Here is a 72089-nt window from a genome sequence, read left to right as displayed (position 1 = left end):
GGTTGCTCGAGAGGGACATCGAGATAACCGGACAGACTAGTGTACTATATACCCATACATAAGATGGAGACGGTTGGTCTTATAGCTGCTCGTGTGTGGACACTAGGGCTATAGTGTAGGTGCTCATTGGAGAATGAGTTCACTGATTGATCCGCTCATGGAATGTTGGATGGTTAATAATACCTTATTATCATATATTGATTCTGCTATCCCAATGGTGTATCTAGTCATTAGACTTGAGACACCAAGGATGTCCTGTATGAGTACTCTACTCTTTGATATCGGACATATAGGTCTAGAAGTTCCAGATCTAGCATAGCTGGTCATCAGAAGTAATAGCCAACCTTATGAGGGCTATTGAGTATCGATAGAGGATCATCCGCTCTTGGAGTCATAAGAGGATTGAGAGAGAAAAAGTTCTCCAAGAGAATCACATTAAAGCGAGACTTGAGGTAAAAACATACGGGCCTGATGGTACCATACCTGATATATGCTCTCAGGTATTAGATGGATGAGGGACTCTAGGTATACAATAACTAAGAACAGACATGTCCAAATAGATTGGATTCCCCTATATCGTTTGAGGACTACGGCGTAGTGGCCTAGTACGTCTGTAGTCGATGAGTCGAGTGAATTATTATGTAGATAATAATTCATTGAGCTAGAATGAGTTCTATCAGGTATGACTCACGACCAGCTCGATATTGGGCCTAGAAGGTCATACATATATGGTAGGCATTGCGACAAGTAGAGGTTAGGATATTAGATATCCGTCGGAGCCCCTATCTTATTAGATATACAATAAGCTCCTAAATTATTGGATCCAATAAGAGCCAATAAGAGATTATTGGATAGAGATCTACTAATCTAAGAGGCTTGGGTGGTTGGATGGAGATCCAATACGCAATAGGGCAGGATCCATTAAGGTTAAGTTAACAAGGAACCTCTATAAATATGAGAGAATCAATGGTTCATAGGCTAGAGTGTAAGTGTGTAAGTGTATCCAAGAAGAAATAAGATGAGGTAAACAGTACATACCTGTGGTATTATAGGCTAGGTCACATCCATGAGGGAAAGATTTAAAAGTTACTAAATGATGTATATCTAGATCCATTCGACTATGCAACTCGTGAGCCTTGCCTTCGTGGAAAACTTACCAACTCTCATTTTAGTGGAATTGGAGAGAAAGCCACTAAGCTACTAAAACTCATACATTCTGATATATGTGGACCCATGTCAACTCAAGTTATAGGTGTCTACTCCTACTTTATTACTTTTACTGATGATTTCTTTAAGTATGGATATGTGTACTTGATGAAGTACAAGTCCAAGGCCTTTGAGAAATTCAGATAGTCTAAGAATGAAGTGGAGAACTAGACTAGAAAGAGTATCAAGGTTCTTCGATCAAATCGAGGAGGTGAGTGCTTGAGTACATAGTTCACCCAATGGATACCTTCTTATACACCTCAGCTCAATAGTGCATCTGAAAAGAGTAATCATATATTGTTAGACATAGCATGGTCCATGATGAGCTTCACCGACCTACCCATCTTATTCTAGGGATACGCTCTAGAGACCGCATCTTACCTTCTGAACAAAGTTTCAACTAAGTCGATAGTATCTACACCATATGAGATATAGAAAGGGAAGAAACCAAATCTTAAGGTTGTTAAGATTTGGGATTCCTCTGCCCATGTTAAAATACACAACACCGATAAGTTGGAATCCAAGACAAAGCGATTAAGTTCGTGGGATACCCTAAGGAAACTTATGGATATTATTTCTATTATCCCGAGGACTAAAAGATCTTTGTAGCCAAGAGAGCGGTGTTCATTAAGAAGGAAAACATTCTTGGCGGAGATAATGGGAGCATGATAGAGTTAAGTGAGATTGGAGAACCTAGCTCAAGCACCACTCCACAGCCTAAGTCTATTAAGGGACCTAGCACACAAGTTTCAACTTTACGTAGGTCCGATAGAGTATCTCATCTTTCTAAAAGATATGTGGGATATATTAGTGGAGAGGATATTGAGGATATTGATTCTTAGACCTTTGAGAAGGCTATTACGAGTATAGACTCCGAGAAGTAGCAAAAAACCATGAATTCTGAGATGAATTTCATGTACTCCAACAAGGTTTGAAACCTAGTTGATGCACCCAAGGGTATTGTACCTATCGGTTGCAAGTGGATCTTCAAGAAGAAGATCGAAGTATATGGAAAGGTAGAGACCTATAAAGCAAAGCTGGTGGCTAAGGGGTTTTATCAAAGATAAAGTGTTGACTATGATGAAACCTTCTCACCCGTAGACATACTAAAATCTATTCGAATTCTATTGGTTATTGCAGCATAATATGATTATAAGATCTAACAGATGGATATGAAAATCGTGTTCCTCAATGGCAACCTTGAGGAGGAGGTATATATGATACAACCTGAGGGATTCGTGTCCGAGGACCACCTAGATAGGGTATGTAGGTTGCTTAGGTCCATTTATGGATTGAAGCAAGCTTCTCGTAGTTGCAACATAAGATTTGATGAGGCAATCAAATCTTATGACTTCGTTAAGAATGAAGATGAGTCTTATATATACAGAAAGGTAAGTGGGAGCACTTTCACCTTCTTAGTGTTATATGTGGATGACATCCTAATCATTGGGAATGCTATGTACCGTAAAAGTTTGGTTATCTAGACACTTCTCCATGAAGAACTTAGGAGAAGTATCTTATATCTTAGGGATTCAGATCTATAGAGATAGATCCAAGAGGATGCTTGGCTTGTCCCAATCTAGGTATATAGACACCATTATCAAAAGGTGTGGCATGAAAAATTCTAGGAGATGTCTTATACCGATGAGACATAGGATATCACTTTCTAGGAGTATGTCCCCAAAGACTCTCGAAGAAAAGGTGAACATGGATAGGATACTCTATGCCTCGGTGATAGGATATATCATGTATGACATGCTATTTACCAGGCCTAATATAGCACATGTTTTGAGTGTCACGAGCAGGTATCATGCGGATTCGGGCTTGGAGCACTAGAAAGCAGTAAAGTGTATCATTAAGTACTTGAGAATGACTAAAGATCTTTTACTGGTATATGGAGGTAGTAGCCTCAGGGTTGAAGGCTATAGGGACTCGAGTTTCCAGTCCGATGTCGATGATAGCAAGTCTAATTCGGGATATGTGTTCACCCTGAATGGAGGAGCAATATGTTGGAAGAATTCCAAGCAAGATACTACTACTGACTCAACCACAGAGGTAGAGTATGTTACTGCAATAAAGACAATAAAAGAGGGAGTCTGGATAAAGAAGTTCATCACAGATCTGTGAGTCGTGCCAAGCAACGAGGAGCTGATTCCCTTATATTGCAATAACAATAGGGCGATTGCTTAAATAAGGGAACCTAGGTCTCATCAAAAGTATTCTGAAGATGTTCCAACTTATTAGAGAGATCATGGCTCGAGGAGATGTAGTAGTGAAAAGAGTTTTATCCAAAAATAACATCGTAGATCCACTAACAAAGTTATTGTCTCATGTTGTCTTTAAGTGTCATATGGGTCTGATGGGGATCAGACACATAGGTGATTGACTTTAGGTCAATTGGGATATTTTTATTCATGCAAGCCAATCATATGAGTGATAGCACGTGTGACATGATACACATTCTTTTTGTTTATTATATTATTTGATATTTTATCATTTTATATTGCTTGTTGCATGAATATATCATAATGTCTATGGATCTTTGTAATGGGAATCAAATCATGATGAGATCGTGATAATAAGATCGATTTACTTTAAACAAATATCCTAAATAATCCAGATCATAGAGTTACTCGAGAAGGACATCGAGATAACTGGGCAGACTACTATATTGTATACCTGTACATATAATGGAGGCAGCTTGTCTCATAGCTGTTCGAGAGGGGACACTAGGGATACAATGTCGGTGCTCATTAGAGAATGAGGTCACTGATTAATCTGCAAATGGAATGCTGGATAGTTGATGATGCCTTATTGTCAAACAATAATTTCGTAGTCCTAGTGGTGTATATAGTCTTTAGACTTGAGATACTAAGGATGTCCTGTATGAGTACTCCACTCTTTGATACCGAACTTATAAGTCTGGAAGTTTCAAATATAACACAATCGGTCATCGGAAGTGGTAGTCAACCTTACGAGAGCGATTTGTTAGGATCGGAGCGGCACTAAGAGGGGAGGGTGAATTAGTGCAGCGGATTAAAACGTTGGTTTCAACAAATCTTTCATATGATAAAAATCGGAATCGGAAGTGCTTAACTTGAAAGCGTGTTCGCAAAGTTGTGCAGCAAAGGTAATGATGAAATAAAGCAAGTAAGAAGGTTTGCAAGCGTGTTCGCGCTTGACTCCGACACTTTGTTTCGCTTTATGTCTTCATCATTATCGTAGTTAATCCTGCACACATAAGCCAAAACTCTACTCCGATCTAGACAATTATTACAACGCGAATTGACATTCTGTTGCCCGGCACGTTATTGGTTAGCGCTTCGTCCAATTCTTCAGCGCATCGTCCTCTCTTGCGGCTTGTTGCCCAATCGACGGTTGACCTCCGCAACCCCGATATCCTTGGTGCAATTTTGCTCTCCTTGGCCCGATGCCCGACGTCCGAAGCCTTCTATCGTCCAATATCTTGACGTGATCTCCTCCGGCGCAACGTCAATTCCTCCTGCGTTAACTGTCTAATCCTGATCGAGTAGACCTGCATCACTCAAAATGCAGTTTAAATTATAAACACATATCAAGTGGTTTCATCATCAAAATATGAGATTCAACAATATCCCCCTTTTTGATGATGACAACCACTTGATGACGGAGTTAACCTTAACTCCCGGAGTTTAAACAAACTCCCCCTATCAATATGCCATATTGATAGAACCTTGAATTCAAACAGAATTCAAGTCATTGCAATATTCATCATGAATACTTGCAACACATCATCATGAACATATGCATAAAACTTATGCATCACATGTCATGTCATCAACATACTTCTCCCCTTTGTCATCAACAAAAACGAGAAGTACCATAATCAAGTGTTTGTTATATGGGTTCAACTCATTGCATGAAAAACATAATGTTAAATTTTTATCATCATGCAATCTAGTAATTTTACAACATTTTAGAACTTGCAAGCTAGCAATTTAGAGATGTTCAAGAAAGCAACTCTTGTTTTTTGAAATATGCAAGTTTTATAAGCTAGCAAATTCAAATATATGCAAGTTAGCATATTTGCTTTTCTTGAGATAAGCACGATAGCACATTTTTATATTTTCTTGATGTTTCAAGCTAGCAATTCTCGGTGATGTTCAAGATAGCAATTTCTTCTCTTTTGAGAAGTGCAATTTTTGCTTTCTTCTTGAATTGTGCAAACTGGCTATCTCCCCCTTAGTCATTGTCAAAAAGAAGGGAAGACTCTTTACATCAATTATGACAAAGGTAAGTATCAATATTATTTGTGCATCATTATATTTTCAATTTAAAACATGCACTATTTGAAAAACCTTATATTTCAATCAGACACGATATTGAATAAATCAATCAACATTATGAGGATATCATACATGATACTAAAATTTTTAACTATTTGTCAACATTTTGATCATGATACCAAACATTCATCATTTAGAGTATTCATGATACAAAACATTAAATCAATATATATAATACATCATTTTAGCAACAACTCATAGTATTTTAAATCATGATTTACAACATATGTAATACATCACATCATAATTAGAAAGCACAAGTATTGCATACATCATTGCGAATCATAAATGTTTCATATCATGATGGTATCAATTTGTCAAATTATATCCTACCATGCATGATCAAAACTTCTCCCCATTTGTATTTCATGCATAATTTTACTTCATCACATTAGGAGTATCAAGAGGAATTAATTGGGTGATGAGATAAATATTTCACGAATACATGGAATTGTATATAAAAAAAAATCATATCATAAGTGTTTCATACATTCATATCATCACATGAAGAAATATAAACAAAAATTAGTGATGAGATATTACTTCATGAATACAATAAAATTCATATAGCATATCATGGTTTATTAGAATTAGTCTTCCTTTTGGTGAATAGCAAAAAGAATAGTAGGAGAGCAAGATCTCAATTCATGCACATCAAATATTCAATCATCAAAATCATGATTCATCTAGAAAATTCTCCTCTTTAAATATTCAAATCATGATGAACATTCTTGGTTTATATAAAGTTTCAAAACATAATTATCAAGATCATGAATACTAAAAGACTATGAAACATTTTGACAAATCTCCTTTTAAATAGAAAACAATGTTGATTCATAAAGAATTTCATATTATAAATTTCAAGAGATCAAGATCATGATTTCGATAAAAATTTATTCAAATTTAAATTATCAAAATCATTAACAAAATCCAAGAGATTCACAAAGATGATACAAATGGATTCATCAAAATCAATAAGATTGAGCAAAATAATTTCCAAGAATGTTTTCCTCTTTTCGATTGTTTCAAAACATATGATTTTGTTTCATTTATGCCTAATAAAAACATGTATCATGTCTAAAACCAAAAGAGTAAGATTTATTACCACAAAGATCAATAAGGTACTTTCATTATGATAAAAATCAATAATCCATAAATCGTAAGATTCATCATGCATAATTTCAAAATTTATTATGCATGATCAATATACATGACACTAAAACATGATTTCAAAATGTTTAATATTTTTATTACACAATTTCATCATTATGCATCATTATATATAACTTTACAATGTCATGCATAAAATCATCAAATCATAGTATTAAAATATTAATATTTTTATTACAACTTTATGCATCGTTAAGTATACAATTGTCAAGCATGATACTTCACTATTTCCTATAAGCATGCCTATTTTATTTATGTCAAATCAAAACATACATCATTTTTTAAAAACACTTTTATGTCAAATCAAAAAATACATCATTAAGCATCATCATTAAGCATTACTTCAAATCAAACATGATTTTATTTATTTTTAAAATATTTATCATGATAGAGCATATAAGCCAAAGAAATTATTAAACATAAAGCATATTCATCAATAATGGTTTTATTGAGTATAAAGTATTTTCAATCAAAATCATTTGTTATTTGTTGTAGTCATACATTTTTCTTTTTAGGTGAATCTATTTTTTTCATGCTTAGTTTGCATACAAAAGTTGTGCCTCATTTTCGAAAGCAACTTTCATCATGGTATAAATTGATAATTCATAAATCGTAAAAGATCATTATGGAAATCATCAATAATTAATAAACTATAAATTACCCAAAACTCATCATCATCATGCATAGCCTCAAAAAATAAATTTATTAGGCATGATATCATATTTCATAAGGTATTTCTAATCAAAATCATTTTGTTTATCATAAACATACAATTTTCATGAATTTCAAAATTACTAGAATGATAAGCATGATTTCTAATTTTTTATTTTCATGTAATTTTTAAGAAAATTAATCCTAAACTAAATTAAAAATAACTCATGAAAAGTATTATGTAATTTCAAAATAATTCAAGAGAGTTTAGTTACTTACCTTGTAGTCAAAGCTCATCAAAGCCCAATTCGCCGTTTCACCTTTGGAAGTTTTTTATTCATCCTTGGTTGCCTTCCTCTTCTTTGGTCTCGTTCTCCGTTCAAGTTCATTGTTTATTTTAGATTTTTGTTTAATAAACTTATTAAGATTTAGTGTTCGAAGTTCAAGTTCATCATTATCCTCATCACTTGAGTCATCGCTCAAGTGGTATTCATTTGTCCGGAGTTCTAAATCCTTCCTATTCTTTGGAAGGTGGTTCAAGTGTTCATCGTGTTCATCATGTGCATTGCGCACCATTTCATATATCATCAATGAGCCAATTAGTTCTTCAAGTGGAAAAATATTTAAATCTTTTGTTTCTTGTATTGCGGTTATTTTAGGATCCCACCTTTTTGGAAGGGATCTTAAGATCATGCTTACGAGATCAAAATTTGAAAAATATTTACCAAGAACTCTTAGATTATTGACGACATCCGTGAAATGGGTGTACATGTCGCCTATAGTCTCGCTTGGTTGTATTTGAAAAAGCTCAAAATCGTGCAACAAAATGTTAACTTTCGAGTCTTTGACTCTACTAGTTCCCTCGTGTGTGATTTCAAGTGTTCGCCAAATATCAAAAGCCGTTTCGCACATAGAAATCCGATGGAACTCATTTTTGTCCAAAGCACAAAATAAGGCATTAATAGCCTTTGCGTTTAAAAAAAAATACTTCTTCTCTAAATCCAACCATTCGTTCATCAGTTTAGAGGAAAGTTGAAAACCATTTTCAACGATATTCCATAAATCCAAATTCATAGAAATCAAGAAAACTCTCATTCGAGTTTTCCAATAAGTGTAGTCCAATCCGTTAAACAACGGTGGACAAACAACCGATAAGCCTTCTTGAAAGCCATGAAGAGCCATTTCTCTCGAGTGTAAATTCGAAATGAGAAATACCGGGCTCCGATACCAATTGTTAGGATCGGAGCGGCACTAAGAGGGGGGGGTGAATTAGTGCAGCGGATTAAAACATTGGTTTCAACAAATCTTTCGTACGATAAAAATCGGAATCGGAAGTGCTTAACTTGAAAGCGTGTTCGCAAAGTTGTGCAGCAAAGGTAATGATGAAATAAAGCAAGTAAGAAGGTTTGCAATAATGTAAATAGCAGTAATGAAATGCAAACCAGAGATTACGCCGTTTTTGAAGTGGTTCGGTCAAGTGACCTACATCCACTTGCGAGGCCCCTCTTCGATGAGGCTCCCACCTTCCACTAGCAAATCTCTTGAAAGGGAAGGGTGAATACCCCTCTTACAACTCTTTTACAAGTGGTTCACTCTCTTACAGATTTTCAGCAAGAAAGAAGGAGGTGAACACTAGCAAATTGAAAACAAGACTAGCTAAGACTTTTCTAAGGCCTTTCTCTCAAACAATTGCTGCTCAAAAAGTTGTAATCTCAACTGAGATTTGAGGGGTATTTATAGGCCTCAAGAGGATTCAAATTTGGGTTCCAAATTTGAATTCTCGTTGGGTTCCCGATGCTAGCGGTGCCACCGCCTGTCAGTTTCTGACACTGATAGTGGCTGGCGGTGCCACCGCCTAGGCCAATTCAGCTCACTGGTTGGGCTCCAAACTTGGCCCAAACCAGTCCGAACTCGGGCCCAATTGGCCCCTACTTGGGTTATAGGATTAACACCTAATCCTAACCCTAATTAACATGCTAACTACGAATTTAAAGACATTTTCTAAGCTATTACAAAGTTCGTAAGTCAAGACTTCTTCCGGCGAGCTTCCAACGAACTTCCGACGGTCTTCCGATAAACTCTCGAAAACCATTCTGCGGACTCTCGGCAAGCTCCTAGACTTCACGATTTGATCTTGGCGAGTTCCAACGAGCTTCTTCGGCAAGCTCCGATCTTTCTCGGCGAGCTCCGCGAACTTCCAACGAACCTTCTGGCGAGCTTCCGAAAAACCCTTCGGCAAGCTCCCTACTCATTCTCGGCTAGTTCCGGCAACATTCCCGACGAACCTTCGGACTTCCGTCGAACTCTCGAACTCGCAACAAATCCTTTGCGCTTGACTCCGACACTTTGTTTCGCTTTATGTCTTCATCATTATCGTAGTTAATCCTGCACACATAAGCCAAAACTCTACTCCAATCTAAACAATTATTACAACGCGAATTGACATTCTGTTGCCCGGCACGTTATTGGTTAGCGCTTCGTTCGATTCTTCAGTGCATCGTCCTCTCTTGCGGCTTGTTGCCCAATCGACGGTTGACCTCCGCAACCCCGATATCCTTAGTGCAATTTCGCTCTCCTTGGCCCGATGCCCGATGTCCGAAGCCTTCTGTCGTCCAATATCCTGACGTGATCTCCTCCGGCGCAACGTCAATTCCTCCTATGTTAACTGTCTAATCCTGATCGAGTAGACCTGCATCACTCAAAATACAGTTTAAATTATAAACACATATCAAGTGGTTTCATCATCAAAATACGAGATTCAACACGATTAAGTGTTGATAGAGGATTATTCGCTCTCGATGTCATGAGAGAAATATCTTATATATTCTTACTCTGACAAATCTCTAGCTAGGGTCATTTGGATTGAGATAGAAAGAGTTCTCTAGGAGAATCCAATTAGAGCGAGACTCACATAGAAACCATATGGGTTTGACAGCACCATGCCCAGTATACGGTCTCTGGGATATTAGATGGATGAGGGACTATAGTTACACTATAATTGATGATAGATAGGTCCAAAGAATTGGATTCTCTTATATCGTTTGGGGACTATGATATAGTGGCCTAGTACGTCCATAGTTGATGAGTCAAGTGAATTATTTTGGAGATAATAATTTACTAAGCCAAAAGGAGTTCTGACAGGTATGATTCATGGCTAGCTCGATATTTGGCCTAGAGGGTCATATATATATGATAGGCATTACAATGAGTAGAGGTTCGGATATAAGATATCTGTTAGCGTCCCTATCTTATTGGATATCCAATAAGCCCCTGAATTATTTAATCCTATGGATGAGATCCAATAAGAGCTAATGAGAGATTATTGGTTAGAAATCTACTAATTTAAGTAGCTTATGTAGCTGGATGGAGATCCAGTACCCAATAAGGCAAGATCCATTAGAGTTAAGTTGATAGGGGACCTCTATAAATGGGAAGGAACCAAAAGCTCATAAGCTATAGGTTTCTTGGTTGCCACCTCCTATTCTTCTCTTCCCTTCTCCTCCTTAGATAGTAGGTGTGAAGATTTGAGCAGCAATTTAAGGAGCATTGTTGCAACCCTATTATATGGATCAACACTATAGAGGAGGACGCTTAACCTCCTTCATCCTTTCCTACAAATCAATAGGTATTCAGGGATATATGATCTCCCTGTAGGGAAATCTAGGGGGCGACATCATATGCGTAGCGGAGGAACATTAAAAATAAAATCCTCAATTTTTCAAAAGATATGTTCGTCGTCGTGCGAAGATTGGTATGCAAAAATTACGAAACTTAAAAGTGCGTATATGAAAGATTGTGTTACCTAGGGAGATTGTATATCCCTAAATCCCTATAGATCTCTAGGAGAGGGTGAAGGAGGTCAAGCGTCCTCTTCTTTAGCGGTGATCCACACAATAGAGCTATGACGATGCTCCTTAAAACTCTAACCCTACTATCTGAAGAGGAGAAGCGGAGGAGAATCAGAGAGGCAACCCAAAAAGGCTCTAGCCTATGAACCATTAATTTCCTCCTATTTATAGAGGTCTCTATCAATATAAACCTAATAGATCCAACTCTATTGGGTATTGTATCTCCATCCAACTACCCAAGCCTCTTAGATTAGTGGATCTCTATCCAATAATCTCTCATTGGCTCTTATTAGATCTCATCCATATGATCCAATAATCTGGGGCTTATTGGATATCTAATAAGATATGGGCTCTAGCGGATATCTCATATCCGAACCTTTATTCATCGTAACGCTTACCAAATGTGTGTGACCCTCTAGGCCCAATATCAAGCTAGTCATGAGTCATACTTGTCAGAACTCCTTTTGACTTAGTGAATTATTATCTCCATAATAATTCACTCGACTCATCGATTGCGGACGTACTATGCCACTACACCGTAGTCCCAAGATGATACAAGGGAATCTAATACATTGGACATGTCTGTCCTCAGTTACCATATATCTATAGTCTCTTATTCATCTAATATCCCAGAGATCATATGCCGAGCATGATGTTGTCAGACCCATATGGTTTCTGCTCGAGTCTCGCTCTAATCGGATTCTCTCGGTGAATTCTTTCTCTCTTAATCTGAATGACCTTTGCTAGGGATTTATCTGAGCAAGAACATATAGGATATTCTTCTCATAACACCGAGAGTGAATGATCCTCTATCGACACTCAATAATCCTCGTAAGGTTGGCTACCACTCTCATTGATCGACTATGCTAGATCTGGAACCTCCGGACCTATAAGTCTGATATCAAAGAATGAAGTACTCGTATAGGACATCCTTGATATCTCAAGTCTAAGGACCAAATATGCCACTGAGACTATAGAATCATTGTCTGACAATAAGACACCAACAACCATTCAGCATTCTATAAGCAAATCAATCAGTGAACTCATTCCCCAATGAGCACAAGTATTGTATCCCTAGTGTCCCCACATAAGCAGCTATGAGACTAGCTACATCTATCATATGGACAGGTATACAATATACCAATCTGTCCGGTTATCCTGATGTCCCTATTGTGTAACCTATGATCGGGATTATTTAGGATCTATGTTTAAAAACGAATTGCTATCATTATCATGATCTAATTACAATATGATTCTTATTGCACAGATCCATAGACATCATAATATAATCAAGCAATAGGCAATATAAAGTGATAAAAATATCAAATAATAATAACAAGCAAAAAGACTACGTGTCAAGTCACACGTGCTATCACTCAAGTGATTGACTTACAGGGCACCTATGACTAGCACTCCCTAGGTAACATAATTATCTCATATGTGATTTTTAGTTTCACGAATTTTGCCATCAATCTTAGCACGATGCCGAACATATTTTTTAAGAAATTTGGGGATTTTTATTTTCTATTTTTTTGTTGTGCATGTGATGTCGCTCTTAGATTTCCCTACAAGACCATTACTTTTCAAAACTCCCTATAAATTATGGAACAACAAGAGGCCCAATATTTTATATTTTAAAGTTTTTGATTGTAAATATTTTGTTTTAAATGAAAAAGATGCCTTCAAAAATTTTGATGCAAAATCCAATTAAGGTATATTTCTTGGTTATTCCTCTATTTCTAAAGTTTTTTTGTATCTTTAATAAAAGAACCTTGGTTATAGAGGAATCCATTCATGTTGTTTTTAATATGCTTCTTGAGTCTAAGAATGATTTTGATTTTGATGCTTTAAATTTGAATAAAAACTCTCCTCCCCCAAGCAACCCAAGCAACTTGGATGCATCTTCTTCCAAAGAATCCTTACCTAAGGAATGAAAGTATATAGATGCTCATCTTTAGGAGCTAATCATTGGGAATATATCAAAAGATATTCAAACTCATTCTTCTTTTAAAAATTTTTGTGTGAATTTAGCTTTTTTGTCTCAATTTATACCGAAATGCATTAACGATACTCTAAAAGATGGTTCATGAGTTTTTGCAATGCATTAGAAATTAAATCAATTTGAGATAAATGAGATGTGGTAGCCTATTCTTAGACCTAATGACCATCCTTGGTATCGTGGTTCGAAACAAGGCTAGATTAGTGGCAAAATGTTTCAACCAAGAAGAATGTATCGATTATGAAGAAACTTTCACTCTTGTGGTAAGATTAGAAGCCATAAGGATCCTCCTTACCTATGCTAGTTGTAATAATTTTAAGTTATTTCAAATAGATGTTAAATGTGCTTTACTTAATGGCTTTATTTCCAAATAAGTTTTTATTGAATAACCATCCGGATTTGAGAATGCTCTTTTTCCTAACTATTTTTAAAATTATATAAGGCTCTCTATGGTTTAAAGTAAGTCCCTAGGGTTTGGTATGAGAGACTTAGTTCCTTTTTAATTAAGAATAATTTTTTAAAAGATAAGGTTGATACCATATTGTTTATTAAATATTTTAAAAATAATTTTCTTATAGTTCAAATTTATGTTGATGATATTATTTTTGGTTCTACAAATGAGTCTTTATATGAGTCTTTTGCCAAAAGTATGAGCCAAGAATTTGAAATGAGTTTAATGGGGGAATTAACTTTTTTTTTAGGTTTATAAATCAAATAACTTAGTGATGAAACTTTTGTTAGTCAACCTAAGTATGCTTTAGATCTATTAAAATGATTTAAGATGGATAGTACTAAGGTTATTAATACACTAATGAACACTTCTACAAAATTAGATATTGACATTAATGGAGAAAGTTTTGATCAAAAGACTTATAGGGGTATGATAGATAGTTTATTATACCTCACAACAACTAGACCTGATACTATGCTTAGTATTGGATTATGTACTAGATTTTAATCTAATCACAAGCAATCTCACTTAAAAGCTACTAAAAGGATTTTTAGATACCTAAAAGGAACTCCTAATCTAGGATTATGGTATCCAAAAACTAAAAATCTTGAACTGATTGCTTATGTTGATGTTGATTTTGCTGATTGCAAAATAGATAGAAAAAGCACATTTGGAATATGTCAACTCTTAGGTCATGCACTTATCTCTTAGTCTTCCAAGAAACAAAACTCAATTGTATTATCTACAACCAAAGTTGAGTATATACTAATAGGTGCATGTTGTGTACAAGTTATATGGATGAAAAACACTTTAGAATATTATGAAATTCACTTAAAGAACATCCCTATAAAACATGATAATACTAGTGCAATATGTTTAACCAAAAATCTCATTCAATACTCTAGAACTAAACATATTGATATTAGACATTATTTTATTAGAGATCATATTAATAACCATGATATATCTTTAGAATTTATTGATACAAAACATCAATTACCTGATATTTTTATAAAACCTTTGAATGAGGAATAATTTAATTTTATTAGAAGAGAATTAAGCATGTTAAATCTTCTGAATGCATGAGTTCCTCTTATACCTTTTCTAGATTTCTCCTTTATTTTTAGAACTTAGTTTCCTTTTAAATCAAGATCGTTTCCTTCGTTCCTTCTTCTTGCAATTCACAAAAGAAGAGATTTGATTTGTGAATTTTTGGCATAATTGATTTTTTATGTGATGATCATTTCCATATGAATCCTTCCTCTTTCTATTTATGAAAGTAGAACCCTGATTCATGGATTTTTAGCATAATTGATCTTTTCTATGATGATCATTTCCATATGAATTCTTCCTCTTTCTATTTACGAAAGTAGAACTTTGATTCATGGACTTTCAGTACTTATGACTTGATGTGATGAATGAATTCCTCCCTTCTTCTTCTTCTTCTTTTTTTTATGATAAAGGGGAGAAAGAAACTTGCTAGCATCTCAAAGAATTCAAAAATGCTAAATTGCACTTCTCAAGAAGTAATAATTTTGCTCAACTTCACTTACTAGCTCGCATGTTTTAAAGTGATGTAAAACTTGCATATATGGTCCAAATATTTGTTGAACATTTCTCCTTTTTATTAATAACAAAGGGGGAGAAATGATTAATATTTGGTATCATGAAAATGATAAATGGTATCATACCCAAAATTATGTTAATTTTGGTATCATGTATTAGTAATAAATGGTTAAAATCTTAATGTTTTAGTATCATGTATATTATGCCCAAAATGATGTTAATTTTGGTATCATACATGAAGTGATAAATAGTTAAAATTTTAATATTTTAGTATCATATATGTTATGCCCAAAATGATGTTAATTTTGGAATCATGCATTAAATAATGAATGCTTTAATATCATGTATATTATGCCTAAAGTGATGTTGATTTATTTTTGGTATCAAATAATGAATTGTAATGTTTTGAAATTATGTATATTACATTTTAAAAATTTGAAACTATGATAATGCACAATGTTTGAAATTTGATATGACATATTGCATTGATCAAAATTATTTCACTTGAATTTAAAGGTTATTATTCTTTTTGAATTCAAGTTTACCTTATCTCAATATGACATATAGATAGAGGGAGTTAAGGTTAACTCCGTCATCAATTGGTTGTTATCACCAAAAAGAGGGAGATTGTTGAATCTCAGATTTTGATGATGAAATCAATTGATGAATTAATGATCTAATCCATGTGTTGAGAAAAGTGATGCAGGACTAACTACGATTGTGAAAAAGAAAAAAAATAATTAAAGAAGAATCGAATATTGGGCTGGAGTCAAGTTTGAGTATCGGGCTAAAAGAATTGAGGGATATGCTGAAGGTTCAGATGATGCATTGTAAGCTCATTGTGAGTTCGCTGAAAGCTCATCGAAAGATCACCGGGAGTGTGCCGAAAGATCACCGAGAGTTCGAATGAACAATTGACGTGCTGGACAACTAGGATTGCTTGTATTGTAATTTTTTAACCTTAATTATCATAGTTAGGATTTTAATTTGAGTTAATTTTGGAAGAAATCCTACTAACTCAATTAGGGGCCAATTGAGCCCAAATCAGAGCTGATTTGGGCCAAATGGATGGTCCATTCAATGACTTGGTGCCACATCAGGCAGTGGCACCACTAAAGCTAGCAATGGAACCACTTGAGGCTCGACCTCCTAGGGAGTCTGGGTAGTGGTACCGCTCAGACTGGACGATGGTACCGTCAGCAATTAATGTTGCCAAGCGGTAGTACTGCCCTAATAGGCAGTAGCACCACCAGAGTCCAACCTTCGAGGCTCTGTCAAGCGATCATATCGCTTAGACTGGTGATAGTACCGCCAATTATCAGGGGAGCAAGCAGTAGTACCACCCAGTAATGGCGGTGGTACTGCTAGTACCTTGAAAATCTAGGATGAGATACTTTTTAGCTCCATTTTTGAAGCTATTGAGGCCTATAAATACCCCACTCTTTCTTGCATGAAAGAGTGCAAAAAAGTGAAGAAAAATTCTTAAGATTTTGAATTATAAAAGTCTTGAAAAAGTAATAAGTGTCCTCCTCCTTAAGATTTGTGATTATTTCTAAGAGAGATGTGGGGCTTGTTAAGGTTGTCTCCTAAACTTATGAAAAGGAAGAGTTATAAGAGAGTAGTTGGTCTTTTCCCATTGAAGGAAGACCGTTAGTGTACACCGGTGGCCTCGACGGAAGAGAAATCGAGAGTGGACGTAGGTCACAACGATCAAACCGCTATAAATTTGGTGTGCACTCTCTTTCTGCTCTTCATTACTATTATTTTCTGTTTTAATTGCTTATTACACTTATTTCAAGTAAAGCACACTTTCGATATCATTTCTGATACGGGCTTTATCGAAACGATTCTTCTAAATCGTCGATGTTTTTATGATAGCACTAATTCACCCCCCCCCCCCTCTTAGTGTCAATTTTGGTCCTAACAGAATATGCTATTTACTATGTCAGTCAGAGTGTCATTCACCTCTCTAAGAATTCAACATATCATTCTAGATCCAAGCACATTGATGTAAGATATCACTGAATTTGTGATGTATTTGAGATAAAAGAATTACACTTAAAAAATATACATACTAATAAGAATTAATCAGACATGTTGATAAAGTCTTTACCTAAGGAGAAACTTGAAGCATGTATATGAAGAGTGGGCTTAGTACAGCCCACCATATAAGCTTAAGGGGGAGAATTATTGGGTCCAACCCATAAGTGGGCTTGGACTAGTTGATTTAGGCATTGAGCCCAAATCTAATTTATTAAAAAAAATAAAAAAAAAAAGGGGGGGGGGGAGTGGAGATATGCGCGAGGGGGGTGCGTGCGAATGGTGGAAACTATGGCAACGTAGAAAAAGAATAGAGGAGAAGAGGAGAGAAAAAGTTAGGTTTTTAAGTTTTTGCTAGACTTCAAATGGCTAAACTTCATCAATTTTGACCTAAATTTTATATGAAAAATCCTTACAACAAGCTCTATAATTCTAATAGTATCAATCTATAGTTTATCCTCTCTGAGATATTTTTCTACTATACCCACTTGGTGAGATCTAAAATTTTCTTTTCATGAAATATATCTATGGTGATGATGATATGTTATTGTTGAGCCAAGATCTGTGTTCTTGATATTATTATAATTATTTAGTTATTCTAGAGAAGATTTATTATAAACCTATTATCATTATTGGTGATAGTGAAAGTTTGAAGTGAACTACGGTCCCGTGGTTTTTTTCACATTCGGTTTTCTACGTAAAAATTTGGTATCTCACTTTATGATATACTTACTTTTAGTAACAATTAGCATTTTAATAAGAAACTCATTTTAATATACAAAGAAGGAAAAGAATTATTTCACTATAATATTTTTTTCCCAAAACATCATAACACAAAACTCATGGCTCATGCTTTCACCGTTCTCATTAAGTTCATTATTCATTATCATCGATTTCTTCATTTATTATAGTTTAAATATTTTGATTTTCATTCTAAATGTAACCATTATTATTAAATATTTTATTTAATATCATTAAAATTCTTCATTATGGTCCAAACGTTATAAATTTGAATTAATTCTTGAACGTTACGAAGTTGGTAATAATAAATGTTCTTGATAGGAGAACGTCTATATAAACAAGAGTTTTGGTCCCTAGCTTAATATCTCTCTCAAGTTTTAAGAATTTCCTACGTTGTCTAAAGTAAGAGTTCTGAGCCAAGAAGTGCCAAAATAAAAAGAAAAATCGTTGCTGAAATTCTTAACAACAATGGTTGGAGGTACGTAATATTCGTTTCCACATTAGTTTTCTTATGTTTCTATTATAATGGTTTAGAAATATATTTTGGTATTAAAATTTCTAAAAGTTTATCTTAGAGCCATTTACCTCTACTTTGAAATGAAAGAGCTTTGATTTTTAATACCATGAATATGGCTTGATTTTAGTTTCTTTTTGAAACTTCTTGATATATTTCATGTTGAAAATCATGAGGATATAATATTTTTAGTTAGTAAAATACTCATATTATGTATAAATATTTGGTTATATTAATTCATGCTTATGAGTCAATTTTATATGTTCAAAATGTCTAGTGACTCATATAATCTTAATTAATTAGGAATTAGTCACGGCATCCTTAATTAATTAAAATTATATATAAAATTAAAATAAGGATCACATAAGTAATTAGACATAATATTATGACTGATTATATTTAATATAATAATTATTATCTCATAGGATCTTTTATTATATTCATATAATCAATCATGATAAAATATTATATTATTTTCATAATTTACCCATACGGATTATGAATTGAAATATAATTTAATAGTTTTATCATAAAGACTATTTGAATCTATTTAAATTAAAATTTTAGCCCACGGTCAATTTTTATATCAAGAGATTCATCGGCATGCTTCACATTCCTAAAATATGTAATTTAAACTATTAAACCTCAAATTTTGATATAAATATGTTTGATTTTATGTAGTTTCTCAAATTATTAATCTCTTATATTTGATATGACATTCTCAAACTCAAAGGTGATAACTATAAGATATGAAAAGAGAGGATTCTCCTCCATTTATGGTGGATGGATATTAATTATACTATTAGGAAAGATGAACCACCTACAGTCACTAATACAAGCACTCCAACTGAGATCGCGTTATATGAGCAATAGGAGCAATCCAATCAACTCAGCGTGATGTTTATCAAGATTAAAATAACTGCAAGCATATGTGGTTCTATTGACCAGCATAAGAAGGTCCGAGACTTGCTACAAGTTATCGATGAGCAATTCGTCACTTCGGAAAAGGCACTAGAAAGTATCCTAATAATAAAATTCTCATCCCTCGGACTCATCAACATAAAGGGTGTGTGTGATCATATAATGCAAATACTAGATATTATAACTCAACTTAAGAAACTCAAGGTTAATATGTCAGAATCCTTCTTAGTGCACTATATTCTGAACACCCTTCCACATCAATACGGGTCATTTAAGATTTCATACAACACAATAAGGACAAATGGTCAATCAATGAATTAATGATCATGTGTGTTCAAGAAGAAGAGAGGCTAGTGATAGAATTGAGTGAGAGTGCATTGGTGGTAACTGACAAAAATAAAGCCAATCAGAAAGCTCATCAATAGGGAAAAGATAAAATATCACCCCAACCTGATATTAAGAAAGAAGCAAAGTGTTTCCTTTGTAAAATGAAGGGACACTTGAAAAAGGAATGCACAAAATTCCAATAATGGCTTGAAAAGAAATGTAAACCAACCTTGTTTGAATGTTATGAATCTAATATGGTTAATGTTAATATTAACACCCGGTAGATTGACTCTATATTAACAATCTATATTGCAAACTCTTTGCAGGGTATGCAAAACCTAAAGAAGCTAGTGGGAAGTGAGCAAAGTATCTTATCAGATAATAAGATGGGCTCACATGTGGAGGTAATTGGAACATGCATTTTAACATTTTAACTTTAAGTAATAGTTTTGTTTTAAATTTTAAATTTTAAATTTTAATATTTTTAATTTTTATTTCATAAGATTCATCTTTTGACATGTTTCACATTAGTAAAACATGCAATTTAAACTATTAAACCTCAAATTTTGATATAAACATGTTTGATTTTATGTAGTTTCTCAAATTATTAATTTCTCTTATATTTGATATGACATTCTCAAACTCAAAGGTGATAACTATAAGATATGAAAAGAGAGGATTCTCCTCCATTTATGGTGGATAGATATTAATTATACTATTAGGAAAGATGAACCACCTACAGTCACTAATACAAGCATTCCAATTGAGATCGCGTTATATGAGCGATAGGAGTAATCCAATCAACTCAGCGTGATGTTTATCAAGATTAAAATAACTGCTAGCATACGTGGTTCTGTTGACCAGCATGAGAAGGTCCGAGACTTGCTACAAGTTATCGATGAGCAATTCGTCACTTCGGAAAAGACACTAGAAAGTACCCTAATAATAAAATTCTCATCCCTCAGACTTATCAACATAAAGGGTGTGTGTGAGCATATAATACAAATACTAGATATTGTAGCTCAACTTAAGAAACTCAAGGTTAATATGTCAGAATCCTTCTCGGTGCACTATATTCTGAACACCCTTCCACATTAATACGGGTCATTTAAGATTTCATACAACACACATAAGGACAAATGGTCAATCAATGAATTAATGATCATGTGTGTTCAAGAAGAAGAGAGGCTAGTGATAGAACTAGGTGAGAGTGCATTGGTAGTAACCACTCTCGGGAAGAATAAAACTGACAAAAATCAAGCCAATCAGAAAGCTCATCAACAGAGAAAAGGTAAAATATCACCTCAACCTGATATTAAGAAAGAAGCAAAGTGTTTCTTTTGTAAAATGAAGGGACACTTGAAGAAGGAATGCACGAAATTCCAACAATGGCTTGAAAAGAAAGGTAAACCAACCTTGTTTGTATGTTATGAATCTAATATGGTTAATATTAATATTAACACTAGGTAGATTGACTCTAGATCAATAATCTATATTATAAACTCTTTACAAGGTATACAAAACGTAAGAAAGTTAGTGGGAAGTGAGCAAAGCATCTTATCAGATAATAAGATGAGCTCACATATAGAGGCAATTGGAATATGCAATTTAATATTTTAAATTTAATTAATAGTTTTATTTTAAATTTTAAATTTTAATATTTTAATATTTTTAATTTTATATCATGAGATTCATCTTTTGACATGTTTCACATTGGTAAAACATGTAATTTAAACTATTAAGCCTCAAATTTTGACATAAACATGTTTAATTTTATGTAATTTCTCAAACTATTAATTTCTCTTATATTTGATATGGCATTCGAAACTTAGGGGTGATAACTATAAGATGTGAAAAGAGAGGATCCTCCTCCATTTATAGTGAATGGATATTGATTATACTATTAGGAAAGACAAACCACCTATAGTCACTAATACTAGCACTTCAACTAATATCACGTTATATGAACGATGGGAGCAATCCAATCGGCTCAATGTGATGTTTATCAAGATTAAGATAACTGCTAACATATGTGGTTCTGTTGACCAGCATGAGAAGGTCTGAGACTTGCTACAAGCTATCGATGAGCAATTCGTCACTTCGGAAAAGGCACTAGAAAGTACCCTAATAATCAAATTTTCATCCCTCAAACTCGTCAACATAAAGGGTGTGCGTGAGCATATAATACAAATGTGAGATATTATGGCTCAACTTAAGAAACTCAAGGTTAATATGTCAGAATCCTTCTTGGTGCACTATATTCTGAACACCCTTCCACATAAATACGGGCTATTTAAGATTTCATACAACACACATAAGGACAAATGGTCAATCAATGAATTAATAACCATGTGTGTTCAAGAAGAAGAGAGGCTAGTGATAGAACTTGGTGAGAGTGCATTGGTGGTAACCACTCATAGGAAGAATAAAACTGACAAAAATCAAGCCAATTAAAAAGCTCATCAGCAGGGAAAAGGTAAAATACCACCCCAAGCTGATATCAAGAAAGAAGTAAAGTATTTCTTTGTAAAAAGAAGGGACACTTGAAGAAGGAATGCATGAAATTCCAATAATGGCTTGAAAAGAAAGGTAAACCAACCTTGTTTGTATGTTATGAATCTAATATGGTTAATGTTAATATTAACACCCGATAGATTGACTCTATATCAACAATCTATATTGCAAACTCTTTGCAGGGTATGCAAAACCTAAGGAAGCTAGTGGGAAGTGAGCAAAGTATCTTATCAGATAATAAGATGGGCTCACATGTGGAGGTAATTGGAACATGCATTTTAATATTTTAACTTTAAGTAATAGTTTTGTTTTAACATTGGAAATGACCTTTTATGTACCAAATTTCTCATAAAACTTAATTTTTGTTTCCAGACTCATATTAGTTAGATATTTCTTTAATTTTCAGGATGCAACATTTTGTTTATTATATAAATCTGATTGTTTTGGGAAATGTATTTTATTTGATGGTCTTTATCATATTTTCTTACAAAATGATGACACTCAAAGTTCAATGTATGTTCACGCTAGTACTAAAAAGTATAATATTAATAAAGACTCATCTATGTTATGACATCGGAGATTAGGACATATCTTCATAATGATGGAGTACTTAGTACTCTTGATTTTACTAATTTTAAGACTTGTGTGGATTGTATTAAGGGAAACCAAACCAACAAGTCCAAAAAGAGTGCTAATAGGAGTTCAGACATATTAAAGATTATTCATATTGATATATGTTGTCCAGACATAGACACATATGGTCAGAAATTCTTCATCTCCTTTATAGATGATTACTCACGATATATTTATATCTATTTGCTTCATAACAAAAGTAAAGCATTTGATACCTTCAAAATCTTTAAGGCTAAAATTAAGAACTAATGTGGTAAGCAAATTAAAATTATGAGATCAGATAGAGATAGAGAATATTACAGTAGATATACTGAAAATGAACAAGCACTAGTCCTTTTGCTAAGTTTTTTCAAAAACATGGGATTGTTGCGCAATACATTATGCCTAGTTCTCTAGACCAGAATGGTGTTACAGAAAGAAGAAACCAAACATTATTACATATGGTGCAGAGTATACTTAACAATTCCAATTTTCCTAAGTCCTTGTGGACGGAAGCACTAAAGACGGTCGTGTATATGTTAAACCGAGTTCTAACCAAGGCTGTCCTAAAGACACCATTTGAATTATGAAAAAGTTAAAAATCGAGTTTACAACATATGCACATTTTGGGATGTCCGTATGAGGTCAGGATATATAATCCACAAGAGAAAAAACTAGACTCGAGGACTATTAGTGGGTAGTTCATTACATATGTCGAAATGTCCAAAGGTTATAGGTTCTATTATCCATCTCACACGACTAGGATTATGGAATCAATAAACAATAAATTTCTTGAGAATGACATGATCAATGGGAGCAATCAGTTCAGGAACATAGTTTCTGCATATGATCATATAGAATCTCAACCTTCCACATCAAATGATAGATTAGTTATAGTTCATAGGACTCCTTAAGTACAAACTAGTGCATAGATCAAGCAGTTCAGGAATTACAACAAGCTCCCGAACAACTAGATGAATCACAAATTTCTCAGAGAAACATTGGTATAACATTAAGAAGATTTACTAAAAATAAAAGATGAGCAATTCCTAGTGATTATGTTGTATATCTACAAGAATTTGATTATAATATTGAAATAAAAAATGATCCTGAAACCTTTTCACAGGACCATGAGTTACAAAGAATCAAATTTGTGACACGATGTCATCTCCGAGGAACTTCATGGTCATCAACAGCTTCGTCGTAGCAATGGCCTTCGCCACGGGTTCCGCTCACGGTCCAACTCAAACATGGTCGGTGATAGGTTTGATGGGTTTCATGTGTTTGGCTCTCCTTATTTCCAACATAGATTGTTTATGGCCAAGAGAGAAGACGCAACGCCAAGATCATCCGACTTAGAATCCAGATATTAATGTGGCATAAAAGCTTCATAGAAGGCATTTTGGTAGATGGTAGCATTTATTTGTGAAGTCATCAGAAAGGTAGAAAACCAGATCTCCTCATTGATTAATAATAAGGTATAGTTTTGACAAAAAATAAATAAATAAATCATTTAAGAAGATATAAATATGCACTATAGCTAATTGACAACAGATTAAAAAAGAAAATTTTTTTAATGCTCTCCCGAGTTAAATGACGGTAGGGATCCATGTAACTGTCTACAAATAATCAAAATTTTATAACTTGTTGTTGTTACTGTATCTATATATGTGAAATAAATCATCATCTTCTCCAAAAATGTATCTAAAAGCAGTGCTTCAGTAGGAAGCGGAAGTCCTTCCCAGTTCTTATCTATTGGTGCTCCTCAATTCACCAACATATCACTATCAAAACACAAGAATCTATTAAAGCTATATTTTCTGGTATGTAAGTCTTCTTAACAACTGACTATGTTTATTTGTTCTGCCTTCAATGTTGTTATTTCAAATTTATTTTTCATACGATTTCATTAAATGGTAAACGAACCAGTTATGATAAAGATGGATTTTGGTTGCTTGGTTTCGAGATTATTAAAATCTTAAGGAAGGTGTGAGTTGATGTTAATGTGTTTAAATTAAGATTAGTGATATGGTATATTTTGGCGGCCTGGACATGTCACCGTTGACACCGCATGTCAAATCGGAGCCCTACACCGCATGCCTAATCGGAGCCCTACACCACCCGTCCCGTCTCGGGAGCTCGTACCAAGAAGATATGTCACACGTCTCATCCCGAGAGCTCGAGGCGATGCCTTCTGACGCCGCTCTATGCATCCCAGAATGGCGGCCAGTCAGAAGGGTCGTCTCATCTCTCGGGGGTCAGTAGTAGCGACGTCGAATCGACGCACCATCAACCCTCGTGCCACAGTATAAAATGCCTGGCTGGCCTCCGGCCAGGAAGAGACAAGAAAAAAAAGGAAAAAAGCAATCCCTCTCATTAGTAACTTGCTCATCGGAGGGGCCACTGTCACTACCCGAGTCTAATGAGCCAACTAGCCAATAACTTTATTTTGGTCCTTTAACCACGGACCAAAATACTTAAGCGAGAGTTAATATAGTGCACTCATCAGGCCCATATAATCCAATCATACACATTGCCCACTTCCGATATGGGACTAATGGGATGTTACAATATCCCCAACTCAATTAGCTTGACGTCCTCGTCAAGACCCAACATAACTCAGATCGAAACCTAGCATAGTGCATGTGAGGTTTTAACATAGTGGTGGCTCCATGCCATGATGAGTTCTCGACTCCATCCATGGATAGCCCTTTCCTAATACCAAATATCATGACTCGAGTCTGATGAGACAACTGGTCAATAACTCCATTTTGGTCCTTCAACCATGGACCCAAATGCTTAAGCAGGAGTTAACGTAGTACACTTATCAGGCTCATATAAGTCAATCATACTCATTGCCCACTTTCAATGTGAGACTAATGGGATGTTATAGCCACGGTCGGGTATCACCCGGCGGAGGCCATTTTTGCAAGAGGGCGGCCACTCATCGACGGTGAGGGACTCGGCACGGGAGCGCGATCCACCCGGCACCAAGGAGTCGCCAATTAGCCCCGATCCCGACAAACGCCCACCAGCTCCTTCCCGAGAGCTCGGGTACCTCATCATCCGAATCACCCTGTAGAATGCTCCCGACATCGGCCCGTGGACCTAGCTATGCTGACTCAACAGCCACGGCATATATGTTGTCTAACAATTAGAATAGGACTGTGATGTTGTGTGTCATAGATCGATTAACGATCCTAAAATTCGAATCTAAATAGTGCTAGTTTCAGTTTGGCTGAAACAATATTAAATATCATATCATCGCTGACTCAATATTAATTAGATGTCTTATTAGTCCAACGTGTTAATGAAACAGCGCACGAAATTATAATATAGAGCGTAACAATATTAATCATAACCTTATGATTAAACCAATTGTCGTATGAGTTAAATACCTGCTCACTATTATGAGTTGGAAGAAGTCATTATAAAAAATTTTAATATTGATAGACTAATTAGTTCATCACACTAAAGTTGTGACATCCGGTATTAGAATGGATCGAGTTTTTTTGACATAATGAAAGGGCCCAGATAATAAAAGGCAAAAACTCGTCGTAACATGGAGTCATGAGTTTGATTTGGGCTATGTCCTTGATAGAATGTCAAACTAAGTGAGAGAAATTATAATACTTCCATTAGTCTCGTAGTAATAGTAGATAAGAGATTTTAATCAGAAATATACCATTATCGAATTTAACTTAAACATTTTAATCAGAAATTAAATCAAACCAAATTCGAAGTTCGGCATAGCTATATAAGTGCATAAGCACGACGTGGTGAATCTGACGCATGGAGATGGACAGGTTCTTCATTCGTTTTGTTAACTATTGTTAGGAGAGGAATCTGCATCACAAGATCCATGGAAGCATAGTAAAAGTACTCTGTTTCAAAAAGGCCAATATATATTGATAGCTACTATTAGGATCTATTGCACGCACGAAGGTAAGAAAAAGGAAAAAGAAAAATGGAGTTTCTTATGAGAAATTTGTTCATTTTTAAATACAGTGGCATTCATAAAAAAATCTAACATGATATTTGTTGGTGAACAAATGTGTCATGGCTGATGAGTCAGCACGGCCCGGTCCACGGGTCGATGTCGGGAGTCTTTCGTCGACTGAGTTGGATGCCGAGGTCGATCAGACCCTCGCGATAGGGTATTGATCAATATTTCTTGGTCCGAGCGCCTTGGTACGGATTCTGTCTTGGTACGTGGGGGTGCTCTCCTTGTTAACTCGACTATAACGTGGCGTGACATCAGTTGTGATATGTCTTGGATCCAAAATATACCTTATCAATATTAGTGTGTAAGCACCTATCAAGGAGGCAAAAAAAAAAAAAAAAAAAAGAGTATGGCATTCAAATCAGTCTGTCATCCACACGTGACATGGAGTGTTAAAAATTTTAAAATCATAGATCATGGCTAAAGGTTTCAATTGCAACGATAATGATAGAAAAATTGAAGGTAAGTTAATTGTTTTGTCTGATAATAGGAGGTAACTAAAAACGTTTAGCTTCTCGTCGAGATAGATTAGATGCATGTTTGTACGTAGAAATATACACGTGAAATCTGATTCAGATTTCTCTACCAAACTTGATGACGAAAAAAGCTGTTGAAAACATGTTTCCACATACAAATCACAGTTGGAGAAGCAAACAAATGTCTCATTTAGTCAAAGTCAAATCTCAGTTCCCAAGTACTTTTTACAATACGTAGCAATAACATGTCCTCTCTAAGATAAAAGCATCAGTTTAACATTGCACTGACACTCTGTGGCTTTCTTCTCACTCTGCCCTACTAACAATGCCATTACCATCTGAATCAGCTGCTTCTGTTGGAAACGCTACTTATGTCATGCAAAACTAGTATATGTAAACTAGAAATAGGCAAAGAAAGAAAGGTTTTGATGATTGCCAATCCAATATAAAAGTTCAGATTGCTCTGGAAGTTGCCAACGGACGATCTGACAATGAATTAATGTTGATCAGTCACTGCCAATCATAAAGATTAAGTATATATAATGCTTGTGAGTTTAACAAAAGCAGCTAATTTGATACCTCTGTGTCAGCTTTCTGATGGCTTAGGGCTCGGCTGGTCTTGCCTTCTTCAGCGATTCGATCTTAGATTTCAGTTTTGCAATCTAATCGACCAAAGATATCTCAGTTGGTGAACAGATTTTGAGAAACCAAAAGAAAACACATGAAGCAAAACAGAAGAACAAAAGCACTACTGTTGCGGACATTCAAGATTTACTACTAGTATCTATATTTAGCTCTTCTAACATCAACAAGGAAAGCATAAACACACTTATATTGTCCATGATCATATTGAGTTCATATTCAACCAGACAGTAGTCTAATATTACTCATATCAGAAATTATACTGCACTGAAATGAAAATATGTTTGCAGATTCTTCCAAGGAAAACCAAAAGAAGTGCATTCTGCAGATATTTGCCCTCAAAAATTGATGTATCCCTTACTATAAAGAACATTTGTCTTGTGTGGTACTTTGTCAGAATACCCTCCTCTATTAGATTGTTACCCATCTATTCTCTCTCTCTCTCTCTCTCTCCACAAGAGAGCATCATTGTGCAACGCTAAGATGACTGCCCTCATCACCAAACGATCTCTTAGAAGTCGAAGCTTGGCACTCAGCTTATCTTGCCAAATACTACAAGGATGCCCGCAAAGCAAAGAGAAAGATGAGAATGCAGAAGAAAGACAGACAGAATAGTTCCTCGCCCTCAAGATCCACAACATGTGGGAAGATGCATCTCATACCTGTGATTGTGAAGCTTTGGTTTCGGCAAGCAGCCTCTTGTGCTGCTTTGCCAGTTCCGCCGTCCTCTTCTTGCACAACCACAACTGGTCTTCGTTGCTGCGCCTTTCCGTCTACAGCAAGACATCATCAACGGAGAAAAGGAGCTGGAAAGGGGGAGAAGGAACAGGGACATGGCAGGAGCAAGACGAACGAACCGGGTACCATTCCTCGGCGACCTTCCTCATCGAGATGCGGTAGCGCATCCTGTGAATCTGCACGTTCATGCTGCGGACTTCCTCCTGGCAGGCGTGTAGCTCCCTTTCCAAGGCTGATGGCCCGGCCGCATATGGATCACCAGGCGACGAGCTCTCGCCGATATCTTCGTTGTGCCTTGGGTGACGTTGCAGATGCCCGGGCTGGTCGGCGGCGTTGAGAGCGTTGTGTTTTTCTGAAGGGGCAGCCAGTGCTGTTGTGGGGGTAGGAGTACCTTCGGAGACCGATAAGGCCTGCAGCTGAGGAAGATCTTGAGGTCTAAGAAGAAAGGAAGAGATGGGGAAGGAGAGGGTGACAGAGGAGAGGGAGGGAGTCATTCTTAATGCAAGAATGGGAGGCACGTCGTTATAACGAACGAGACTTTCTTGACAAGCTTACTTAGTAACGGCTCGACCTAATGACCGACAACAAACAGACCTTTTGATTTGGTCTTATGATAACATTCTTATTAATTTAATGAAATGACAGACACTATAATAAAATATTTTAACTAAAATTAATAATAAAACTACCCTAACTTTTAAAACTATTATCCTTGATAATAAAATTACATACTTCTGCAATCTTATTTCGAGTTATTCGTAATAGTAGGTCCGCTCTAATGCCCTTAATACAAGGTGTATGTGAACCTTTACGTCGTGATCGAAGTGTTAGCACGGCTTGGTCCAGTCTCGGATGCATAATGTTGCCCACATGGATGCTCGGGTAGTGAGGGCGAGCGTCGGGTCGGGTCGGGTTCGAGCTTTGTCTCTTGAGCATGATCTTCTCTCTTGGCGAGTGGCTTACTTTTCCACCACTAGACTCCTGCACATAGGTCGAGGTCGAGAGGGGATTTCTCGACTCGATCCCTCCGAAACTTAAGTTAGCTTTTGGTGAAATGAGATAGAGTTCAGTGTTTGAAGTCCCCTCCCTCATGATTAAGGAGGGTTAGCTTTTATACCTGCGAGGATGAGTTGGTCATATAGGATCAATTAATTGTAGTCGGCTCCTCGAGCAACTGACTTTAGCTTCTGTACAAGCGCCGACCGACTTGCACAGATCGACACCGTTCGACACCATCTCGAACTTTTCGAGACGATTGTACCATGATGACATTATTCGTACGGAGGGGGTGACAAGCGGCTGCCCACCACGTGTGTGCTACGCATCACATCTTACTTGAGGTTCCACGTTTGCATCATCGTGTCTGTTTACTTGGGTCCACGTGGGCAATGTCAAAATACACCCTATCACAAGGAGTGTTACTTATAAATCCTATTGTATATCTTTTTACATATTTTCTCTTTTATCTTTCTTAGATTTACGAGATAGAAACCTAAGATAAGAAGGATGTAGCTTCCTTAGTCGCATCATCAACTCGCATCTTTGTCAACGAAGAAGAACTGATTGTTCCATAAGAAATTCTATCCTGAATCATCAACAGAGAGTCCATATCAGGGAACTAATCCAAAAAAGTATTGTTGATCTTCTCAATCGTGTAGCTGCAACAAGGACATTAGAACATGTTAACAGCAGTGAAAGAATAATATCAAAACTTAGCTCTCTGCATCGGAGCAAGTAAAGAGGAAACGAAGAAGAAGTTCCTTGCAGAGTTGCTTTGTTTTCGTCACAGCAACCATGGTGTTCATCCACCACCGATGGCACCCACGGCTTAACGAGCTTTTGGTGTGGGTGTTGGGAAGGGCTTTAAGAACTTTATAGATGCTATGGAAGGAACACTCACTATAAAGATGATACGATGAATGCATAGGATTTTTTTTATTTAAAAGAATAAATATAAATTTGATAAAGAATAAATTAAGAAAGAATAATTTAAAATGACAATAACATATGAGCCGATTAGTATTAGTATCCGAGGTAAAATAATTCTAAAAAAAATACTAAAAATTATTGTTTTATACAAATCTCAGTAATAAGAAAAAAAAATAAAAAGGATTCATAAAACTTATCCATAATAGTTGTTATCGAAGGACGAGTACTAATTTACATTAGTCAAAAGATAAAGTACAAACTTTTTAAATAATAAAAAAATATTATATCTTAATAAAATTTTTCACCCTCATCTATTTATTTTAATCTAAATTATTATTTTTTATTTTATTTAATCTTAACTATTTGAATTAATTTTATCACACTTCCCTAATTCAAAAAATAGTTGTAACTTAAAGTTGTCTTTTAAAATTTTAAAAATAAAATTTTTCTTTCATCAAAACTTTTGTCAAAATATTGATAAGTTAATCTTCAATGTTATAATAGTCCATTTGAATTTCTTCTTTATCAATCGGTTTACGAATAAAATTTTGGAATGCTCATAGAAGATAGATTCTTCGTCATTGTAATAGTAGACTTATTGTTAGAGTAGATTTTAGTTAGTGCATCTATTTTTTTTTTAGATATGCTAATATTCGAAGTCAAATTATTTAACATGTTGTACTTGTGGTCGTAACATACTCTACTTCAGAGAGCAATACATTTTTACTTTTTTATCTATAAAACTATACTTGAACCAAGGTACTTTGTCTAATGACTATCAATATAAGAATATAACTTAAAATATTTTACCTCCTCAAATGCAATAATTAAGAGTTCTATTAATATATCTAAGAACTTTTTAAGCTAGCTTTAGGAATTCATTGAAGCTTAATGATTTTTTTTCTTCGTTTATCATGATCAATATTTTTCTTGTTGAATCCTTGTCAGAACAAGCTTAACAAATATAAGGTCATTTTCCTTTTTAGTAGACAATTGCTACATAGACTATAACTCCTTATCAATTTTGACATTTCTCTTCTCTAAGGCCTTTCATTTTTCTTCCTTAATCTTTACATATTCTTCCAAAGTTATCTCCTTATCCTTTTCCTTAGTTGCACCTTCCTTGTCATCGTTAGTCTCTTCGAATAATGTTGACTTTTCTTGTTCCGATAGCTTTTCAATTGTAGACTTATTATCATTGGAGTTTAGGACCTATTCTTTTCTTATGCAGGTGACTCATCAGCTACAGTTCCTCGATTACCACAACCTATGGTATTTCATCTCATAGCCACCATATAAGATAGTTTGCACATACCAATAAAAATTCATATGAATATAGCTTTTATGCTATAATATCGATTCATTAGTAACAATAGGCATATACTGAGAAATACGAAAATAATAAGGAAACACTTTATTTTTTGTTATCTTCACAATTGCTATCAATTTATCTATTTTCTTATCATAAATCAAATATTTTTATCATAAAAAATAACTTAATATCCTTTTCTGATCAGTTGATCTACACTTATGAGATTTTATTTTAAACTATAAATAAATATCACATTATCAATAATTTTTTTACTAAATTTGGTATTCATATCAATTGTTTCCTTTCCTTCCGCTTCAACTTTACTATCATTTTCCATATATACTATAGATTTGATTGAATCATCAAGTCTTTCAAATAAATTTTTATCTCATATTATATGATTACTACATTCACTATTCAAAAACCAAACATGTTTAAAATATTCTTTATCGGATGCTATAAAGAAAATATTTTTTATTCTTTTACTATTATTTTCTTTATGATAATTTGCTTGATTTTTGTTCTAACAATCCTTATTAAGATGGTCATTTTTTTTACAATGAGAGTCGAAAGGAATATTTAGATTTTTGTTTTTGTACCAATAATTTTTTTCAATATATTCAATTTTCTTACAGCAAAAACATTGACGGATTTCTTTGTTACCTTTATTTGAGCTCCTCTAAGCCTCATTTGATCAGCCTCGTCCCTTGCCTTAGCACCATATCATCCATGGTCTCTACTATTTTGATCTCTCCCTTGAGATCTAGTTTTTGAATTTTTTCCTATTGGTCCTTCTTTTCATCTATCTTCATTTGAAGAGCATATTTTCATCTATCTTTATTTGAAGAGCATATTCTAAAATTTCATTTATAGATTTGTTAACTTTTTATTCATGAACTAAAAACAAATTTATTAATTTATCAACATATAATATACTTGTATCTTTAGTTCTCCCTCTTCTTTTTTTTCTTCTTCATCTTCTCTTATTCTCCTATTCTTCCCTTCTCCTCCTCAATGCACCACACCTCCTCTCCTTTTATTTCCTCGTGTGGGAAACAGAGATGCGTGGGAGGCGATGGGATAAAATTACTATTTTTCATTTTTTAACTTTAACAATTTAATCCCTAAAATTTTTATATTTATAAATAGATCCTCTAATTTACAAATAGATCCTTATATAAATTTCAAAAGTGAGAGATATTATAGTCCGTCGGTATGGCCTCTGCCATTTCCCCTTCCTTAACAAGATAGATCTTAACCCTTTTTTAAATTTAAATTATACTTATCATTATATTAATGGTTTATTATGAGTCAACATACCACGTAAGAAAACTTTAACTTGTATTAATTCAAACTTGACGAGGGGGCTTATATGTTACATTTTTTAAAATATAAGAGTTATTTTATATACAAATAAATCATAATGGCTTAAATGATCCATGACAAAAATCACAAGGACTAAAATAGATCTTAATCATTTCTTAAATTTAAATTATATATGTCATTATATTAATGATTTATTGTGAATCAACATGTCACAAAAGTAATCGAGGCTTATATGTTATGTTTTTTTTTATAATATAAAAATTATTTTAGACAGGAGAGTAAACCATAAGGATTTAAGTGGTCCATACAAAAATCACATTAGTTAAAATGGATTTTAACCTAAATCTAAATGATGAAGGTATATGAAGACTTTTCATTATACAATTTTTCACATTTAAAACACATTAAATGCACATTTATGTATAATGGAATTTTCACTATACAAAATATCCCAAGAGAGTAGTTGATGGTAAGATTTTTGAATGAATATGAAGACTCTTTAACTAACTCCCACTATATATGATGAACAGCTGATCTAACTAACTCCCACTGTATATGATGAATAGCTGATTAAAAGATTAAGATTGATAGTATCCTCTTAATTTAATTAATCTTATCCTTGTTACGATAAAAATTCTCCTCGACAATAACTCTCATTATGACCAATTTGACATTTGTACTCAGCTTACAATCTTTGCATTGCTGTCCATAGAACATGGAAGATGTAATAAATGGTCAAAAAGACAACAACTCCAGTCTGAGAAAAAGAAAAATATAGATTATCACTAGCTAAATCATCATAACAAGTCTTATTATTATTTATTGTGTAATCCCTTTTATTATCGTTCACAAATAAAAAGATTAATTGTTGATGATTTTGTATTTCGATCATTATTAATTAAGAATCTATACATCAACCATAAATGATTGGTATATATTAGCAATGACTTCATTCCCCCTTGCCATATATGATTCCCCTGAATTTGGCATGAGTTTATTATAAAGACACGATTGGCACAATTGCAAGTTGATCATCCAAATGAGCTGCCATAATTGCTCTATTTCAAGTAATTAATTATCTACATCAATATTATTATCATCATCCTTGCTTAATTTTGTCAGACATTATTTTATTGCACAGAGTTGTATATCATGTAAAGAAGTTTTATAATATCCTTCAAATCCATATATATCATCACCTCAGAATTCCTTGCTATCACCTCACCTCAAGCATAACTTTTTTATTTTAAGTTCAACCTAACATAGATATATTCTAAACATTATTTCAAATGGTTGTGTGGCACAACAGCTCTTTTTGGTGATATAATTTAATGAAACTATTGCAACCCCCATTTTATTGATTGGTTTCAATCTAAAGTTCTTACAAATCATGTTGGCATAAGGTACACAAGTAACAGATGCTAAAAGATGTCATCTCATAGAATGTCATAAAAGAGATCAATTCCAAAGTCAGGAACCCAGCAGATCCCATCCAGTCTGTAATAAAAAAGAAATCTATTGGAAAATTGATGGATCAAGCTCAAGTTTCTCTTGTACCTCAGTGGAGGGCAGCAACTTCAACATGCATTTTCATAGCTGAACTAAGGAAAAGGTTATAACTTCATATGCTGACATTTTGTATGACACATTCTTCTTTTGTTGGGTTTCCAAGCTGCTCTACACTTGCTCATATTACCTGTTGTTTGTCACTGTAAAAGAGGGGGCTAAAGAAATTGACTCACCACAAGGCCTCATCCCAAGTACAAGAAACTTGGAATTAGTGTGTTCCTATTTTGGCTCATGTTGAGTGGATTTAGTGTGCAGATTACACCAAGCTTTTGTTGGTACTCGATTATCGAAAATAAACTCAAAATTTTATGTTATTATTCTAAAAATATATTTTTATCTATCTATCTTTTTAACAATCCTGATTTGAGTTCTTAGGCTGCTATGTCATTCACACCTTTGGCTCTTAATTTTTCTCATATATTATTTGTCTGGATATCTGAATTGAAATGTATTTTAATCTTTCTCCAATGTACTACTCTATAACAATGAAAGAGAGACACATTTAGAACAAAAGCAATGCAGGCAATTTATCTTCTAGCAAGAAAAGGGCATGACAACCAAAATTCCAAGTGAAGAGACAGAGGGCGTCTACAGGTTACCGCCGCTTTGCTGCCAGAGGTTGATGATGTCGGTGGCCTGGTTGAGGAGAACGATCATGCGCTTCTGCGAGATCCATGGCTTGGCCTCGATCTTGGACTTGAGCTCCTCCCACGCGTCCTTGCGCGGCCAGAAGTAGTAGGGGCTCAGCGGGATGGCGCCGTGGCCCGGGATCACCTGGTCCAGCGCCAGCCCGATGTTCTTCTCCATCCACATGAACCGCAGCACCAGCCTCGGGTTCTCCGGCGGCTTCACCACCATCCCCAACTTCTGCGCACACCAAATCCCATCACAGGACAGGATCAGACAGAAAAAAAAAAAAATAGGGCACCCACAGAAACAAGGTGGTTCGCTTACCTGCTTCTCTTCCGCTTGTTCGGCCTCTTCGACTCGGCTGGCGTCCGACGAGTCATCGAGGGCCGCGCCCGCCCCGGCGGAGGCCAATGGCGTGAGCCTCTTCAATTGCGAGCGGGCGCTGGCGTTTTGGCACTTTGGGTTGCCCTGAGACAGAGAAATGATGCAGGTGGTTGAGGAGGAAGAGAAGGAGGAGAAGAAGACCAAAGGTTTGGGGGAAGCGAGGCGACGGCGCTGTGGGATGGGGAGGATGGGTTGGGCGGTGAGAAAATTCAGAGACTGCATCTTCCTCCTCTTCCCCGCTTTGCTTGGTTCTGCTCTCGTCGGGAGACGAGGCGCCGTCGCAGTTGTTCGCTGGTGCGGGTGGATAAGGAGAGCCATCAAATTTGGCAAACCAAAGCCGGTTGATGGACCGGCCTAATTATTACGCGGCCCAATTTGATGAGGCCCATAAGATAAGGCTATTTGAAAGAACACAAAGTGCTACAATTTCTTTGAGAGAAGATTACGATCACAATTCCAAGGGAAGGAAAGAAAGATGAGGAAAAATAAATTACAATTACAGTTTTGGGAGAAAAATAGTATTTTTGAAGCAAAAAAAAAAGAAAAAAAAAAGTCTAACTCTAAACAGTATTATTTTTTTTTACTAAATTGATTAATTTATTCATTTGGGGATTGATTATTAGAATTATTAATAATAAAAAAATATTTTCTATTGTTTCTTTTTTTATCAAATAAAATAAATTAGATAACAAAATCGACGGCCATTTTGTTATTATCCACAGCTCTTTGCCCCGCGGTGGGAGGATCCAGCCGCCGGCATGGACCTCCTCTCTCTCCCGGCCGGCGGGTCCGTCGCCGCCGCCACCACCACCAGCTCCGCTCTCGCTCTCTTCCCGCCGAACCCCGTCCTCGTCGCCACCAAGCTCGCTGTCAGCTTCTCCAACAAGCTCGCCGCTTGCCGCGCCGTTGTCGTTCGCACCGCCATCTCCGTGCGCGCCTCGTTCCCCTCCCAGGCGGAGGCGACGGCGTCGGGCTCCCTTTGGTCTTCCACTCCTCGTACGCGGTGGATGGTGGTGATGGAGAGGCCCCCGGGCGGCGGCTCCTCCAAACCAGAGGTCATCGATTACTATGTCGAAACCCTCGCGAGCGTTTTGGGAAGGTAGCCGTGGCCTTTGTTTCTGTCTTGCATTTCTTTTTCTTGAGGGGGATTCTTCCTCTTGTTTGGGTGTGCTTAAATTTCGGGGTTCTAAGCAGCGAGAAAGAGGCTCAGATGTGCATTTATGACGCTTCTTGGCGAAGCCAATATGGTTTCTGCTGCGAAATCGACGAGGAGTCATCTCGTGAACTTGCCCGTGAGTTTTCTAAGTCTTTTCCCATCATGCGTGTCTTTATATTCTATTTTTGTCTATTAATTTGTGAGGTTGTGATCATTCTTATACCTCAATTTATCAGCCTTCTGCAAGCTGCTGTCAAACGTTAACTTTTTTAAAGGTGGCTCATCTCCGTTCAAAGCTTGAATTGTTGTAGTAAAGAGCATATTCTTCAAATCCCGGGGTGGTTGCAAACATACCCCGGTGGACATTGATATCATACAATGAAGCAACGTCTCGAGGGAGGAATATTAGCTGCTTGCAGGAAGAGAGTGGGGAGAATTATTTTGGAGCTCGATCCAGTGACTTTGGTTTAGTTCATTAACAATAGGGCTACACCACCATGGTTCTTCAAGAATGTAATCGGGAACATGTTGGACTGCTTAGCTTTATTTGACAAAGTTCAAGTTGTTCATGTGTTTCGGGAAGGAAACCACTTGGCTAATTGGTTAGCAAACTTTGCTAGAGTGAATAGGGTAGATATGTTTTGGAAGGAGGAATGGCCTTCCAAGTTATCTGTTTTGATTACCTCGGATGCTAGAAACAATGGTTGTACTCGTCTTTTGAAGTAATAAACATTTCTAGTGTTTCTTGGGAAAAAAAAGCATATTTTTTAAGTGAAAATGCATCTGAGATCTTTTCCTTAGGTGTCTTGCTGACTGATTTACAATTTACGGATATGTTTAATTCTTCACCGGTTAAACTTTAAATGGAGAACTTTTCCTTGGTCATGTACTAGAATTTTATCCCTTTCTGATCTTAATACTACATAATTGAGAAGAGGAGGATCTCTGATTTAGTAAGTTAGACATCATAATGCTCTATGTCAAAGAAGATGAAACTAAATTTCAGGCTTTTCACAAGATAGGTGTTTGATATTGTTGTCGCCATTTGGATCTTGTATGGTTGAAATGAAGACCTACTGTCATTTAATCTCTATTATAATGTTTATTTTAATTTGTTTCCATAATATTTCAGCTATTAATATTATCTCTGATATTTTGGCATTGACATGATGTGATATACAGGTATGCCAGGGGTTTTGTCCGTTAGACCTGACACAAATGAAGGATATGGTAAGAAAAATTATAGCTACTTGGACCAGTTACCAGCTGATCAAATGAAAACTGATGGCCATACTCGGATATTTTCTTCATCCATTGGAAAAAATGAGCATTGGCTAGTCCGGATCGAGAAACCTGGTGTAGAAGTTGTCACCAAGGCACAAATGGTGGACTACTATGCCCAAACCCTAACAAAGGTTTTGGGAAAGTAAGTTGTTCTCTTTTCATATTTTCCTATCTCTTCCTTGTATTTTTCTCTTTGATACTCATTAAAAGATATTGCAGTGAGAAGGATGCACAAGTCTGCATATATCATATCTCATGGGAAAAGGACTTTGGGTTTTGTTGCCATATTGACGAGGAATACGCACGAGAACTAGCTGGTAAATATTTGTATTTCATAGATGTGAAATATGTCATTGCATCAATGCATCTATATTCAATTGGTCTAAGATGTTCTAAATTGCATGGCAGATGTTCCTGGGGTGTTGTCTGTTTGGCCTGATATGAATTTTGAGTCAGAGAACAAAAACTATAATGGTTTGTCATACTTTCAAGTCATGTAATTCTCATGATGCTTTGTAAATATGTTTTTTTTGGTTGAATATCTTTGCTTCTTTCTTGCAATTTGCAATTCACTTTTACTTCCCTCCTATTATTTTGAATGGCTATGTGAATGCCTACTGCTGACATTTTGCACTACAAGTGTTGATTTGATGTTGATGTATAATTCTTGTGCCATATGTTATGCATTGTGTAATTGAAGTGAAATAGAGGTATAGATATGTAGTTTTGCATGTGCCAACCTTTCATGATTGCTTTCTCAACAGAAGTTGATTTCTTTATTTGGTCAATAGAAGTTTAAGCACCACAATCCTGTAAAGTGCAAGTGGGATTTGACATTTTCTTGATGCCTAGTGATCTGAGAAACAGATAATGTGTCTCTTCCATTTGTCTTGAATACTGAAGCTCGTTCTAGAGCCTGCTACTTTTCACTTCAAGCTGTCCCAGCCCATATCCTAGCTTTCTCTAGGAAATTATGCAATATCTTTAATGCACATGGCAGTCTTTTCCCAAATATCCCTGCATGCAGAATCTCAACCATTCCTACTTGTCACACTTATTTTTAGTGGATGTGAAGTTTATAAACTTATTTTTGCAGAGTTTGGAGGATGTTGGATGAACATGAAGAAAGTTATGGCACATTCCAATGTAGAGGGTGTCAAAAATTAGTAGGTACATACTGATTTTGGTCTCCTTCCTAATTCTCTTCCTCATAGCCAAGTCTAAGTGTCCTTTTAAAAGTATTAGGTATTCCACATTCAAAAATATACTCTCCACCATGTTGTTTAGATAAACACTAATTGATCATTATTTATGGAGATAAACAAGACTAGCCGAAATAAGAATAATCAAGATATTTTTAAATGGAAAAACAACAACATCAAAGAAGGTATGCTTAAATGACAAAAGATTATCAATGTTTGCAATTGAATTGACACAAAAGCATACTTAAATGATAAATTATGTCTTAACCTATATATGTAATCATCTTTAACCAACATAAAATAAGTCTCTAATCTTCAATCTAGTGGAGTTGTGTGACACTTGATACGCCGATATGTACCTAGGAGGAAGAAGAAGAAGAGGAGAAAGGAGGAAGAAGAGGAGGTAGCCGTCCATGATAGCATGGCGAGCGACGGGTGGTGGCATAAGTGGCAGGTGACTCACGAGCTTCATGTATACGACAAAGAGGGCTTGCAAACATGAGCCCTAAATCAGCAATGGATGAGTTATATAGGTTTTCTTTTCTTTTTTTAATAGGCTACCGCCCAAAATGGGCGCAATCCACATCTCAGTTCAGGCTGGGACCGATAATGACTGGTGGCTACGAGCCAAATCGGGTGAAACAACAACTGTTGCTTCACACTTATTGCAACAAGCAGGAAAACTTGCGGCGGAGTGTCACAGACATGGTTGAAATTGATGAAGTCATAAGGCGCCCTTGCAATATTTGTTTGCAAAGGGTTAACTAAGAGGCAATCACATAGAGGCCTCAAAGGACTTGCAAAAGAGAATATTGATTAGATTTAAGAAAATGAGCGATGGACAAGTCCTAACGTCTCACCGAAAGCCGTAGCAAGCAAGCAATACACAAATACTTAGAGAGCAAAGGAAAACAAGGACTTTGAAAGGGAAAAGATAGTTTTAAGTTGACAAACAACTCCTCAATCAAGTGTCGAGGTGTTAGGCAAGTCTATGCACACTTTGCATACAAACTTATGAATCCAAATAGGGACCAACACTACTCAAAGCCCCATCCAACCCTATGTCACCCGAGGGTTCCAAGAGGTTGAGATGGCTGACGTTTTACACAACATTGTAAGCTTGAGAAATCATATCGTGGCACGTGACAACAGGGCAGTTTTGGCCCAGTTTTGCTAAGTTCGGTGAAGCGCCGACAATAGTTAACAAAACCAAGGAAGGATCTTAGCTTACGCACCCTCTTGTCTCCTAATCCATCCATTTTTTTCCTGTTGTTATGCTTCACATCATTCCATTACTATTGCCTAGCACTATTAGCAACTACAAAAATCATGGCCACTTATTGATATTAGATTTGGAAGATCTTGCAAAGAAACTTAGCTGATTAGATTTGGATACATCCACTGTTGTTAAAGTGCAGTGCGTGCAGTCAAGAAGTCAGGAGTTCAAGTCCTAAGTAAACATGTTACGTAATACTTGAATGAAAGGAGTAAATTTTAGAAGAAAAGAGTAGGTAGATTAGTTTTCAAAAATCCGTTACCAAATTTTTAGATACAGCTGTTTAAAATGTTTTCCAAAGAACTCTTTGTTAAAGGTCTCAAGTCAGGTTTCCATCACATACTGTGGTATATGCTAATGCTTTAAAAGAATTTGCTTATAGCGAATAGATGTCAGCATATTTCTTTGTCCTGATATTGAGATATCCTAGTCTGTTTGGTGGTGTCAAGTAAATACAGTCATGTTTTTTATGGTTGAGTTAGGATGACTTTTCACTTAGATGTCATCATAAGTGATGCTTCAAAATGGAAGTTGACTGCTCTACAGAAAGTTGTGAGAAAAGAATAGTTGAACTTCTAAATACCAACTTATAGATGTTGGTAATGTTTGGAAGATGATCAACTGTATCTTTTGCTTAATGTGTTTAATTGTTTGTTCTGATTGTTGGTTATCTTCCTTGGTTAAACTTTAACGTGTTTCTCTTTTTGTCCACTAACATTCACACTGCCAAATTTTTGTTATTTTTTATTTTGAATTTCACAAATGTTCCTTAAGAAAATAGTTTGTTGATTATTTTGGATTCATTGTGGTTGATATGTCATAAATGTTCTTTTTTTTTTTTGCCAAAATATAAGTAGTGAAGATGATGTTTGATCTCAAGACCTTGCTATCAACCGTCACGTGTCATAAATATGTGACAATGATCAAAGTGGTAGATTATCTTATGATGCCCAACTTCTGGTGGACATGAAATAACAAGAAGCCCTAATGTCAAGGCTTGGTTATATGGATATTTTTTTGTCGTTAAGCTTTATTGTGGACAATATCACTTGTCAAGCTTGGAGGATTCAGAACTTTTAGTAGCTTAAGTTTGGATATATATGTTTGCACATGTGCATAGATGATCATATATCTTTTGACTCATTAAATAATTGCAGGTAATGATCCTGATTTATCAGAAACAAATGAAGTGCAGAAAATCAGAACCAAAAGACTTTTTGTGACTGGTAAGATGATATAATTCTTTTAAGCTAAAGCATGCAAAGGTTAAGTTAAACTTCTCTCGCATTGCAAGAACAAAAGGAAGCTGGGACATGAACATTTTATATGAAAAGTTTGATCAGATGTTGCTCCTTGGATGCATGAACTTAATTGGAAGCAATTGAGTCTTTGTCCCTGCCAAATAGTTTTTCAAGTTTTATGATGTTCCCTCTCTTAAATTTGACTTGTCTAGACTTGGGTATTATCAGGTTTTTGATGGTTGATCCTGATGATTCTATCAGATCTTTAGTTGAGATATGTTCTCAAATCAAAGGAAAAAAGACTTGGATAGCAATTTACTTCCAGTATACATATTTTTGGATTATACAGAGAATAGAAATTTTATCATCTATTCACACCATGATAGCATGTTATAAGTGAGATATGATAATTAGTTGCTCCAACAAGGAGAAATCATTCCTTGTGATATAAATCATACTTTTAAGTGACACAGATTTCTTAGACAATGATTGAACCATAGAAAAGTAATACCATCTTTCATGGCTGGTTGTTTCACTCAAATGAGTTGTCGAATATTAGATTGGAATAGTTAGATATTTTTGTTGCATGCAGACCAGGTAAAACACTTGGTGTCATTTTGTCCACCTATGTATGAACTGAATCTGATAAGAATGGAATGATAGAATTTATAGATTGAGCTTCTTTATCTCCACATTTCTGACTTTTCTGCATGCTATATGGGGTGTGCCTACTCCTAGGTGGTCTTAGATGGTCCATTAGAGATCCTTAGTTTGGCTCCAAATAATCGGCCTTTTGTGATAAAGATATTTGGGTGGGACTTATAGCGGCTATACAAATTATCCTGAATTTTCTGATGTTTCATCTCATGATTAAGAAGGTACTTCATTGGTTGCCAATTTTTACTTCTCTCTCGGTGCACTCCATATACATCATGCAGGTGTTCTTTGTATGCTGATCATTTTGAAACTCTTGTTTGCAGGACTATCTTTCTATACGTCTGAGAAAACATTGCGTGCAGCATTTGAAGGTTTTGGTGAGTTGGTTGAAGGTACGTGCAGTTTTTTGTTTTCTATTTATTGTCTTTTATCCGCTTACTGGCACTCTGTTCTGTATCACAACAGTTAAAATTATAATGGACAAAATATCTAAAAGGTCAAAAGGTTATGCCTTTATTGAGTATACAACTGAAGAAGCTGCAAGTGCAGCCCTGAAAGAGATGAATGGCAAGGTAACCAGAGTTCGTCTCTTAAGCAAAACCAAGCATCGATTCAGAAGATTACTTACACTGTCTTTGATGTCTGCAGATAATCAATGGCTGGATGATAGTCGTTGACGTTGCTAGAACTAACCCACCAAAGTACAGCAGAGGGCACCCACGGCCATCAAGCTCATCCGTTTCATCAAACTAAATGACCTCACACGAAATTGACGAAGGCATGGGTGAATGTTTAATTGCCTGGTCCAAGTTTCGGCAAATTACCTGAGTCGCTTTTGCAGATCACTGGGAATGTGCATTCCTTCAGATTTTTTGTCTGTTGGATTCATCCCCTGGTGTAGGTAACTGCAACTCAGATTGTACATTGCTAAATTTAGTGAACTTTTGCTGATGTATTATCATATATCTTGCCTAGCATCTGAAGAAACTGAACTGGGTTCAGCATTTGCCAACAACAGTTAAAGAGGAAGAAATTTATTTCATATTGTATAATCTACTGTAATTGGATCTAATTTCAAAAGTACTATCTGATTCTTTTCAAAGGCTTTTCCAATCTTTGTAAGGATACATGATTAATTGTTTCCTTTTTTCTTCGCCACAAGGCTACATCAGCATTGTACTCTTCTACGTATCTGTTTGCTTATGGTTGGTTTGTACTGTGTTTGGGCCTCAAAGCTACATGTGTTCTCAACTCATTTATGTTTGTGCATCGATGAAAGCCATATGCGGCACATTGAATTTTTATTGACATCACACATGCTGATGTGGCATTGGTGTGTGTGTGCTGATCTGGCCCATGATGGTGTGTCTACTTGGACTTTGCATGAGCCATTGTGTGGGCTTCTTTTGTCAATTTGCGTGTCATGATGGCAGCACCAGAGCAAGGTGATATGGTAGCAAATAAGCATCAAAGCATGAGTATAGTTGTATGATTCATATGCTTAATTTGTATGTTGTCACCAAATACCAAAAGTACTCTCAATCTGATATTCTCATAACAATACCTTATATATATATATATATATATATATATATATGAGTTGGATGATAAAGGCTGTGCATAAATGGGTCACGTACGGAAGGATCGAGTGTGCAACTCATCATGATGAATGAAGAACAAATTTTGAACTCCTAATTATTGTTGATCTAAGAAAGATTAATATCTTATAACAGAGTTGCGTACAAGATCATGAATAAAACAAGGAATAGCCACCAGTTGATTGCACGTAACATGTAGAAACCTAAAATTTAGGGGATGACAACGCCACCGGATAAATTATGAAATTGATTTGTTCCATTAAAAGTTTATTATGATGAGATTTTGTAATTAATTAGTCAAAACCATGCCACAAGAGTAGCATGAGGCATCATTATCTTTAATTTATAGGTAATGCAAATGATTTAAATCTTGATGTGTTGTCGATTTTGGTTATGTATAATGAATGGTATACATACCTATATTTTCTTTAAAAATAATTTAAAAAATATCAAATAGAACGAAGACCAGACACACAACTTGGACTACGCAACCTCACGCCACATAATTATTCATTTTTCTAGTTTAAATTATCATCATCATTTTGCATATATGAATTTGATTCCCTCCATGAACAGAAATCATACTAACAAAAGATTATTTTAATGAATAAAATTATTCATGATATATATATATATATAAGCTTCCAACATCACTGGCAATATAATATAATAGTACTTCAAATCTGTCCCAAATTATTTGTAAATTGCTCGAGGAAAAGATCCATTATGCTATATTTGGTTTGAAGTTAATATAATATCATATATTTATTTGGTTAATATAATATAGTTTTATCATGCTATTTATTATATTCTTCATTATTTCTATTTGATCCCTTTGAATTTTATATTTAGTGTTAAAATGGATCTTCTCGTTAAAAGAATTGTGTCGTTTTCTTGTCATATAAGACGAGATCAGTGGTATTTGGCAACAATAACAACAATTTCAAGAACTATTTAGCAACAAGAAAAGTTCATATTGCAATGGTATGCCCCCTCTATATTCCAAACACATGTATCAGCTTTACATTACATGTGAGCTTCTTTTCTGATTGGCTCAGATATAGTCTTGACAGATAGAGCATCATCTTTGTATGGTTTCCGCCACAACATTGAATCGTGGTGTGGCAATATACCACAATAAAGTGGTGACCACTGCATTGTGGTGTTCATAACTGGTCACCCTGTGAAAGTAAAATCTGTTTAAAAATACAAGAACACAGTTTCTTCTCTGTTTTATTATATAAATCAGCACATCAAATAAACATTGAACAATCGGGTACGACAAACCGAGTTTGATATGTACTTTATGCCAACCACGTTCTTCAACTAAAGGTGGCTGAACTCACCCCGGCTCCTACGGCGCCGCCTGTGCCGCCTCTCAGATCTCAGGGTATCCATACCGCTATCCTGAGTTATTACTGGAGCTACATTATCATTTCCATCCAAGGAATAAGCATCAGCAGAATCGCTGTTTAAAGGACCTTCATGATCATCTCCTCTGTCCTCTAATACCCCACTGTCCCTGTGAAGCCTCATCAGACCTGTGCTCGCTCTCAGAATTAAGTATAGGATATTCCTACTAAATCCTCGAGTCTCCAAGTCAACATCTCCATACCCATCACCGATCTCATCATCAGAATCATGGTCGCTGTCGCCCATTTCAATCACATAATCACCAAACACCACTGACCTTGGCATTGATGACCTTATTGTACTGATCACATCTTGTCGCTCTCTTTCATTTTCTAGCGTCCTCCACTTTTGTTCAAGCACTGGATCCACCTCACGAGGTTTTGCAGAAGGGTGCTTGGACCTAACATGCTTACTTAGCTCCATGTAAGTCCCTACAAATGAGCAATTTTCTTGCATGCAGCTTCTCTTCTTGTTGTTGAGATATTGACGTGCAGGATCCACCACAGTCCATCCTTTTACCTGCCCTCGGCACAAAGGGCATGCAAGCTCCATAATATCAGACTTTTCACATGCAAGCAAGTGTGGCACATTTAATCCTAGGGTCCTGTTGTCAGCCAGAGGATCGTGATGACAGGTTGTCATTTTTGTATATGCCTTCTTGAATTGATCGAGGCAATTCGAGTGACGGTAGCTCGTCCCACACATGTAGGGGCGGCAGCCCTTGTCATGAGAAGAGCACAGCAGCAGAACAGCATTATGTGGGTACTCCATGCACACAGAACAGGTGGCGTCTTCCCAATCCCTTTTCTCCAAGGTCACTGATGTTTTCTTTGACCTATCTTCCTTCTCTGACAACTTCCTTGAAGGAATTGTATACGGAGCTGACCTGAGTTTCCGGGAAGAAAGTCTGCGAAGGACCCCGGAACTTCTCACCATTGTCGAGAAAATCTGTAAAATAATATTCAAAGAAACTTTAAAATTAAATAATATATTACAAAGATATAGTATACATAATTATTCTCATCTGCAAAAAATTACTAGAGGAAGCTGATGACATCATTTACAACAACTTAGATTGGATCAATCAAATTTGAATCTAACTTGAGATATCACATAAACAAAACAAAATTAATTTTCCTTCTATTCAGTAATCATTTGGCTTAAAATTCACATATATGCACCAATCTTTTATTTGTTTCCTCAGGAAGGAATTCTTTACCATCTGGACCAGTATGGTATGGACTGCATTTACTGTTCTGACTACAGATTGAGGCTAGATAATACTGCACTTACCATTGGGCACAAGCCCTGTAATGAGCTTGTACTGGACAGTAAGCCTGTCAGGTGATCCAATCCAAGAAGACCCATTGGCAGGTCTAAAGCTACTCCCCTCCTATTTCACATCTTTACTCTCTCTCTCTCTCTCTCTCTTGCTCCCATTGTTTTCTAAATATGTCACATCCTGCCGCTAAACTTCTTTTTGTTTCCACAACATACAAAATGTGACAATCTTTCCGCAACTATCAAATCTAGAACAATATAAAACTAAACTAAATTTTATTCAAACAGAAATTTCAAATGTCTACAAAATAACTATCATCTAACAAAAAGGAAAATCAGCCCTATTAGCATGTACTAAAAACCATAAAAACACTAAATTTTCTCACAGGACCACCTGACGATAGAGGTCTTCTCTGTGTCAAAATTGGAGTTAATATCATAAGGTTGTTCCAGAAAACAAAAACAAAAGATATAAGCAAACGTGTTAATAGGAAACTCCTAAAACATCCTCTCAAAACATGTAACAAAATCTCAAACGAAGTAAATAATAAGCAAATGCCAATCAAATTATGCCACATGCCAATATCAAAATCATCATGTCTCAGTTCTAAGTCTTAGGTCTCATGAGGTCTTAGAAACTGGCAAAGGCTGAATACCCAACTATACACCATACCAATAGTTGATAAAAGGTCTCACTTCACTAGATGAACTCTTTATTCTTCCAATAGTAGATGAAGATTAACTCATATCACACTTTTAACAACAAACATGTAAGAATAAAATCCCCTACCATGGGGACACGTTCCTCCTAACAATGACCAAAGGAACTATCTAGCTGCAACGTCTAGCTTGATAATTGATAATTCCTAAAGAGAATCATCCAGTATACTGACCTACTTGCCCCCAGCTAAGAAACATAGTTCTTATATCTCATAATAGGGCTCATATAAGTCGTCTCGATCACATGGTCCAATTTTACCTTGAAATTTCATCAATTTCATTCAAATCCATAACAAATGCATCAATAAACCTTTTAAATTCATAAAACATCCAAATCATAAAGTACCAATCCAATTACAACCCTCAATTTGGCTTAAACCCTAGCCAAATTAGTTCAATCAACTTGAACCGGATCAATTTCAATTAGAAACTAATTGAACTAGCCTTTACATTAGTTTGGTTTGCAATCACACTAAATTGGTCTAGTTGGACTTAAATAGATTCAATTTGGGCTAAACAGAATTGGTTTAGAATCACCCTAGACCAATTTGAAACGACCAGATCGATTTGGTTCAGCCACTGTATAGGGCACAAACCTGGTCACAATGGGCCACGGACTGGCCTACACAGGGTCACAGCCATTGGCCCATTGTCACAATGGGCCACGGACTGGCCTACACAGCCCAAATTAGGTTGCAACAAGGGGTTAAGTTGGGCTTAAACTACACCTGCACTAGCCGAGCCACAATGTTGAGCCGTGCTTGGGGCTTCACACTTGGGCCACACGTGTTGGGCGACATTGGACCATACACCACACCGGGTCACAGGCTACCAAGCCACTAGGCCACACAAGACACCAGGCCTAGCTAGGCTGAGCTGCACTATGCTAGGTCAGGTTGCAAGTCACCGGATATGAGGACCCATAGGCCATACCGGGTTAGGCCTCAAGTTGCATTGCAGACCATAGTCGTGTCAAGCCTCTGCGTTGCATTGGGTTCTGTTGAGCCACTTGGTCGAGCCACCCCATGCCATAGACTCCAAGTCACATAGATCAAGCCACAAGTCTAGGTCCTACCCACACACACGAGCAATTGGCGTTGGCCACTAGGATTGGTTGAGCTAGGTTAACTCAATCTGATTTATCGGCCTGACTCTGTTCGTACCTGATTATTGCTAGGTCGAACCCTCAAATCAGTTTCAATTTCAATATTTTTAATTATGCAATTAAAACTGATTGATTTAAAGATTTAAGACATGTATCATGAACAGAGAAGATAAGATTATGTAATCAATAATTTAGTTCATAATTAATTATTTAAACATAAAATAAAAACCCTAAACATACAGTATCATAAAAGCTGTATTTAAAACATGAATATTTTAACTATTTAGAAAATCATGTAAGAACAACAATATAAATCAACTACTAAACATATATATAACAAAATTTTAAACATGAATCATGTATCATTAATCAAATCATAATATTGAAATCATAAATCAATAACATACCTTTAATCTTTAAAATCATGAACTAGCAAATTTATGAATTAACAATTTCGAAATTAAAAAGAAATGAAAAGAGAGAATTGAAGAACCTACATCTCTAAAAATATCTTCCTCCCTTAGAATCTCCTAAGCTGACAGGAAACTAAGGCCTAACTAATAGAGGGTTGGATTCTCACTTCAAGGAAGGAAACCAAATATGATATTTTTTGGAATTATTAATTAATTATTTTATTTAATCTTAACCATACCTAATCATCGTGAATCAAAAATTACATTCCCATGAGAAAACAACTTCTTAAGCAGGCCTACCAAATAAGGAAACAGTTAACATATCCAAGATAAGATCCTAATTTATAATATTTTAATTTTAAAAATAAATTAAAATCTTTCAACGATAAAATTCCTCCCCTATTATGAAATTTTGGTTTCCAAATTTGATTTACCTAAAAAAAAATAGATGTTGGTACTATATTTTGACATTCTCTTCCTTTCACAAGTGGTTAATTGGTCCAAATGGTGCTACCATCGAACTTTCATTAATGGCATAACCTTCCTCAAAACATGCTCTAGAAAGTTAGCATTATCTTTCAACTATAGCAGCTAATATGAGATAACATGAGATGGATCCTTGCTATATTTTTTAAGCATCGAGACATGAAATACATCATGGATGCATATAAGTGCTAGCGGTAGGATTAATTGTTAAACAACAAACTGATCTTCTACAAGATTTCGAAAGGGCTAAAAAAATCTAAGAGCTAACCATCCAACCATGTCTCATAACTCCTCTTGTCGAGATACTTTCAAAAAGACGTGAACCAAACCTCTAATTTCTAGATCCCTTCTATGATCTACATATGTTTTTCTATCAACTCCAAGTTGTCAACGGTCCATATCGAATCCTTTGCACAGCATCTATTTTAATTAACTAAGGTCCAAGAAACTTTCGCTCTCCAACATCATCTTAATACACAGGTGATTTACATTTTCTCCAATGCAAATTCTATTAGGTGGATATCCTTATCCCAACTACTACCTAAATCCAAGGCACATATGCTCTTAAAAGATCCTCTAAGACTTGTATTGTCCTTTTAGATCAACTATTTGTTTAAAAAGTGAAAAACTCTACTAAATTACAGTTAAGCTCTCGAAGCCTTTTGCAAGCTTCCCAAAACCTCGATTTGGGTCCCGAATCATTAAAAAAAATGATATTAACTAACACCCCATGGCATCGAATGATCTCTGTTTGTCTAATAAATAACTCTTATTGATGGGAACAAAATGGATAGACTTAGTGAGACAATCAATAATCATCCAAATTTCATTATGTCCATTCTGTGTCTTAGGTAGTCCAACACAAAATCCATATTAACCTACTCCCACTTCCATTTAGGTTTTGGCATTTTCTATAATATTTCCATATGTATTTAGTGCTCATCCTTCACTTGCTAACAAACTAAACATTTGGAGACGAATTTAGTTGTCTCTCTTCATGCATTGTCACTGATATCCCTAACACAAATCCCTATACATTTTGCTACTCCTAGGATGAATAGTAAATCTCAATATATGAGTTTCTTGTGATAGTCACCAGGTGACTTTCAAAAACATAAGAGTTATTGATGGAATCTAATAACACCATCCTCGTTGAAATTATGGTGAAAAACCTTGAGTAAATTCTTTTCACCATTGAGTAATTTCTTTAGCCATGGTATGAAAGTATTCATCTTCTTCCTAACTTTTATTGATTCTTTCCACAAAAAAGGATTGTGCCAAACAAACCCTTACATGTCTAACACATCTTCCTACTTAAGCCATCAACAACCACATTAGCTTTTCTAGGATGATAACTAATATTGAAATCATAATTATTTAAGAAATAAACTCACATTAGAAATGATTGTGCTAATTGCCTATGTTGTCTTATGATCAACTCTCTTTATACGAAGATATATACAAGGCTTTTTGATATGTGAAAATTTTAAAAGTTCTAAAATAAAGAATGTGTTTCCAAATTTTTAGATTTTTCAATGTCAAATTTGTCAAAGGAGCCACTATTTTTGAAAGTTTTCTCTAAATCATCTATAATATCAATAAGATTAAACTTTTAATCTCTGAGACACTAGATGGTTGTTCCGACTTCATAATTACTGTAATTTTTTATGGGCTAATAGAATACCTACACTAGATATCACATGCTCAAGTAACATAACTTCATTGAAACAAAATTTCCACTCGTTCAACTTGAATGGCTTAAAACTTTTGGAATTGTCTTAAGATATTGTTCATGCTCCTCCCTACTCTCGAAATATATAAGAATATCATCGATGAACACAATCACAAATTTAACTAAATATGGATGAAAGACTTTATTCATATGATTCAAGGCACTTGGTGTCATGGTTAACCCAAAAGACATCATTAGAAATTCCTAGTGACTATCTCATTCTCGATATCGTTTCTTATATATTTTCATCTCTTATATTCAGTTGGTGATATACATACCTTAAGTCAATCATTGAATATATATTAGAGTCCTGAAGTAATTAAACAAATCATTTATCGAGAAAGGGATATTTGGTCACCTGGTCGAGTTATTTGTAAACAATAAACAATCTCATACATCCATCCTCCTGATGATGCACCTGATTGAATGAAGCCTTTGTCCAATAACTTCTATATTTGTTTCTTTAACTCCTATTATGCAATTCGTGTCATTCTATAGAGAGGTGTAAAAATTGGTGCAGTGTCAGGGAGAAGATCAATAGAAAATTCAATTTAGATGGAACAAGGTCTATGGTCTAAGTAAATTCATATAACCAATCATTTCAAAACACCAAAATGTTAATAAAGTTCTATTTCATATTAACAATCCAACAACTTAGATAAAATACAATTTGGTTCGATCTTAGTATGACATATTGATCAAGATGTTGTGTTATCTCCAAAGCATCATACAAGCAGAGGAAATAGATATTACAAAAAATTTGATGAAATATTTGGCATCACTAATCTCCATTTTGTGTGATGGAGTTTTTACTATCAGAGCCAAGCAATTTGGAATAATGCACAAATATTGTCTTGGGCAATGAATTAACATAGGATATCTCAATACATGAAAAAATTAACCCATTTCCACATAGTTGTACATAAACATGAATAGACAAGAATCTTATAAATAATCATGTACAAGTTTAAGTAAATGGACCATTTATTACTTTAAACTAGTTTGTCCTATTATCAAGGAATATTGTCACATGCTGACCGATCGTATCAATCCCTGGTTGAATTGATACATATCAATCAATACTGATATACCAACACAAAACATCGATATGTACCAATAAAATAGATGGCGATGGAGGAAGACGAGAAGGAAGAAGGAAGAAGAAGAGGCATTAGAGGAAGAGGAAGGTGGACGAGAAAAGAGAATGTGGGAGGAAGAAAAAGAGAGTGAAGGAAGAGGAAAGAAGAAGAGGAGGCAATAGAGGAAGAGGAGGAAGGAGGGAGCAAGGTTCGCCTTACTGGCTGTACTAGTGTACCGATCGGCCGACAGTATGGTAGATATTGTTTCGTACTAACATATCATGTGTCGGTATGATGGGTCGTACCGACGACATGGAAAAATGGTCAAAATAGTTCCAAAAATTCTTTTAAAATAGAAAAAAGTCAGATTAGGATTTTTAAGTTGAAAATAAATATAAATTTAGTATAATTTTAGCAAAAATAAACTAAATTAGAAAAGAATAGTGGCACGTATCTTTTTTGGACTTTGAGGAGTAGCTTGTGGTATGTTCTGAACCATTTAAAAAAATTGAGAGTAGACGAGTTAGAGAGAATGAAAGGGGAGAGAATAAGGGGGTAGAAAGAATTTAAAAACCATTAGATCTGGTTCAAACGATCAAATAGACCGTTTGAATTCAACAAATCCTAACAATTGATCAGTATTGATTAAAATTCGATTGTTATTAATCAATATAGGTCGGTAATGGTTGGATTTTGACCATTTCGATCGGTACAGACCCTGTATCGCCCTTGTTATGAATCGCTCGGTATATGGCGATCTGCATGTCAGTCCCCAATCGGACCAATATATACTGCACAGTATAAGTCAACACAACGAACCATGGGAGGAAGGAAGAGGTATATGAAGGAAAAGGAAGTGGTTGAGGAAGAGGGGAGGAGGATACAGAAGACGAGGAGAAGAGGAAACATACTCGAAATGACAACTGGGGACGTGTCATGGACAAGTTCGTAGCAAAGGTGTTCGATGTAATGCCTGTGTATGTCCGTGCTTTTAGGTTTTATTCATACTTTACGTAGCATGTAAGGGGCTTGCAATAAGCTTAATAGCCCCATTTTAGTTGGGTTTTGTGATTGTTTCAAGCTTGTAAACACAACATGTGTGTGATCGTCACATAGATGCAAAACTACCCAAGGGTTTAAATAGGTGCTCGGGCACTCGCCTAGGGGCTCAGGTGAGGTGAGGCGAGGCGAAGCTTAAGCGCCTCACAAATTGACCAAGCGACGCGCTTTAGTGAAGTGCCGCCTGGGCGCTCACCTGAACCCAGGTGTCCGACGCCTTGGACGAGTGTGCGATTGAAGCCATGCAACTGAACCAAACTATTTAGTATGGTTTAGTTAAACAGTAACTAGTTGGCTCGATTGAACCAACTAAGCTACACAATATTACTATAATTACAAAACTCACCCCCCGACCCTCGTGTGACCCTAAGCCTTAAACCCTAGCGCAGCAACTGCCTCTGCTGCCAATGCTTCCTCTGTCGTTGCTTTCGCTACCGACACATAGGATCATCATTGCTCCCGTGTGCAGCTCCTTCCACTGTCGAGGGAGAGGACCGTAGCTTCCTCCACTACTATGAAGTTTCCTCCGCCCACGACGTCGTCGTTCGCAGCTTCCATCATCGCCATTTGAAGCTTTCTCCATCGCCACTGCTGGCGTCCAGAGCTTCCTCCGTCACAACTGTTGTCGTTCGAAGCTTCCTCCGCTGTTGCTATCGTTTGAAGCTTTCTTCACCGCTACTACTGTCGTCCGCAGGTTCCTCCGTCGTCGCCGCCATCCGAAAGTTCCTCCATCACCGCCGCCCTCTCTTTCCCCACTTTTTACCATGGATGACCTTTTTTTTTCTCTGACTACTATTAATAGTAGATTGTTAACTACTATTATCATATAATAATCCATATTTAGATTTTATCACTATTAATCTCTATTTATTTAGAACTATTATTAGAGTTTAAGGATTAATGGCAAGTATACAAAGTAATTCAAAAGATTCATCAAAAAATTCAAGAAAGGATCTTGCTAGGAAAGACAATTATCTAAAGGATCTTAAAGATCCTAATGCAGTTACTTGCATCTTCTGTGATAAGACTCCTATAGATGATATTTTTCGTGCAAAGCACCATCAAGTAATGAACTTTAAGAATGCATTAGCATACAAGAAGTGTCCACCAAATATAAAAGAAAAGTTGTTGGCTTATATAACTAAAAAAAGATGCAACGGAATGAATCTCACAGGATTTTACTCAATTAAAATGTTGAACATATTAGAGATGATGAAGAAAAAGATTATTTAGAAAGTGTCAATCCAAGTGGGAAAAGAGTATATAATAAAAAGGAAAAGAACCATGATTGTTAAGAAGGGTAAAAAGGGATCGATGGACTTATATATGTATCAAGGATCAAAGAAGCAACAAGGGCAAGCTGGAGCAATATTAAAACAAACAAATATAAGTGATATTTGTGATAAGGAAATAAGGGAAAGAATGATTCAGCACATTCCTCGCTTCTTCTATCAAGTTGGCCTTCCCCTTAATATTTATTGTTTAGGTAGTTTTAAAGAGATAATTGAAGCTATTGAAAGATATAGTGGGGGATTAAAACTTTCAAATTATTATGAGTTGCGAGTTTCATTATTAAAAAAAGAGTTAGATTTTACAAATGACTTATTAAAGGGCCACAAAGAATCATAGGTAAAACATGGTTGCTCTATTATGTCAAATACATAGACCAACAAGAGACATAGAAGTATAATTAATTTTATGGTCAACCGTTCTTTAGGAACCATGTTTATAAAATCAATAGATGCATCAGCTTTTATGAAATCAAAAGAAAAGATATATGAATTGCTTAACAAATTTGTGAAAGAAATTGGTGAACAAAATATTATCCAAATTATAATCGATAATGGAAGCAACTATGTGTTAGCTGGTAAGATTTATGTTTTGATTTTTTTAATCTTTTAATTACTCTATCTTCAATTTGAATGGAAGAATTATGTGACTCATAAGTCTTATCAAATTTGTTATCTTTTGTCTTAGGTAAATTACTTGAAGCAAAAAAATAATACTTATATTTAACTCCATGTGAGGCACATTACATTTATTAATGTTGGAGAATATTAAAATGATTCTTGACATCAAGAAGACTTTAAAAAGGGCAATATTAGTCATTGAATTTCTCTATAATCACACTAGAGTGTTAAATATGATAAGAGAATTAATAAGCAACAAGGAATTTGTAAGATATGATGTCACCCAATTTGCTACTTTCTTTTTGACATTCGAAGTATACATCGTCAAAAACATAACATGAGAAACATATTTACCTCAGAGACATGGGTGACAAGCAAATGGGCAAAAGAAGTAAAAGACAAAAGGGCCGGTGATATCATCTTAATGTCATTCTCTTGGATTCTTATAGTTTATATATTAAAGGTAATGGGCCCTCTTATTCGATTCCTTCGGTTGGTAGATAATAAAAAAAAGCCTGTAATGAGATATATTTATGAGGTTGTGGATAGAGCATAGGAGATAATTCAAAAGTCTTTTGATAGAAATAAAAAAAAGTATAAGAAAATATTTACAATCATTGACGAAAGATACTTCATCGTCTGTTGCATGCAGTAAGATATTATTTGAATCTAGAATTCTTTTATAACACCACCTCCATTCAGTTTGATACAGAAATTATAAATTGGTTATATATATGCATTGCAAGATTGATTCCAAGCCTTGAAGTGCAAGATAAGATCTTATGTGAATTATCTTTATAAAAGAATATCGCTGGTCTTTTTGAAATTCCGATGACAGTTCGATCCAAGACAACTATATCCCCAGGTATTTATAAATTTATATAATTAATTTCATGTATATTATGTTATTATTAATAATAAAATAAATTTTGCAATTGAACAGTAGAGTCTATTTGAAAATTCCACCCCAAACTTGCACAATTGACTATCAAAATTCTTAGTTTGACTTGTAGTGTTGTAGGTTGTGAGAGAAACTAGAGTATCTTTAAGCATGTAAGGATCACAGAATATTTTTATTTTAATTAATCTATTCTTTTTTAGATAGAGATATTAATATATTTTAAAATTATATGATATGACAGATTCATACAAAGAGAAAAAATCAGTTAAAGCATCAACGATTATAAGATCTGATTTATATATAATATAATCAACCATTGAAGGCTCATCATGATTTGCAAAATAACATTGATCCAATCTTATTGCCATACATTAATGATTCAAATGAGTGGTTGGTGGAGAAAATATGTGCAAACTTGCAAGATGTCAAAGATAAGCTTGTATTTGAAGATGATAGCTTGACATGGGGAGATGTGGCAAGAGTCTCAAGTGTTAGAGAATTACAGATATATACAAGACAAATGACGAAAGCAAAAATGAGTGCAAAAGCCTCAAGTTCATCTCCCACCATTGTTGAAGAGGAGGAAACCTATTTTAATGAAGATGGACAAGAGGAAGAGAAAAATGATATATTTGAGAATAACGATGTTGATTACGATGATGATTGAATTTGATATAAAACTTTATTGTTTTGAGTCTTTTGACATTTTTGTTATTAGAAGATAGATAATATGACTTGATATTTTAGATATTTTTAATTTAATATCATATTTTTATTTATATAATCATATTTACCAATTATATTATATATTTTTTATATTTTAATATTTCATAGCGCCTCGCTTTGCTTGGGCAAGCGTCTAGCGCTTCGAGCATTTTAGGATCTTCGCATATGATGCTTTTTAAATCATTGAAACTACCCCAAGCAAGGGCCTTCAACCAACTATTTTGGATGTTTTCCATGTATAGAGAGAAGTAAGAAATATTATCTATCTCAGTACCTTGGAGCTACCCGGGTGACACATGAATAGATAAGCCTTTGGAGTAGGGTTTTGGGTTGGTTCATTGCTTGGCTCCATAGCAGTGTCATATAGCCACTTATATATAGGGACTTTTAAATGTGATATATTACCTTAGACCCTTTGTTACACAACCGTTTAGAGCTTATAAGGTTTATCCTTGTATTTTGCATTGTCTATCAAGTGCTTACTGAAATGTCTACTTATGAAATCTCAAGTTTAATGTTTTTACTAACTCATTTTCTCTTTTATAAGTCCTTAGGGGCACTTGTAAGGTTACGGAGAGGCTAACTCTTTATAGATAGACATACAAGGGTATCATATGACTTGGGCAAAACATGTTAAATCCGTAACAAGTAACGGCAATGGCAATGACAAGCAATAACAATGACTTAGGTGTGTGTCAAGGAAGAGGGCTCGAGAAGAAGGCTCGCAAATGTGAGTCGTAACCTATTAAATTATTTTTTTTTCTTTTTTTTTATCGGTTGGATCGATCTTCCTAAAGCGAAGGGAGTCTACGTACGAGTTTATGCCCAAGTTGGTACTTACCATCCGGTTCTTACCCGTCTAGGTGAAAAGGCATTCATTGCCTATTATAGTGAAGAAAAGGTAACAAGAAAAGGAATATTGTCCTTTAAATGTAACTTTGCATCGAATTTCTTAGAGAAAAAACAACATTTAATCTTTAAAAGGCATGAATACAATTAGAGCAATACTAATATTAGTATATTCGAATAACAGAAAGTGTTTCCTTAACTTGTACATCACAATGATGCAAGAACAATTGTTGCATTAGAATCTTCTATTTTATTTTAAGTTATACTAGGAAAATATTGGTTTATTTATTTCTGGTTATTGCAATTTTCAGATTATGGAGGTAATGATAGCGACAATAACAGTAACAATTATGGTGTTAATGGAGCCTAGGTCTAGTCACGATGATGGCAATAACGATAATTCTAGTCGAGGCTATTGTTAGGGGTTATGTACACCCTATCCATGTGGCTTTCATGTTGTATATATTACTCATTGAATCATCATCCACATGTCACCTTGTGCTTACCTAAATACACCACCTCAGTTGGCGCTTTTGCTAAATCTCCTGCCTAACCTCAATCTTCAAAGGAAATTGATCATACAGGACTTTATAGTGAGCAATGGACCAAAACCCATAAAACATTTATAAGAAGGGTTCCCCAACTTAAAAGGAACATGTTCCAAAAGAACTTGGGGGAACAACCACTACCAATAAACAAAACATCCCAACTTTCATAGTGGTAATGGTGACAACAATAGCATGGTAAGGATGGCGGTCATGCTGCTGCAATGGTGGTGGAGATGGCAGTTGTGGTGGGAATGATTGTGACAATAGCAGTAATAATTATGGTGTTAATGGAGCCGAGGTGTAACTGTAGTGTTGTAGTAGTGTGAAGATGACAATGACCATAATTCTAATGGTGGCTAGTGTTAGGGATAATGTATACCCTATCCATGTGGCTTGTATATTGTACATAATGCTCATTCAATCATCATCCACATGTCACAGTTTGCTTGCCTAACTGTCACGGACAAACTTCTCAACAAGGTGTTTGATGTAATGCTTATGTATGTCCGTGTCTTTTGGCATGTTCATGCCTTGTACAGAATGTAAAGGGGCGGCCGAAGGCTTAATAGTCCCATTTTAGTTGGGTTGGTGGCCTCTTTAGGCTTGTAAATAAAGGTTGTGTCATGTAGACACGTGCGAGAGCTTTTCGATCTGTAATGGACCATTTTACCCTTTGTTGTGCCACTGTTCAGAGCTTGTAAAGTCTGTTTGTAATTTGCATTGTCTATGAAGTGTTTTTCGGACATGTTTGCTTGTGGATCCCGATTGAGGCGTTCTCTTTAACCCGTTCTCTCTTTTGTTGGTCCTAAGGGACAATGGGAGGCTTCGGGGAGGCTGACCTTTGCGGACGGACGCGCGAGGATGCCGCACGCCTTAGGCAAAACCAGCTAAGGTCGTGACATTATGGTATCAGAGCGGGACAAGCACTCATAGAAACACTTGACATGCAAACGTGGGGGACCTAGCGGGGCTGCGTTGAGGGCAGTCAGCAACGCGCGACCGTTTGAGGGAAAACGGGCATGGAGATGTAGGGAAAAGAGTCGCTCAGAGGAGCGGGCATCTAACATTGGCATTCAGGGGAATGGCCAACCCTTCGCGCAAGAGGCACCACGAGAACAGGTAAGCTTGGAAGAATTCGGAGCGCACAAAGGTTGGGATGGCTGAGTTTGAGCTACGACTCAACGTTGACAACTATACTTGATGTTGCTCTAGGCAAGCGAGGCGCTTGGCAAGAATGAGACCATCCAAGGTGGAATTAGTTGCTCAACGACCAAAAGAGTTATGCAAAGCTCACAGAGGTGAGGGGAATTGCTAACTCGAAGAATTTGGTACTCATGCATGGGCTTGTATGCGGACGATGGAATGTTCGTGGCCATCCCAAGGCGACCGAGACTCGGCGCCATGGAGCATTGAAACTTTCTCTTCAACATGCGAAGGATACGTTCGGAGGAGGCTGAAGTGTGCAACGAGTTCAGCATGTTGCTAGGCCTTGAGGGGTGCAGCGGTGGCTGTATTGACGTGGAGGCGCAATCTAGCAAGTGCGTTTGCAAGAGGCAGAACAATGCACAGTTTGTTCAGCAGATCGGAGTAGTCCAAGGGGATGGTGGTCTCCGAAACGAAGAGAGATGTTGCTCCAACGGGACAGTTATCCAGGAGGGATAAGTCTCAGCTCTCCAGAGGGAGAATCATGTGAGACGGACTTCACATGTTGAGGAGGAGTACCTCACAAACAACAACTCCACGAAGCTCGATGGACTGAGCAAGCGGCGAGGAGTCGTCGCATGATCTCGCTTGAGAGAATGCATTGGTGGATGCATTGCGAGATCAAGTGGGGGAGCGATCCAAAGCAACTCAAATGGAGGCACACTTGGAGTCGATATGGAGATCGGACTCAAGGGAGGGCTGACCCGTGGAATGGTGGGCGCGAGGGCCACCATCGACTCAATGCAAAAACGAGGAGCGGAGCAACTTGGGTGTAACTTGGCGAAGTACCCAAGCCGCATGAAGGGAGCCAGCATAGAAGTTGGAACATGGAGCAAAGGCACAACGCTTTCCCTAGACAGAGGTCAAGGACATGAACTCTTGCAGAGGCAGGAGTAGAATCATGCTGTTCCATGGGTCCTTCATTTTGACAGAGCGGACTCATCTTGCATGGTGCCAAAGACGAAGGGAGCTTCGGGGCACATGCACCTTATCTCGGAGGAGCATTTGATGGAGGAACTAAGGCGACTCAATTTGCGGAGGCGAAGTTGAGTTCAGAAGGCCTTAGCACGGGGCAAGAGGACGCAGAGGCGGGTACTCTTGAAGAATATGCCACAGTGTTGCCATTCGAATTGCTATGAAGGAAGCGGTGCGCAGCGGAGATTGTGCTGGTAGGGGCAGAGGCCCAGGATCCAGGCAATGGTGCACAAATTACAGCGAAGTCGGTGGACTTCGGGAGCTACTAGGCGACGGACTGTCCTAGAGCGGTGCTTCATCTAGGTGTGACCCAAGAGTGGGTGGATGAAGGTCGATTGCCAAAGGAGCGAACAAAATCGAAGGTGGAGGAGACCCTGCGATGTATTGGCAGAGGCCACACATGGAGGGTTCACAATTCGAGTTTATTCCACAAGGATCAGAATGCAATGGAGATGTCACCAGGAGGCGACATGGTGCAGCGGATCGTGGTGGAACAGTTCGTGGCAATGCGACACACACGACAAGGTCCCGTGAGGGATGAGATCATATGGAGGTATGATCGGGAGCTACTGGGAGCTCCGCTTTGGTGAACAACACGACGGCAAGAAGGGCTATGGATTCAAGGAGTGAAGGCCATGGTACCGCAAAGGCGGGTCTTCCGGGCGTGCACCGAATTTTGCATCGGATGAAAACCTTGGTCATCAGCATATGGGGGCTGTGTTCCACCAAGGGAAAAGTTCGAATGCAAGTACCAGTGAGTTCCATGGGAGGGACTTGATCATGCAGAGGTATGATCGAAGCAACTGGAGAGTTGGACTGCTCCAGAGCTCATATTCGCTTAAGGGAGCCCGACAAGTCAGAGGACAAGGTCGAGTAAGCGAACGTTGCTACCAAGGAAGCTAAGGAGAACAGAATCGGTGCTAACTCTACAATGTGATGGCAGAGGCCATGCTTGGGAGTTGCAGTCTGTCTTTCCATCGACCAAACGGACTGCTTGGAGAACACAGTGGTGTTGAAGCAGGGGGTCGAAAGGGGCGAGGAAGCGACGACGAGTCCAGAGGGACTTAGCTACCCAAAATCAAGCATCAGTCAGAATAGAGGTGGACTCAGAGGAGTGCCACAGAGACATTTCTACTGATCATGCAGAAAAGGGATACAGAGGCGAGGCGACGGATAGTAGGGCCATGGGCATGGCAGCGCCATGGTACCGCAGAGGCGGGACTTCCGTGCAAGTCATTGATCCCTTGCTCTCACGGAGGGAGAGCGCTTGGTCGTGAAAGGGGCCGAGGAGGTGGAGCATGCAGAGGCAATCTCCAAGTACCGAGACAAGGCTGAAGGGCAGAGGCCAAGAAACTTCGTAAGACCGGTGTCAACAAGTTTCTCATCAAGATAGCCGTAAATGAAGGACTTCGGGTCATGCAAGAGTGCACGACCAAGGAACGAAGCAAGCAGTACGTGGTGCTGTACCTTTGCTACTCAGTGGAGTAGGCGGCAGGGTTGATGGAGAAGACGGTACAATCCCAGAGGCGACCTCATCTATCAGAGAATTACTCCAAGTTGGGGTGAAAACTTCCCGCATTCCAGAAGTTCGATGGCATTGAGAAGGTGAATCACAGTAACTAACTCAACGCAAGGAGTGCAAACACTTCAAGTGCTTCAGAAGTGTGAGCAAAGAGCAGGCGAAGTCCAGTAACCAGCTTGATGCATGAAGTACAACCTCGAGGAGGCGGGCGAAGTCAAGTAACCTTTGCCTTCTCAACTCTTAAGAGAATGGGCGAAACCGAGTACCCCAATTCTCTTATCTATCCAGCAGAGGAGCTCTGCATAAGTTCAAAGACCCTTCGAAGATAATGAAAGACAACAATTGTCAAATCCTCACCAACGGTGATCAGCGCTACTGAGAGTAGATTGTCCGCCTCATTTCCCAACGAAATGCCAATCGAAAGCGGAAGTGATGCGAACCTACTTGGATGTGACAACTAATAGAAAGAAGAGTCAATGAGCAGATTTTGTGGAGGAAGGACCCGAAACTTCAGAAGTTTGCGAGGCGATGCTCGTTAAAGCTCCAACAAGCATCCACCCAGTTCAAGCAGCATGTGGAAATTTTGAGAAACTGGCGCAGTAAGAATGGTCTTTTCCTTCATTTAGTGGATCCGCAGGAATCAACGAGGATCAACACAACTCAGCCAACCCCACACCAGAGTCAGAGTCATTGGCGAGTTGAAGCAGCATGGCGGATCAAAGGTTCGACTACTCAGAAACAGCAGCGGAGAGAAGCTAGGAGCCAGGAGGCGCATTGCAGCTGGAGCAGAAGATTGAAGACTCAGCAAAGGCGAAGAGTTGCAGTGTTCACAAAGGCTTCGACGAGGACGTCGAAGGGATAAGTGGGGGAGAATGTCACGGACAAACTTCTCAACAAGGTGTTTGATGTAATGCTTATGTATGTCCGTGTCTTTTGGCATGTTCATGCCTTGTACAGAATGTAAAGGGGCGGCCGAAGGCTTAATAGTCCCATTTTAGTTGGGTTGGTGGCCTCTTTAGGCTTGTAAATAAAGGTTGTGTCATGTAGACACGTGCGAGAGCTTTTCGGTCTGTAATGGACCATTTTACCCTTTGTTGTGCCACTGTTCAGAGCTTGTAAAGTCTGTTTGTAATTTGCATTGTCTATGAAGTGTTTTTCAGACATGTTTGCTTGTGGATCCCGATTGAGGCGTTCTCTTTAACCCGTTCTCTCTTTTGTTGGTCCTAAGGGACAATGGGAGGCTTCGGGGAGGCTGACCTTTGCGGACGGACGCGCGAGGGTGCCGCACGCCTTAGGCAAAACCAGCTAAGGTCGTGACATAACAGCAATGTCTTTGTTGCTGCCTTTGCTAAATCTCCTGCCTCTATAAAGGGCAGGGTGGGTAAGCTGTAAGGGGAATCTCTCCACCCACTAGCGGACTCCTTAGCTCTCTCAATTCCCATTCACTATTGATTTATTACATATCAGTAGGAGATCCTACAATAATAGCCTGCATCTTGCAAGCCATAGCATCATCAGCATGATCCATTTCAACACTTGAAAGTCGCAAAACAAGGCCTAAATTGGCTTCCAGCCTCCCACCAATTAAGACGATCAGACCTAACCGTCATCTAGAGTTAGAAGAAAGGTCCCTCCATCGAAGCCAGACTTCCAACCAAGGCTCTTTGAACTAAGGTTTTTATAGCCTCAATTGTCGACAGCTTAAAAAAAATCAGTCAATGGCTCTGACAAATGGCGGTCCAACACCACCACAATCATCAGACAGCTTCTGCTATTTTGATCATCCACAGCCCAATAGTGTCACAATCAATGACTCCAGTCATGGGGACCCAAAAACACCAACAACTGGACTGAGGCAGCTTCTACGACTCTGATCGCCAATGACCCAAATTTGTTCAGGTCAACTACTTCAATTAGGCCACCACAATTGCCATAACCAGATTACCTCGATCAGGGAGTCTAAATCAAAGCAAAGATGACCTGATCAGTGCTTCAGATCAGGCCAAATATCCATTTATACTTAAGATCAGGTCAAAATATGCCTTGACTTGCTCCACCCATCTAAGGAAAGACAATGTAGGAGGTGGTCTTATCTGTCATGCACTCTGTTTTGTGAGATCGGGGTCACATCCGGCCAAACCTACTGATGAAATGAACTCAACAATCGGGTAAACCAGGGCCCAACCCACCATCAATAATGTATCAAATGATCTGCAACCTAGAACCCAGAAATCTTGCGTGCCTGAAACCTTAGGGCATCGTGCTTTTTCCTATGGGGCATTTGAACAAACAAATGGTCTGCAATCATTGTCTAATCAGTCAATCGACTACCAACCAGTGGCATTCCATCGAACCGGTGATTAGCAGCAAGCGTGTCATACCATTTACAGTATTGACCATCCCGGAACAGGGATCTGCAACGGAGATGAACGCATGAGATTGAGCCTCAGATAACAAACGTGAAAAGAAACGTTTGAGAATTAATAGTAAACGTTGAACAAGAAATGGTTGCGGCCAGATCAGTTTATTGCTTCTATAGAATCAAGGTTTCCAACTTGACCGATCCGCCGAGGGATCGGGCTCGTTGAATCCCAGAAGAGCGATAATGTGGGGATTCTGAATTCGCACCGACAGTTTGCTCGAATTGGAGCGGATCGGCCCATCCGCTCAAGGATCAGCTCGAACCGGCTCAACCGTCCCCAGCTGCAACCCGAGGAGGAGGATGGATGGGGGAGGGGAGGAGGAGTTACCTCTTAGGCGGGGCAGTGCGACCGAGGCGGAAGGCGGACGGCGGAGCGGCGAAAGCGGAAGGCGGAGACCACAAGGCAGACTCGTAGCTTCCCTCGGATGAAAGAAAAGAAAAGAAGAGAGAAGAAAAGACGAGGGGCTGAGCTGCTCAGAGAGGAAAAGAAGAAACACGAAAAAGAAAAGAGAAACGAAAGCAAAATCGAATAGAATTGAAATTTAATAAGTACGAAAAGATAAAAAAGAGTTATACAATTAATTGTAAATTGTATAATGAAAAAAAAATATTACTAAAAAAAACTTAAATAGTGCTTGAAATTCAACTCTTGACAATTTTGTTTCATCAAATTTATTTCAATAACCGAAATATATTTCATCAAATATATATATACATAAATATATATATGTGCAATTTACCGATCGATATTTGAGTCTTATTAGCTTTTCGCATGAATTATCACTTTGACTTCTTTTCTTAATTTTTAAATAAGTTTGTCTCATAATTTCAGTGAAACCTTGTTTCGAATGTGACGTCATAGTGAGGTCTGTATGTGATATAATGATGGTGATGGAACTATCTCTCTCTCTCTCTCTCTCTCTCTCTCTCTCTCTCTTTTTCCTTAACTCTACACTTGTCAATATTATAAAGTTAAAGGTAGATAACTAAGACTCATCATGCCTTTGAGTCATATACATAAAATTGGTATGAATTTTCAGTAAAGGGATCCAAGTGGTTATTGTTAATCTTCGATTCCAGTTGTCTTACCAAGTATTATAGAGTCAACTAGGTTGCGCCTTCGTTTCAAGATCGGTGTAGGAAGAACATGGGAGTCGGCTGTAAGACTTGGGCGATAGGAGGAGACTTAACAATACGTCTGTAATACTGAAATTAGAATATATCTATTATCTATATTATAGGAGTAAAATTTTATGTAGAGAGAGCTTAATTTTCCATCTCAATGTACGTATTTGAGGTTTTTGTTAGATAAGATTGATTGTAATTTAGTGGGCAATTATGAGAAGTTTTGTTGAAACATCATCAAATTTTCTTTTAAAAGAAAAAAGGACTTCATTGATCAAAGAGCTTGAGACAGACATTATGAGAAGAAGCTTCCCCAAGTGAGGCTACTTAGCAATGCCACAAATCGTACTTGGCAAGAACATGTGCGGTGCAGTTGGTTTAATTCTCTCGGCAAAAACTAAAATTCTACTGTGTTGATCTCATCAGCCAACTTCAAAATATGTGAGAAGATGGATCTAAGGGACCAAGCAGTAGGTTTTGATCCACTTACAAAATTATTACGAATGTTGGATCTGTTTGCGTACAAAAGAGCTTCCTACAGAGATCTGTTGTTTCTGCTTGTAACGGGGAGAGGAAGTAGCAATTTTTTTTATGATTTTGATGATGTTTAAATTCGTTTTTCATTAAAAAAAAAGATTGAACATACATCAATCCTATGTTTTTTTTCTATTTACAAAAGAGAAAAACTATTCAAATGAATTATAATTTTTCTTAATTTATCAGATTTGATGACTTCATATTTCTTTTGTATGAATCACTATTTAATCTCATAATATTTTTTTTTACTAAAAAGATATTTATCAAAATGAATCATGCTATTTCGATATTAGATTTTTTTATTTCAAAAGACTCCTTTACGTTTATGACATATATACCTCATCATCAAATTGATCTCTCATTATTTAAATTTATTTTTTATATTAATATCTTTTATGTTATTATTTAAATATTGATATAAATTTTATATCATTGTATCATTCCCTTCTCTTGATAATGACAAAGAAGAGAAAGAAAAAAAAAATTACTAGCTTGCACATCTCAAAAGAGAAGCAAAAATTACTAGCTTGCACGTCTCATAAAGAAACAAAAATTACTAGCTTGCATATTTAGAGAGAAACAAAACTTACTAATTTGCACATCTCAAATAGTGACAAATATTTATTAACTTACATATTTGCCACTCTTTTTTTCTTTTTTTGTTACGACAAAAGTGGAGAAGTTATGAGGATTTGAAATTTTAATGTTTTGGAATCATACATGATATACCTTGAAATTATGTATGTAATGATATCTTAACTCATGATTTGATATGATATGTTAACTATGTGTATGAAGTGTGAAAGTCACTTTCACTAAAATAGTTTCATCCTAGCATTAGAAGGTTATTTTTTCTAAATTTAAGTTTATTTCAGTATGACATATAGAAAGGGAGGGTTTAGTTAAAACTTCATCATCAATTGATTGTCATCATAAAAAATGGAGAGATTATTGAATCTCGAATTTTAATGATGAAATTAATTGATAAAGTTATGATCTAATGAGTGTTTGAGTGACGCAGGACTAACTTCGATCATGGAAAGATAAATCGATTAAAGCAAGAGAATTAAACGTTGGGCTAGATAGCATTATGTTAGAGATTAGAAGTTGGGCTGGAGGATTGATCAACGTGCTAGAAGATGAACTTCGTGCCATGAGTTGGGGCATCGGGTCAGAAGGATCGAGCATTACGCCAAGAAAATCGGATATTGCAGGAGGTCAACATATCGATAGATCGGGCGATATACCGAATGAGAGGACGATGCGCTGAAGGTTTGGATAAAATACCGAATGAACCAATAATATGTCGAACAATAAAGGATTCATGATTATAATTATTTGTGTCTTGATCGAAGTAGGTTAGAGTTTAATTTGTTGAATCGTGGATTTTGATGATGAAACCAATTAATAGTGTTTATGATTTGATATACATTTTGAGCGATGCAGGAAGCTTCGATCAAGGAGAGACAATTAAAGTAGGAAGAATCATGTTGGGTCAGAGCAAACATGTTAAAAGATTGGACGTCGAGCCGAAGGATCGGTCGACGTATCAACAGAAAGCTTCGGGCTGTGAATTCGGGCATCGGGCCAAGAAGAGTAGATATTGCGTCAAGGATATCGAAGTTGCTGAGGTCAACTGGCCGATTGGGCAATAAGTCGTAAGAGAGGGCAATGCGCTGAAGAATCGGACGAAGCGTCGACGAACCAATTACATGCTGAACAATATGATTCAAGCTTTGTAATAATTGTATAGATTGAAGTTGATTTTTATATGTGTAGAATTAACTATGATAGCAAGACATAAAGCAAAATGAAGTCTCGGAGTCAAGAACACAATTTCATTGGGAGTTCAAGAGTTCGTCGAAAGTTCGGATGTTCGTCGGAAGTTCTATCGGAATTGATCGAGAAGTCCTAGAGCTTGCCAAAGAAGTTCATCAAAACTCGCCAAGAAGATCATCGTGAAGTCTAAGAGCTTGCCGAGAGATCATCGGAAGTTCGTCGGAAGATCACCGGAAGCTCGCCAGAAGAAACCTAGACTTACGGACTTGTTTAGCTCAGTAAATATCTTAAATTTTATAATTAGCACATAATTGGAATTAGGATTGGGAGATAATCTCACTAACTTAATTAGGAGCCAACTGGGCCCTTAACAGCCCATTCAACACCTGAAAGCCCAACCGGTGGTGGCACCGCTAGGGCCGGCAGTGGCATCGCTTGGGAGACAGTGTCCCAGGTTGTCTGGGCGGTGGTACCACTGATAGTGAATGCTGCCAGTGGTGGTACCGTCTAGTTGTCACAGACAAAGTTTTAAACAAGATGTTTGATTGAATACTTATATATGTCCGTATCTTTCTGTTTGTTCTTGCTTTAAATAGCATGTAGAGGAATGGTCGAAGGCTTAACAGCCTCATTTTAGTTGGGTTTGGTAGCCTTCTTAGGTTTATAAATAAATATTATGTCATGTGGATACTTGTAAGAGATATTTGGCTTGTATGGGACCATTTTGACCCTTTGTTATGCAACCGTTCAAAGCTTGTAAACTCTGTTTATAGTTTGCATTATTTATGACTTATTTTCGGAAATGTTTGCTTATGGATCCCGAGTGAGGCGCTTTCTCTAACCCGTTTTCTCTTTTGTAGGTCCTAAGAGATCATGGGAGGTTTCGAGGAGGTTGACCTTTGCGGACGGACACGCAAGGGTGCCGCATGACTCAGGCAAAACCAGCTAAGTCTGTGACAGATGGTATCAAAGTTGGACAAGCACTCATAAAAACACTTGGCATATAAATGTGGGGACCTTGCGGGGCTGCGTTGAGGGTAGTCAGCATGCGCAACCGTTTGGGAGAAAATGGGCATGGAGATGTAGGGAAAAGGAGTCATCAGAGGAGCAGACATCTGAGATTGGCATTCAAAGGAATGGCCAACCCTTCGCGTAAGAAGCACCACGAGAACAAGCAAGATTGGAAGAATGCAAAGTGCACAAAGGTTAGGATGGTTGAGTTAGAGCTATGGCTCGACGTTGACAACAACACTTGATGGTGCTCAAGGCAAGCGAGGCGCTTAGTAAAGGATAAGACCATGCAAGGTGGAATGAGTTGCTCAGTGACCAAAAGAGTTGTACAAAGCTCACAAAGGTGAGGGGAATTGTTAACTCGAAGAATTCAGTACTCATGCAAGGGCTTATATGCAGACGATGGAATGTTCGTGGCCATCCCAAGGCGACCGAAACTCGACGCCATGGAGCATTGAAACTTTCTCTTCGGCATGTGAAGGATACGTCCGTAGGAGGCTGAAGTGTGCAGTGAGTTCAGCATGTTGCTAGGTCTTGAGTGGTGTAGCAAGGGCTGTATTGACGTGGAGTCACAATCTAGCAAGTGCTTTTGCAGGAGGTAGAACAATACACAGTTTGTTTAGCAAATCAGAGTAGTCCAAGGGGATGGTGGTCTCCGAAACTTTTAGAGAGAAAGAAGTGTAGAGAGATATTGCTCCAATGGGATAGTTATCCAGGAGGGATAGATCCCATTTCTCCAAAGGGAGAATCATGTGCAACAGACTGCACATGTTGAGGAGGAGTACATCAAAAATAACAACTCTACGAAGCTCAATGGACTAAGTGAGTGGCGAGGAGTCAAACTATTAGAGACTTACTCTAAGTTGGGGTGAAAACTTTCTACATTCCAGAAGTTCGATGGCATTGAGAAGGTGAATCACAATAGTTAACTCAATGCAAGGAGTGCAAACACTTCAAGTGCCTTAGAAGTATAAGCAAAGAGCAGGTGAAGGCCGGTAACCAACTCGATGCATAGAGTACAACCCTTAAGGAGGCAGGCGATGTCAAGTAAACATTGTCTTCTCAACTCATAGGAGAATAGGTGAAACTGAATACCCTAATTCTCTTATCTATCCAGTAGAGGAGCTCTGCACAGGTTTAAAGACCCTTCGAAGATATTAGAAGACAATAGTTGTTAAATCCTCACCAATGGTGATTAGTACTACTGAGAGTAGATTATCCGCTTCATTTTCTAATAAAATGCTAATCGAAAGCGGAAGTGATGCGAATCTACTTGGAAGTGACAACTAAGTGAAAGAAGAGTCGATGAACAAATTTTATGGAGTAAGGACCCAAAACTTCAGAAGTTTACGAGGTAATGCTCGTTAAAGCTCTAATAAGCATCCATCCAGTTCAAGCGACATGAGGCATTTGAGAGACTAGCGCATGAGGCATTTGAGAGACTAGCACATAGTAAGGATGATCTTTTTTCTTTATTTGGAGGATCCGCAAGAACCAACATGGATCAACACAACTCAGCCAACCCCACACTAGAGTTGGAGTTATTAATGAGTTGAAGCAGCATGGCGGATTAAAGATTCGACTACTCAAAAATAGCAGTGGAGAGCAGTTAGGAGCCAAGAGGCGCATTGCAGCTAGAGCAGAAGATTGAAGACTCAACAAAGGCGAAAAGTTACAGTTTCGACAAAGGCTTCGACGAGGATGTCGAAGGAATAAGTGGAGGAGAATGTCATAAATAAAGTTCTAAATAAGATGCTTGATGTGATACTTATATATGTCCGTGTCTTTCTGTTTGTTCATGCTTTGCACAGCATGTAAAGGAACGGTCGAAGGCTTAATAGTCCTATTTTAGTTAGTTTTGATAGTCTTCTTAAGCTTGTAAATAAATGTTCTATCATATGGACACTTGTGAGAGATATTCGGTCTGTAATGGACTATTTTGATATTTTATTGTGCAACCGTTCAGAGCTTATAAAGTCTATTTATAATTTGCATTGTCTATGAGGTGTTTTCGGAAATGTTTGCTTGTAGATCCCGAGTGAGGCACTTTCTCTAACTTGTTTTCTCTTTTATAGGTTCTAAGAGACCATAGGAGGTTTTAGGGAGGCTAACATTTACGGACAGACATGCAAGGGTACCATATGACTTAGGCAAAATCAGCTAAGTCCGTGACATAGTGTCATATCACCGACGGTAGTACCGCCTAGTAACAGTGGTGGTATTGCCATTACCCCGAAATCTAGGGATGTGATACTTTTTTGTTCCAATTTTGAAGCTATTGGGGCCTATAAAAATCTCACCCTTTCCTACCTGAAAGAAAAAGAAAATGATTGACATAATCTTGAGTTATTAGGGTATAAAAGTGTTAGAGTCCTCCTCCTCCCTTTTTAAGTTTTAAGATCATTCAAGAGAGGTGTGAGACTTATAAGAGTTCTCTCCTAAGCCTACAAAAAGAGAATAGAGTTATAAGAATGAGGTTAGTCTTTACCTATTGAAGGGAGACCGTTAGTGAATGCTGGTGGCCTCGATAGAAGAGGAATCGATAAAGTGGATGTAGGTCACGATGACCAAACCACTATAAATCGATTTGCTTTTCATTTGTATAATTTACATTACTGCAAACCTCCTTAATCTTCTCTTTGTACTTTTATGAAAGCTTTCAAATTCAATTTCTCTTGAAATGGATTGAATCGAAATGATTTTCATCGAAATCAGATTTTATCGTACGAAGGTTTTTCAAACCAACGTTTTTACCACTGTACTAATTCACCCCCTCTCTTAGTGCCGCTCTTGATCCTAACAGTTGGTATCAAAGCCATGTTCATTTCTCATTTGGTTTAACACCCAAGAGAAATGACTCTTTATGGATTTCAAGAGAGTTTTTCTATCGTTCATCCTCCTATGTTCAATGGGATGAACTACACTTATTGAAAAACTCGAATGAGAGTTTTCTTGCATTATATAGTTTAAACTTATGGAATATCA

General features: G+C 36.8%; 4 protein-coding genes across 9 annotated transcripts; 1 reads left to right on the top strand and 3 right to left on the bottom strand.

Moving 5' to 3' along the window:
• Positions 1-27558: 27558 nt before the first annotated feature.
• On the bottom strand, positions 27559-29244 carry LOC108952115 (uncharacterized). The gene is made up of 4 exons (XM_065138960.1): positions 28864-29244; positions 28669-28779; positions 27944-28026; positions 27559-27849 (listed from the first exon to the last, which is right to left on the bottom strand). The coding sequence occupies exons 1-3, from the start codon at positions 29236-29238 to the stop codon at positions 27967-27969; spliced, it is 546 nt and encodes a 181-aa protein (XP_064995032.1). The 5' UTR covers positions 29239-29244; the 3' UTR covers positions 27559-27849; positions 27944-27966.
• Positions 29245-35381: 6137 nt separating this feature from the next.
• LOC135631864 (small ribosomal subunit protein cS23-like) lies at positions 35382-36212 on the bottom strand. The gene is made up of 2 exons (XM_065139892.1): positions 35835-36212; positions 35382-35747 (listed from the first exon to the last, which is right to left on the bottom strand). The coding sequence occupies exons 1-2, from the start codon at positions 36210-36212 to the stop codon at positions 35469-35471; spliced, it is 657 nt and encodes a 218-aa protein (XP_064995964.1). The 3' UTR covers positions 35382-35468.
• A 385-nt stretch (positions 36213-36597) lies between these two features.
• Positions 36598-43876, top strand: LOC135582986 (organelle RRM domain-containing protein 1, chloroplastic-like). 4 transcript variants are annotated; one of them, XR_010494535.1, is made up of 11 exons: positions 36598-36993; positions 37089-37186; positions 38233-38476; positions 38554-38651; positions 38743-38830; positions 39431-39504; positions 41970-42038; positions 43034-43102; positions 43176-43282; positions 43359-43607; positions 43686-43876. XR_010494535.1 is itself a non-coding variant. In XM_065139890.1 (10 exons), the coding sequence occupies exons 1-10, from the start codon at positions 36653-36655 to the stop codon at positions 43461-43463; spliced, it is 1293 nt and encodes a 430-aa protein (XP_064995962.1). In that variant the 5' UTR covers positions 36598-36652; the 3' UTR covers positions 43464-43876. The 4 variants fall into 4 exon arrangements, 2 of the variants coding, with proteins under 2 accessions (XP_064995962.1, XP_064995963.1); XR_010494536.1 differs by having other exon boundaries at positions 43359-43611; XM_065139890.1 differs by having other exon boundaries at positions 43359-43876.
• A 1406-nt stretch (positions 43877-45282) lies between these two features.
• LOC135582998 (uncharacterized) lies at positions 45283-65150 on the bottom strand. 3 transcript variants are annotated; one of them, XM_065140567.1, is made up of 3 exons: positions 64981-65150; positions 51817-51950; positions 45283-46669 (listed from the first exon to the last, which is right to left on the bottom strand). In XM_065140567.1, the coding sequence occupies exon 3, from the start codon at positions 46655-46657 to the stop codon at positions 45635-45637; it is 1023 nt and encodes a 340-aa protein (XP_064996639.1). In that variant the 5' UTR covers positions 46658-46669; positions 51817-51950; positions 64981-65150; the 3' UTR covers positions 45283-45634. The 3 variants fall into 3 exon arrangements, with proteins under 3 accessions (XP_064996639.1, XP_064996638.1, XP_064996640.1); XM_065140566.1 differs by lacking the exon at positions 51817-51950 and having other exon boundaries at positions 64981-65149; XM_065140568.1 differs by lacking the exons at positions 51817-51950; positions 64981-65150 and adding an exon at positions 64859-64882.
• Positions 65151-72089: the final 6939 nt, after the last annotated feature.

The sequence above is a fragment of the Musa acuminata genome, chromosome BXJ3-2 (genome assembly GCF_036884655.1).
Source record: "Musa acuminata AAA Group cultivar baxijiao chromosome BXJ3-2, Cavendish_Baxijiao_AAA, whole genome shotgun sequence".
Classification (NCBI taxonomy): Eukaryota; Viridiplantae; Streptophyta; class Magnoliopsida; order Zingiberales; family Musaceae; genus Musa; species Musa acuminata.
The sequence above is the reverse complement of the archived record's forward strand: the minus strand, read 5'-3'. Positions and strand labels throughout refer to the sequence as shown.

Bases quoted from the DNA above. Each gene is read 5' to 3' on its own strand.
- LOC108952115 (XM_065138960.1), bottom strand. From the start codon at position 29,238: ATGACTCCCTCCCTCTCCTCTGTCACCCTCTCCTTCCCCATCTCTTCC. The intron at 28,780-28,863 runs GTTCGTTCGTCT...GTCTTGCTGTAG, and splicing joins TCGCCGAGGAATGGTACCCG to ACGGAAAGGCGCAGCAACGA. The intron at 28,027-28,668 runs GTATGAGATGCA...TTGGTCGATTAG, and splicing joins CCAAAGCTTCACAATCACAG to ATTGCAAAACTGAAATCTAA.
- LOC135631864 (XM_065139892.1), bottom strand. From the start codon at position 36,212: ATGGCTCTCCTTATCCACCCGCACCAGCGAACAACTGCGACGGCGCCT. The intron at 35,748-35,834 runs GTAAGCGAACCA...TGGTGTGCGCAG, and splicing joins AACAAGCGGAAGAGAAGCAG to AAGTTGGGGATGGTGGTGAA.
- LOC135582986 (XM_065139890.1), top strand. From the start codon at position 36,653: ATGGACCTCCTCTCTCTCCCGGCCGGCGGGTCCGTCGCCGCCGCCACC. The intron at 38,652-38,742 runs GTAAATATTTGT...ATTGCATGGCAG, and splicing joins ATACGCACGAGAACTAGCTG to ATGTTCCTGGGGTGTTGTCT. The intron at 43,283-43,358 runs GTAACCAGAGTT...TGATGTCTGCAG, and splicing joins TGAAAGAGATGAATGGCAAG to ATAATCAATGGCTGGATGAT.
- LOC135582998 (XM_065140567.1), bottom strand. From the start codon at position 46,657: ATGGTGAGAAGTTCCGGGGTCCTTCGCAGACTTTCTTCCCGGAAACTC.